The sequence below is a fragment of the Onychomys torridus genome, chromosome 2 (assembly GCF_903995425.1).
Source record: "Onychomys torridus chromosome 2, mOncTor1.1, whole genome shotgun sequence".
NCBI classification, from domain to species: Eukaryota; Metazoa; Chordata; class Mammalia; order Rodentia; family Cricetidae; genus Onychomys; species Onychomys torridus.
Window position 1 is genome coordinate 35,750,827 of NC_050444.1, and position 72,089 is coordinate 35,822,915.

At 42.5% G+C, this 72,089-nt stretch overlaps 2 protein-coding genes across 2 annotated transcripts in view; one reads left to right on the plus strand and one right to left on the minus strand.

The window, feature by feature from the left end:
• Positions 1 to 15,317, minus strand: part of Xkr9 (XK related 9) — a 21,937-nt gene extending 6,620 nt beyond the window's left edge. Inside the window, exons 1-2 of the mRNA XM_036177088.1 lie at positions 15,046 to 15,317; positions 59 to 279 (exon numbers count right to left, since the gene is read on the minus strand). Coding sequence (XP_036032981.1) covers positions 59 to 279; positions 15,046 to 15,317 — 493 coding nt within the window. The remainder of the gene's footprint in view (positions 1 to 58; positions 280 to 15,045) is intronic.
• Positions 15,318 to 25,455: 10,138 nt separating this feature from the next.
• Positions 25,456 to 59,399, plus strand: Lactb2 (lactamase beta 2). Its single transcript, XM_036178449.1, has 7 exons — positions 25,456 to 25,676; positions 35,397 to 35,560; positions 38,469 to 38,595; positions 46,713 to 46,891; positions 54,027 to 54,175; positions 58,171 to 58,252; positions 58,802 to 59,399. Exons 1-7 carry the CDS (start codon positions 25,555 to 25,557, stop codon positions 58,843 to 58,845), a joined length of 867 nt encoding a protein of 288 aa, XP_036034342.1. The 5' UTR covers positions 25,456 to 25,554; the 3' UTR covers positions 58,846 to 59,399.
• The last annotated feature ends 12,690 nt before the right edge of the window (positions 59,400 to 72,089 follow it).

Below are 72,089 nucleotides of genomic sequence, written 5' to 3' on the forward strand. Positions count from 1 at the left end.
CCTGAGATTTATACAGCTATGATAAAATCTCTAGCCGGGAGTATCAAGAAAAACTTACACTGACTTAAGTTTGCCTGGCCACGCTCCAGAAAGGCGTAGAGCTGAAGAATGAGCTGTGGGCAGCCTTCCAGGTAGGTCTCAAACAGCCTGAGCATGCTCAAATCGGTGGCTGCGTCTATAGCCTCTTTGTGAGGATCCGTTTGTCCCTCCATAAAACTCCTTGTTCTGCTGCTGTGTTTGAAAACCACATGGTAACCCTTTCTCAAGGCAAACCAATACCTATAAAGTAAACACAAGCATTTCTCCTCAGTCACATACTTTTAGACATTACATTCATTTTAAATAACATACAAAAGATAAAATTATGCATATGTATGAGATACAGATGTTTCAAAACAGATACATGTTCAGTGCTTAAATCAAGTTAAGCATATCTGTCACTTCAAATATTTATTACTTCTTTACAGTGAAAATATACAAAAATCCTTCTAGCTTTTTGAAATACATGTACAATATCATTATCTATAAGCATCCTACCATGCAACAGGTCTTCTTTTTTCCTCTTACTATTATTTAGCACCTATTGATCAACTCTCTGCACTTACACATTTTTATGATGTGTATATTTATGTACATATTGAAGCAATATATAAGTACAGAATTTTCCACAAATAATCCATTCACAGGCTTCTCTGAGATTCAGACCTCAAGAAATTTTAACACCTGAGTGACGTGTGTATTAAGCACAGATGATCAGACCCCATTTTTACAATAATCATGAGATAGTTAGGTGCTCTTCTAATTTTTCAAGCTAAGGTTACAAAGAGTAAAATGATTACTGATACTTATACAAAAATAATGGGATGACCAAAAGTCCAAATCTAGATTCTGTGATCCTTAACTACTGCACTCCAAAGGACAAGCTATAATTTAGTGTTGTGGTGCTCTGAATGTAATTGGCCCCCATAAGCTCATAGGAAGTGGCAATATTAGGAGGTGTGGCTTTGTTGGAGTGAATATGGCCTTGTTGGAGGAAGTGTGTTACTGTGGGGGCAGATTTGAGGCTTCCTATGTTCAGGATACCACCCAATGTCTCAATCGACTTCCTGTTGCCTGCAAGATGGAGGACTCTCAGCTACTACAGCACCATGTCTGCCTGCATGCCACCATGCTCCCACCATGATGATAATGGACTGAACTTCTGAAACTGTAAGTGAGCCACCCAATTAAATGTTTTCTTTATAAGAGTTGCCGTAGTCATGGTGTCTCTTCACAACAATAAAAACCCTAACTAAGACAAGTGTTTATCAATTTATCTTAACTACAACACAAAACATTTCCCTACAGAATGTGAAGGCCAAAGAGGAGATTGAATCTTTTCCATTTAGTTTAGTAAATCATTAATGCCAATGAGGGGTCTATGAGCATTTTTATAGTAGAAATACAAAAGAAAAACAAAACCCTTCAAAGATTCTTAAAGTACCCCTGCTCAGGCCCTTCTCCTGAAAGAACTTTTAAACAAATACTAACTACCAACCTACAGATAAAATTAAAAATAAAAAAATTATTTAGAAGCAATCTAAGGCTAGAAGAAAGGCAACCAAGACACTATTTCAAAACTTATCAGAATTCCTTATCTACTGTTTCTTCATACATATAATAAATAATAGATGGAAAGACAGATAGAGATAGAGATATATAGATATAGATAGATACATAGAGATAGAGAGATATGAATATATATTTAGATATAGATGATCTATATATAGATATATTCACCATGCTGTTTAAACTAAAACCATGGAAAAATTTGCAGACCCTGTAAAAGTTCTTCCCAAATTTCCTAGATTCTAATGTCAAAGATATCCAGACTCTAAACACTTGGTACCACTTATGATATGACCTCCATCCCCAAGTTAATCAGACAACCCCTGACCCAGATTATCTCATTAGCTCCATAATTGTTCTTCCTGATTCTATTCTTTAGGGGAGGGTTGTCACAGCATATAAGTGGGGTTCAGAGAATGACTTTTGTGAGTAGGTTCTCTCCTCCCACCATATGTGTTCTGAGGATCAATCTCAAGTTGTCCAGCTTGGCAGCAAGCACCTTTACCTTCTGAGCCATCTTGTCCACCTTGGTTCTATTCTTGTTCCTCATCTAGCCTATTCTCTTCACAACATCTAGATTGAACCCTTTAAATATAATTCATATGACACTCCCCTAGCAAAATGTTCCAATGCTTTTCATCAGACTTACAAGCTCAAATTCTTACCAAATCTCGAAGGTTCTCTATGATCTGCCTCCACACATACTACCATCACTGTCTTTCCATTTTTCTCCCCAACTCCAGTGTGCCTCCTTGCTACTTTTCACAACTTAAAGGCCTCTGTCTTTACTACTAAATCTACCTAGAACTTTACTAAACCCAATATGTTTTCATAGTTGGCTCCTTAACTTTACTTAAGTTTCTACTTGGTTGTCACGTATATGAATTATATTCAGTATGGGCTAGATGCCAGGGTAAAGAAAAATGTCAGCAGCAATGACAACTGCATGGTCTCTGTCCTCAATGATCTTACAATTCAATAGGCATTTCAAGTACATATACTACTAGCTGCAACATAAGGCAGAAGAAATAAACAATTATTAGAAGTATAAATACCACACCATGTTAACATTGCCTGGGCCTGATTTATAATAGAAAGCTTCACTTGAGTCTGCTCTGGGTATCTAGCACAACAGGAATTATCTGGTTCCTATTTCTGTAGTGGTTTACAAACCAGTAGGTTAAATACTATTTAAAAATATAAAAATTGTGTTATCAATTTTTTATCAAAGTATTATCAAAAGTATTATCAAAGTATTATCAATTACACATAGAAAGCCTAATTAGCACAGGCAGCAAAGACTGGTAGAAGAAGAAAATGTCAGTGTTAAGAGTAGAAACTCATCCAATTGTGGTAGTATGTACATGTAGACATGGTATATGCATACATATACAGGAGGATCACTTGAGCCCAGGGTGACAGTGAGACCACTTCTGCATTTATAGATAGATAGGTAAATAGACAGGTGATAGATAGATAGATAGATAGATAGATAGATAGACAGATAGATGGAGAGATAGAAAGATAGATGATAGATGGAGAGAAAGAGAGGGGGTAATAAAAAGAAAGACAGATGTTTTCATGGTTAGTGCTAATTGTCTATTTGACAGAATCTAGACTCATCCGGGAGAGGGGTATTATCTTAATTTGGTTAATTAGTGTAGAAAGATCCATCTCACCTGTGGCCAGGGCTGTTCCCTGAGCAAGGGATGCTGGCCTCTATAAAATGAAGAGCTTAACACTAGTGTGCATTCATCAATTCCTGGTCCTCGCTGTGGATGCAATGTGACCAGATTCCAGCTTCCTTGACTTCCCCACAATGGTGGATTGCACCTTGAGTTGTGGGCCAAACTAAACCCTTTCTCTCTTAAGTTGATTTTGTTGGAGTCGGGGGAACTGAGAGAGGCAAAGACTCTACCATTACAATGGCTTGATTCAAATCCAGATTCTGCCCGTCTCTAACCTCTCTTTGCTCAGTTTCCGAACTGAAAACTGGAGCTCTTCATCTTCCGTCTGCTCAGTGAGCTGGGCCCCACATGAACTACCATATGTAAGATGCCCACCTGGACCGTGTCAAGTGCTATGTAAGCCCCTGGGAAACAAGGTGGACAAGCTGTTCACACTTCCAGGGACAGGAAGGAGGAGTTGTGCTTAATAGTGTAATGAGTCGTGGAAACTTTATATAAATCTTTGTTTGAGATTAATTTCATAGAAAAGAAGATTTGAATATAATTTCCTGATTGGTAGAACATTGTTTCAGCTTATGGAACAAATAGTCAATAAGCCCAAGAGAAAGAGAGTGCTTTCTTAGCATAATTTATCCCCATATATTCTTTCATTTGAGGAAAAAATAACTATCAGGTCCTATTTTCCAGCAATGAATTGGTGTTATCAGGTAAACTTTCTTAGTGACAATAGATGGATTCTGGGAAATACACACATACCAGTGAGAAAGAGGAAAAAAAGACAAACAACCTAAATCAGGAAGGAATCAAAGGGTGTTGTGTGAACTGTGCTGCATGGTTACTTGGATTTTCCTCTGAATGCACCCACAGTCCAAATGACACGAAGGAGAAACAGCTCAGGACTCATCAAAATAGCTTGATGAGAAGCCTGGGTGAAGCCTACAGACACTTAGAAACTCAGGGTGTCCCAGAAGAGAGGAAGCCATGGGAAAAGAGCCCCAAATGTACGCTCAGTTTCCTCAAGCCTATGCCTGTGTCTGCACACATGGTAAGACTCACTCTCATCATACCTGTGTCTGCACACATAGTAAGACTCACTCTCCTCACGCCTGTGCCTGTGTCTGCACACATGGTAAGACTCACTCTCTTCATGCCTGTGCCTGTGTCTGCACACATGGTAAGACTCACTCTCCTCACACCTGTGCCTGTGTCTGCACACATGGTAAGACTCACTCTCCTCACACCTGTGCCTGTGTCTGTACACATGGTAAGACTCACTCTCCTCACACCTGTGCCTGTGTCTGCACACATGGTAAGACTCACTCTCCTCACACCTGTGCCTGTGCCTGCACACATGGTAAGACTCACTCTCCTCACACCTGTGTCTGCACACATGGTAAGACTCACTCTCCTCACACCTGTGCCTGTGTCTGCACACATGGTAAGACTCACTCTCCTCACACCTGTGTCTGCACACATGGTAAGACTCACTCTCCTCACACCTGTGCCTGTGTCTGCACACATGGTAAGACTCACTCTCCTCACGACTGTGCATGTGTCTGCACACATGGTAAGACTCACTCTCTTCACGCCTGTGCCTGTGTCTGCACACATGGTAAGACTCACTCTCCTCACACCTGTGCCTGTGTCTGCACACATGGTAAGACTCACTCTCCTCACACCTGTGTCTGCATACATGGTAAGACTCACTCTCCTCACACCTGTGCCTGCACACATGGTAAGACTCACTCTCCTCACGCCTATGCCTGTGCCTGCACACATGGTAAGACTCACTCTCCTCACGCCTGTGCCTGTGTCTGCACACATGGTAAGACTCACTCTCCTCACACCTGTGCCTGCACACATGGTAAGACTCACTCTCCTCACACCTGTGCCTGTGTCTGCACACATGGTAGGACTCACTCTCCTCACACCTGTGCCTGCACACATGGGGTAAGTCTTCGAGAAACAGGAGAAAACAAGTGTAGGAAGCCCCTAGAGATTTCACCAGCTAGCTACATCAGGAAAGAGCTTAGAATTTGACTCTCACCAAATTAAAAGTGACAGGCAAATATCTCAGAAACTCCCCAAGCCCAGAAAATGTCACAATGTAGAAGCATAAAGTATATCTCAAAACTAAGATATTACCATAGTGGAAAAGCAAAAGGGACTTGCCCAGTCTAATCCTCAGCCACGGTCCTGTAAAATATCAAAGGTATTTGCCTGTAATTTGGCTGTCGCTTTGAAAGAAACCAATGTCTTTACAAGGTAGTGGTCACTTTGTAACACAGCACAATGAAGACATTCCTTGACATACAGCCAATGAGGAAATGCAAATCAAAGAGGGAAAGCAACTCCAGAAACGTCAGTGAAGAGGAATACAGGCAGCCACACAGGACACTGATGTTCAGATCGGCAACCAAAAACCAAAGTAAGCCTGAGAACTGTCAGTATAATAGCCATGATCATATTATGGGTGAAAGGCTGTAAATGTAAAGAAAAGACATGTAAACTAGAATAAAGCATTTAATTGAACTCTTATACAAGTGAAACACACAAAATCAAAATTAACTAGATGGTATTAGCAACAAATTTAGCGCAAACCAAACAGATCATTGAACTAAGGATGAGTGCCATAACTTGAATATGTGTGTTTCCCAAAATTCATATACTGAAAACTAATTTTCAATGGGATTGGTGCCCTATAAATAAGACCCCAAAGAGTGTCTTAGCCTCTCAACAACTAACTAAACAACTGGAAGGCAGCTCCTAAGAATGAGAAAGCAGGACCTAGGTGTTAGTTTGAATAAGAATGGCCCCCATAGGTTCATATCTTTAAATGGTTAGAAAGTGGCACTATTTGAAAGGATTAGGAGGTGTGACCCTGTTGGAGGAAATGTGTCACTGGGGTTGGGCTCAGAAGTTTCAAAAACCCAGGCAGGCCCAGTGGCTCTCTTCCAGCTGCCTGTGGATCCAGATGTAGAACTCTCAGCTCCTTCTCTAATACCATGTGAGCCTATGTGCCACCATGTTTCCTGCCATGATGATAATGGACCAAACCTCTGAACTGTAAGCCAGTTCTAGATAATGCTTTCCTTTATAAGAATTTCAGTGGTCAGGATGTCTCTTCACAGCATTAGAACAATGACTACCTCACTAGACTTTAGCCTGCCAGGACCTTAGTCTGAGAATCCACAGCCTCCAGAACTATAAGATATGAATTACGTTCACTTAAAAGCCATCTAGTCTGTTACCACAGACCATTTTAAATGTTATAGAAGCCTCACCAAACTAAGGTAATAGCTCAATAGAAACCAAAGGAAAGCACGTAGAAAGGGGGGTGGGAGGGAGGACCTAGGCGATGAACTTGAGAACACCGTGTAGAATTTAAATCCTGGAAGGAAAGGAGACTAAAACAGGAAAGCTGATTTGACAAAATATTGGTGAAAATATGTTTCCTCATCATTAAAACAGCAATTTACAGATCCAAGAAATGTAACAAAGCCAGACAGAAATAACATAAACAAAGTCACACAGGGCCACATCATTCCTAATTGCTCAGAGTTCAGTAAATAGAAAAAAGACATCTTCTACACAGGAAAATAATGAAAATGTTAGCTGATTTCTCACCAGAAATAAGGTAAGCCAGAAGAACACCATATCAGTAATTATACTAAGTAGAAATAGGTTCAGCACCACACCTTAAAGAAGCTGTCAGATTTTATTTTTAAAAAGGGCAGGGCAGGGCAGGAAAAAGCTCAAAGATTAAAAGCACTGGCAGTTCATCCAGAGGACCCAGATTCAGTTCTCAGCACCTCCATGACAACTCACAGGCATCTGTAACTCCAGTTCCAGGGGATCCAACACCTTCTTCTGGCCTCTGCAGGCATAGCATGCATGTAGAACATAGACATAAGATAGGCCAAAACACCCATACACATAAAATAAAAATAAACAAATCTTTTTTTAAAAAAAGATGCAAATTTATGTGACTAGCAAAATACTTACACATAAACCCAAATAGTTTCAAAGGAAATCACACAAGAAAAGTTGGCTATACTGACACCCCACACAAAAGTAGACTGGGGGGGGGGGGTAACAAAGATAAGGAGGGAGTGTTCTAACACATAAGAATCAACTCTGATAGCATAACACAGGCAGTGGTGGTGCACGACTGTAATCCCAGCACGTGGGAGGCAGGGCAGGTGGATCTCTGTGAGTTCGAGACCAGCCTGGTCTACAGAGTGAGATCCAGGACAGCCTACACAGAGAAACCCTGTCTCGAAAAAAAAAAAGTTGGGATGATAGCATAACACTCTGTATACCATAAAAACATACCATATTTAGAAGGAATAGGCATATATACTTAATTCATGGAAACATTCCTTATCATCCATCTACCAAACACTATTTGTTCTTATTCTTTAAGGAAATGATCCTACAGTTGAGGAAATCCCAAGTTTTCGATGCTGGCAAACCTGTGGATTTAAGGAACTGCTCTAACTTTTGCTTACTTCTTAACTCTTTGTCTCAGGAGTCTTCCACTTCCTAGACTAAGGAATTATAAAAATAAAGATTAACAAATGAAGGGGCTTTTGTTACCTGTCTTTCACTAACAGCCAGCCTAATTCAGTGGTTTTTCTTCCTCCGCTTCATTTAGTTGTTTGCACAGGAAAAACTGACATAATTTTGAAAGCCATGTTGTGACTAATCTCCATCCCATTCCTATGACCCTACCTCTTGATCGCCATGACCACAATTCATTACTACTTGTTTCATGTGGACCTTCTCAACTTTCCTGTGTGCCTAAAGCAGACATGAACATAGCTACCTTTCATGACCGTTGTCATTTTACTCAGCTATGAAGAGTGGAATTGTCCATTTGCAAGAAAATAGAAGGAACTGGAGACCATAATGTAAGCAAAAGAACCAAACCCAAGAAATAAAAGTGTCATATCTTGTCTAATATCCTAGACATATATGACATGACGATAAGGGGAGAAGGGGGTCAAAGGTGAAAAGGATGGAAAGACAAAAGATGTAAAAGTCGGGGGGGGGGGGGAGACAAATATCACAAGTGTTCCCCAATACACGGGAAGTCGAAACATGGAAGTCACGAAAACAGAAATAAGACTGCTTTGGTGGGAGAAGCCCAGGAGGAAGAGGGACAAGAGGGTACCAAAAAGGCGAATGAACGTGAGCAAAGTACAACAATACACATGTGTGAAACACACTGCATTACATGCTAATGGAAAAGAGTAACATAAAAATACACCTCCCAAAGTCTTTTAACCTAGTATAACTATGTAACTCTTTCCCTCTCCCTCCCCCACCCCACAGGTTTTCTCCGCGTAGTTTTGGTGCCTGTCCTGGATATCACTATGTAGACCAGGCTGGCCTCAAACCCACAGAGATCTGCCTGGTTCTGCCTCCTGAGTGCTAGGATTAAAGGTGTGCACCACCACTGCCTGGCTAACTATGTAACTCTTATTGGTCATATGTGTGACACATTAAGTCTTATTTACTATAGATCTATTTGCATATCAACATTAACCTCTACTCCATTCCTGTTCATCTAACTGAAAATGTGCACTCCCAGAACTGGCTAGAATACTGTCTTTTCAGCTCCCCTAAAGCCATAAAATTTCTCTCTCATTGCACATTGTGTCTCTCTTAAACACCGTGAAATGCCTATTAAATGAAAATACTGTATTAATGAATCTGGAAAATTCCGACAGTACAGCAATGACTGCCACAAACTGCAATAGCAAAGAGCAAGTTACCTTTGTGCTATTTTCAAATAAAGGACCTTTGTACTTTTGCTCATCTGACTACTCAGCCACAGAAACGGTCGTGTCTGTTTGGATTAAAGGATAACAATGTTGGTTACAGTCTCCTGGGCTCACACTCAGTCCTGTAGCTGCCAGCCTGTGGGAACTCCACCTCTTGGTGCTGACTCAGGATGACCACACCCTTTCATCCCAGTCTCTCCAGACTAATCCTGCCTGCAAGAGCCCCTCCTCCCCCACACCTCCATTCCCCAGGAACTCCCTCTTGGTGTTGACCCAATCACCCCCCTCCCCAGCTCTTCCTACAGCCCCTCCCCTCTCATTTCCTTTCTGTCACCCACCAAAGCACTCTCTACCAGGAACCAGACAGTTACCACATTGGCCTAGGATCCAGAGAAGGCAACAGTAACCAAAGAACGGAACACCCAACAATAGCAAGACCAGATACCAACATCAAGAAACACCTCAAACATCATAACTCAAGATGCCTAGACCTGAATGCAAAAGCACAAATATGAATGGCCAAAACAAGATGCTCTGCCAGAAAACAGTAACCTATTACAGCAGGCCTAAAGTTCTGTGGAAACAGAGTTGAATGAAAAATGAAATCACTTCAAAACATGAGAGAATTTAACAAAGAAATGGAATCACTAAAGAAAACCAACCTGAAATAAAACTAATTAAAATGTTAGGGTTTCAAACAAAAACCCAGAGCTTACCAACTGTGGTGGTTTGAACAAGAATGGCCCCTTTAGGCTCATATACTTGGATGTTTGGTCATTAAGGAGTGGCTCTACTTGGTGGGGATTAGGAGGTGTGGCCTCCTAGTTGGATGAAGTATGTCACTGGGTTTCAAAAGCCTAAGCCAGTCCCAGTGTTCTTTCTCTCTTTCTCCTGCCTTCGGATCTAGATGTAGAAATCTCAGCCACCATGTCCTGGGTGCTGCCATGCTCCTCACTGTGAAGATACTGGACGAAACCACAGAAACTGTAAGCCAGCCCCAATTAAATGCTTTCCTTTATAAGAGTTGTCATGGTCGTGGTGTGTTCACAGCAATGAAAACTGACTAAGACACCAACAGAGTACCAAACATGACAGAGAAAATCTTGGCTGTTGAAGACAAGTTAAAGGATATCAAGAGCTCAATCAAAGAAAATGATAAATCTAAGAGAAATGCAGGTTCAATATTCAGGAAATCTAGGACACTATGAAATAACCAAATATATGAATAAAAGGGATAGAGCAAGGAGAAGAAACCCAAGTCAAAAGAAAATACTTTTAACAAAACCATAAAAGAAAATTTCTCTGACCTAAAGACCATACCTAATAAGGTATAAATAAGAAGTATATAAAAACACCAAATAAAACAGGACCAGAAAAGAAATTTCCCATGACACGCAATAATCAAAACACTAAATGGATAGAACAACAACAACAAATAGGGATATTAAAAGCTGCTCTTAGGCTCCAAGAATCCACAAAAAAAAAAAAAAAAAAAAAAAAAAAAAAAAAAAACAGGTTTGAGCAAGCCAAACATTTATTTAGAAAAAACAATAGGGAGGCAGCAGGGGTCAGGCTCCAAACTGTGTCCCCAAGGCAAGGGCAGCAGCTAGTTTTAAAGGGAAAAAACACAAAAAGGCAGTTCCTGAGTCCCATCCAATCATAATGTAATGTAGAGAGAAGCAGTTGGGGACTTTCCTTAGTGGTACACTTCCAGCCTATCAGGGAGTTATGTGGTTTGGCACCGCAGATTCAGCTCTGGGCCAACCACCCAGAGGAGGATTGAATGTTTGTGTTTGGCCTTATTCTAGGCACCCTCACAAGGAGGTTGGGAGTTGTAGCCCAGTCTCATGAAATTGTGGGTAACAGTTTAGAGTAGAAAAAACTGAAACAAAATGGAAAAAGAATAAATAACATTTAAAGGCAGACCTATTAAAATAATACCCGACTTCTTAATGAAAACTCTAAAAGCCAGAAGAGCCTGTAAAGATGTTCCACAAACTTTGAGACCTCAGATGCCATTGAGACTACTACGCCCAGCAAAACTGTCATAACTGACAATGAAAGAAAAACATTCCACAATGAAACCAAACTTCAGTATTATCTATCTACCAATCTAGCTCCACAGACAACACTAAAAAGAACCTCAGTCTGAAGAGGATAACAACACCCAAGAAGGCAGAATTGATAAATGCCAGGATAAAATAAAAACAGGGAGAAAAAACACCATAACAACAAAATAAATACTGTTCATTCATACTACCCAATATTAGTGGTCTCAATTCCCCCAAACAAAAGACACGGATTAGCAGATTGGATTATAAAACAGGATTTATCTTTCTGTTATATCCAAGAATACACCTTAACATCACCTTGGGGATTAAGGATGGACAAAGATATTCCAAGTAAGTAGACCCAAAAAGCAAGCAGGCATAGCCATTTTAACAGTCAAAATACACTTCAAACAAAAACTAATCACAGGAGCTAGAGGAAGACACTACATACTCATTAACAGAAAAATCTGCCAAAAGGATAATGTGATTATAAACATGTATACACCAACCAAGGAGTCATCGAGACAAAACAAAAAATGCTGGAGATAACTGACATCATAAATCAAATAAACCTAACAGATACTACAGTTCACCCAAATGCAAAAGAATATAACTTCTTTTCAGCACCTCATGGATCTTTCTTCAAAATTGACCACATAACTTGGACAACAAAGCAAGTCACAACAGATATAAGAAATTTGAAATAACACTCTGCATCCTATCTGACCACCACAAATTAAAGCTGGATATCAACAACAGAAAGTATAAAAGAAATGTGTCAAGAGAGAAATGGGGATGAAAACAAAATTTTAAAATGGAATTAAAATGAAAATACAGCGTACCCAAGCCTATGTGACACAGTGAAGGCAGTTCTAATAAGCAAGTTCATAGCTCTCAGTGTCTATACTAAAAAATTAGAGAGATCTCACATTAGTAACGTAGTAACACACCTGGTATATCTAGGACAACAAGAATAAATAACATCCAAAAAGTGTAGATGGCATGAACTAGTCAAACTCAGGGAAGAAATCAATTAATAAAAACAAAATAAATAATACAAAGAATCAATGAAATGAAGGGTTGTCTCTTTGATAAAATCAATAAGATTGACAAACCCTTAGCCAAATTAACTAAAAGACAGAGAAAGAAGATCCAAATTAATAAAATTAGAGATGAAAATGGGTACATTACAACAGATTCGGAACAAATCCAGAGATTCATTATAGACATATTTTTAAAACCTGTATTCCACCAAATTGGAAAACCAAAAAGAAATTGGTGAATTTCTTGATATATAGCCTAACAAGGTTAAATCAATATCAAATAAGCAATTTAAACAGACCTGTAACCTCTAGTAGAACAGAAGCAGTAATTAAAAATCTCACAACTCCAAAAGGCCCGAGGCCAGATTGATTCAGTTCAGAATTCTACCAGACCTTCAAAGAATCATTAACTCCAACACTCTTCCATTTATTCTACAAAGAAGAAACTGAAGGAATATTGCCTAATCCTTTATATGACGCCACTATTACTCTGACACAAAAATCACTCAAAGACCCAACCAAAAATTATAGACCAATATCCCTTGTGGCATAGATGCAAAAATTGTCAATTTAAAAAAATCCAAACTGAATCCAAGAACACATCAAAAAGATTATCCACCATAGGCTTCATCCCAGAAATGCAGGGATAGTTTAGCATACCTAAATCAATAAACAATCTACTACATAAACAGACTGCAAGGTAAAAATAGATGGTTATATCATTAGATGCAGAAAAAGCCTTTGACAAGAATCCAACATCCCTCCATGATAAAAGTCCTGGAGAGACTAGCGATGCAAAGGATATACAAGGAACATAAGAAATACGATTTACAGCAAGCCTACAGGCAATACCAATCTAAACAGAGAGAAACACATAACATTTCCACTCAAATCAGGAATAAGACAAGGTTGTCCACTCTCTCCTTACCCATTCAATATAGTAATTGAAGTCTTAGCTAAAGCAATAAGATACTGAAGGAGATCAAGGGGATACAAAATTGGAAAGGAAGAAGTCAAAGCATCTTTATCTGCAGATTATATGATTTTATATATTTAAAAAAAAAAAAAACTAAAAGCTCCACCAGGAAATGTCTACAGCTGATAAACACTTTCAGCAAAGTAGTAGGATATAGAGTTAGCGCAGAGAACTTTGGAGCCTTCCTTTATACAAATGACAAACTGAGAAAGAAATCAAAGAAGCAGTACATTTCACAGCCTCAGAAATACATACTTCTTGGGATAACATGAATGAAACAAGTCAAAAACTTGTATAATAAAAACTTTAGGACACTGAAGAAAGACACTGAAGAGGATATCACAATACAGAAAGATCTTCCACATTCATAGATTGGTAAGATTAGTATTGTGAAAATGACCGTTGTACCAAAATAATTGTACAGATCCAACACAATAGCCATCACAATTACAGTACAATTCTTCACAAAAATTAAACAATTTTCATCTTTATATAGAAACACACACACAAAAATAACCAAGACATTTTTGAATAATAAAATAATGTCTGGAGGTGTCACAATCCCAGATTATAAGTTGTACTACAGAGCTATATGTAATAAAATAACATGGTATTGGGATAAAAACAGATATGTTGATCAATGGAATCAAACTGAAGACCTAAATATAAGTCCACGCACCTATAGACACCATATTTTTTACAAAAAATCCAAAGGCACACTGAAAGAAAGTAGCATCTTCAGCAAATGGTGCTGGTCAAACTGGATGGCTGAATGTAGAAGAACGCAAATAGATCCATATCCATCACCCTGCAGAAAACTCAACTCCAAATGGACCAAGGACCTAAACATAAGCCATATCTGATAGAAAAGAAAGTAGAAAACAGGCTTTGCACAGGGCGATCTTTCTGAGCAGGGCACTGGCAGCACAGACATTAAGATCCACAACTAATAAGTGGGACCTTGTGAAGCTAAAAATCTCTGTATGGCAAATATTAGACACATCGTTCAGGCAAAGCGGAAGGCTACAGAAAGGGAAAGAGTATTTACAAATTATACCCTGACAAAGGGTTAGTATCTAAAATATATAAAGAACTAAAAACCTAACCAGCAAGAAAACAAATAACCAAATTTTTAGATGAGGTACAGAATTAAACAAAAGATTAAACACAAATGGCTGAGAAACACTTAAAGACATGTTCAGTGTTCTTTAGTATCAAGTAAACATAAATTAAAAATACATTTTTCACCAGTCAAAATGGCCAGTATCAATAAAACAAATGACAGCACATGATGGCGAGGGTGTGGGAAAAGGGGAACTCTCATCCATTGTTGGTGGGAGTGCAAACTTGTACACCCACAATGGAAAACAGTGTGTCAGTGCCTCAGGAAGTTGGACAGATCTACCTAAAGATCCAGGGGTTGGGGATTTAGCTCAGTGGTAGAGCGCTTGCCGTGAGTTCAGTCCTCAGCTAAAAAAAAAAAAAAGATCCAGCTAGACCACCTCATTCAAACCACTTGCAGAGGGTAATGGGGCAGGGGAGTGGGGAGAGTGATGACAGAGAATACTCTATTAATGAATCCAGAAAAGATCTAAGAGTTCAGCAATGAGTCAGGTCAAATGCCTATGATCCCAGCACTCCAGAGGCAGAAGCAGGTGGATCTCTGAGTTCGAGGCCAGCCTGGTCTACAGAGTGAGTTCCAGGACAGCCAGGGCTCTACAAAGAAACCTTGTCTGGAAGAAAAAAAAAGAAAAGAGATGTACATAAAATCTGATGATAGGAAGCATGTGATATGTGCCCTACCTGCAAATGGAGAAGCTTGCACATTTGACTATGTAAATTTAAAAATGGATAAAATAACAATGCTGGGGATTAAACATTTGCACTTACCTTGTAAAAACTCCTCCTTGCAAGCAATGAAGTAGAAGAAAATAATGCTCGCTTTCTTGTCCTACTTTCTTTAAATCATCCTTCAGCCATGAGTAGCTAAAACACTGGACTATGAGTGTTCCACAAAGCACAAAGCTTAATGTTAAAACACCAAATACATATTGTCCATCATGGAAATACCTAACAGACAGGAGGATGTCTGCAACCAAGTCAGTTAAATAGATCATAATGCCAAAGACCGACATCGCAAAGTTGCATTTGGTGTATTTCATTATGAATGACTATGGCTCTCGGCTAGCTACTCTTTTTCAGATACAAGAACAGGCAGGGGGAATTTCCAGAATGAATAATATTTTATCCTGTGACTTAGCACTGAACTTTAATTTCTACTCTTAGTATACTTAGAGAAAGGAATATGGGGATAGAGTTCAGGGACTGAGTGTATATATAATATTCATGAAGTCCTATATTCAGTCCCTAATACCAAAAATAAATAAATAAATATTATTCGATTGGAAAACTAAATAAAAGTAGACAATGTTAATGTTCTTTTTTTAAAAAGTCTCTAATCCAGATCCAGTGGTACAAGAAGGCCTTGCCAGATCTTCTCTTCTGCCGTGATCTCCATTACAGATAATGTCTAGAACAAAACAAAAACACATTTCTAACTCTTAACAATAAAGCCTGGCCCATGATTTTATGATCCCATGTCGCTAAATGTAGCATGAAATATGCTTCTTACATTTAGAAAAGTCAAGTTCAGAAATATAGTTACTAGTTGATAATGTCATCTCAAACTCAAGTATTTATCATTTAAAACTATGTCTTCTCACAAAAGTATTTATTATAGGACCATTTATAGTGGGGAAAAAAAAAAAAAACCTAGATGTTACCTGATTTCAAATCACACTACAGAGCCCTAGTAGCAAAGGCAGCACAGGCCTGGCACCAAAACAAACATGTATACCAATAGGTCAGACCACAGGAGCCAGAAGTAAGCCCACGGAGCCGCAGCAGGCAGATCCTTCACAAGTGCCAAAAGACAGCCTTGTCAAGAAACGGTGCTGGGGCAGCTAGACAACCACACCTAGAAGAATGAAAGTAGACTCCTGTCTCACCTTGGACAAAATCAATTCAAACAGATCAAAGACACTAACGTAGGACTTGACTTGGTAATTAATAGAACTTAGGAGGGAAAATCAAGCCACAGGCACAGGCAAGGACTTTCTGAAAAGGACTCCAAAGACTCAGGAAATAATAGCAAGAATTGACTACTAGGACAAAAAAGGAAACATCTACTGGAGTGGAGATACAGCCTGAAGAATGGCAGAAAAATCTTTGTCACTTATTAGGGATTAATACCTAGACTCTATTAAAAAAAAAACTAGAAAAATTAAACATTAAAACAACAAATTATCCAACCAATGGGCAAATGAATTTAACTGAGAGTTCTCCAAAAAATTGAATAAAATTAGTCAATAAACATATCTACAATGTTCAACATCCATTTTGGAAATGTTCACCAAAACTACACTGACTAGGCAAGAGAGATCTCAGCCAGAACGAGCATTACTGCTCCAGCCGAGGGCCTGAGTCTGATTCCCAACACCCACCGGAACAGCTACTGCTGGTTAACTTCAGTTCCATGGGATCTCACGTGTTCTCCTGGGCTCCAGGGCACTAACTCAGATGTATGCAAGCCACACACACACACACACACACACACACACACACACACACACACACACATACATTCACACCTCACACATAAATACAAATAAAGAATAAATCTTAAATAAATAACCACACTGAGATTCCACCCCACTCAATCAGAATGTTGATTCTGATCACCAAACAAAAATCAAGTATTCAAGCAACAAAGAATACTGGTGAGGATGTGGCATGAAAGAAACCTTCATATACATTTAGCGTGGATATAAATATCTGTAGTCACTATGGAAATCAGAATGGAAGTTCCTCTTGTAGATATCAGCATAGATGTCTATCAACAAATAAATGGATAAAGAAAATGTGGAATAACTACAATAGAGCATTTATCAGTCATTTGCAAAAAAATGAGTGGAGTTAAAGATTATCATTTTAAGTAAAAGAAGCCTTGAAAAGGCAAACATTGCATGTTTTCTCTCATATGCAGAATCTAGACTTTTAAAAAGTACTCAAAATTTGGAAAGAGAAAAGGACAGTTAGATGAGGTAAAGAGGGGAAAGGAAGTAGTTATGGGGAAGTGAATTAGATTGACATGCATGATATACATGCATAAGAGTAACAGAAGGGCTGGGCAGGGCTGGTGCACACCTTTAATCCCAGCACTCCCAAGGCAGAGGCAGGTGGATCTCTGAGTTCGAGGTCAGCCTGGGCTACAGAATGAAGGGCTATACAGAGAAGCCCTGTCTCAAAAAACAAAACAGCGACAACAAAAAACAATATTGTAAGGAAAGACACTTCTTTTTAGTATAATAAAAGTAAGACCATTAAAAAAGTATCAAACTACACTTAACGACAGTACAACAGCTATGAAAAGTCTCAATATGCATTTGGACCAGGAATTCCATGCGGCGTTCCAGGCTAGGTTACATTTATAAATAGGCACAGAGAGATGTACTCCTTCATAAGAGTAAAAACTGAAAACTACCTAAATGAGACGCCTACTTCAATAAACTGTGATACATATTAATAGCCAAGTGGTGTAATCTTTAAGAATATTAAGTAAGTTCATTTTAGATGATCTCAGAAGATCTCTAAAACACACCCAGTGAACAAAACGAAAGATAAATGGTAGTTATAGTTTTTAACTATATAAGGAACGAAAAGGGAAATGAGCATGGGAAGAAAACACAGCTTCAGTCATTGACTTTTATGCTTCTGGGTTGTTTGAACTTTTACAATATATACATGAACTTGCATGTTATTTTAAGAGGGAAGCAACAGTAAATAACATTTGAGTTACTAAAAAAAAAAAAAAAAAAAATGTTTATCCTACCTCTGAACTAACACTCCCTGAGCACAAGGTGACTGACATTGAGCTAAAAATAGTTCTTTTAACAAATGTAGGCGGTAGATACTATCATGATCCCTACTGTATTATGTTCTGAATGCAGTTTAATAGCCAGCATTTTTGTTTTGTTTTGTTTTTCCTAATTACCAGTAGTTCACCAAACAAAAACAAACAAACAAAAAATCAAACAAACAAATCCAGATATCTGTCTGCTATACTTTGGCTCAGATTTAAGAATATTGTAGTCTATGAACTGCAACATTCTTACAATATATATAAAGTCTGATGCTCTTACAGTAGCAATGACTTAATTATAGAAAACAAAGATTTTGAACATTTTTCTTCCTTCATTCCCCAGCATGTAACTATCATTATTTGTGTCTCTTTGGGTTTTGTTGTGTTCTAGTGTTTGATTTTAAAAATTACTCTTAGAGTTTCATTTAAAAAATAGATAAGTGACTTTTGGCTTGGGACTAGGGCAGAAGTACTAAAATGTCAATAAATGTATTTCTGCCACTTTGTACTAAGTATCTATGAAAAGTGAGAATCTCAGCACTGACAGTTATAAAATATCTACCAACTCCAAAAACTTGAAGATGCTCTTGATCCTGCACTGCAAATATTCAGCCAAGAGTGAATTCCACATGTAAAAAGAAACAAGCACATCCATCTTATCATTTTTGAAATTTTCTTTCATCTTTAATAAAGGATAAAATGATATGTCTACTAAAAATTATAGTAAAACAAATTTTCTCTATAATTTAGTATCAGTAAATGTTTGATCTGATATTGATTTTTGTTTGCCTAGATGTGTAAAGCTGCATAAAAATTTCATGGATCACAAATGAAAAAAGTTAAGCTTTGCTTTATTAAGTTGTCCTGCAGGCTAAAAAAGATAACCCACGGCCTGATGGTGGTGGTGGTGGTGGTGGTGGTGGTGGAGGGGGCAGCGGTGCACGCCTTTAATCCCAGCATTTGGGAGGCAGAGGCAGGTGGATCTCTGTGAGTTCAAGGCCAGCCTGGGCTACAGAGTGAGTTCCAGGACAGCCAGGACTACACAGAGAAACCCTGTCTCAAAAAACCAAAAAAAGATAACCCACACAGCCCACAGAACTCCCTAGAAAAGTACTTGGCGCACAGGACTCAAGACATGGTGGTTATTATTTGCTATGTGCCTGATTGTCTGTGGAAGCAGCGGAGTCTCCCAACTGACTTAATTTTCTTTAACTGAACGGTTCTTTTTCACGATGTGATCTCAAAGCTATGAAACACAAGGGAAATATGATGATGATGAAACCTTCATATGTCAACTGTGGTTTTATCTGTGGAATGAATGACATTTCAGAAGATTGTTTTTCTTCGTCACTCTTTACCATACGCTATAGATTAAACATTTTCTCCTCAAAATTCACATATCGAATCCCCAATCCCCAAGTACGACCTATTGGGAGATGGGAACTTTTAAGGAGAAAACAAGCTATCAGCTTTGGAGGCTGAAGAGAATGACTAGTCTTAGAAGGGCTGGTGATGCAGCTCAGAGCAGAGGAACCTTGCCTAGCAGAGGTCCTGGGTTTGATCCTCGATGCTTCAAAAAGGGGGGTAGGGAGAAAAGAAGAGAAGAGAGGGACTGGGGAAGGAGAAAACCGCAGGGAAAAGGCCATGTGAGGGTAGAGGACATAGCGAGGGGACAGCCATCTACAGCTGGAGGAGAGACAGCCTCTCCAGAAGCCACCCCTGCGGCTCCTTCATCTTGGACTTCAGTCTCTAAAAGTGAGGTAAAATGAATTGTAATCTGATGAGTCAGTGGTGTTCTACATGTGATCCTGAACTCTCTATAAAAAAAACTTTAGTACTCTAAAAGGAAAGAATCACAAAAATGCACACACACACAAACTAGTATACTGTTTCATATCATTTTCCACTTCTACACATTCTGTTTAAAAGTCTACAGGATAATCCTAGAAGGTACTATACTGTACTTATTGAAACCAGAGTAAAAATCTTAAATTCATTCTCCAGACTCTTCCAGAAAAACGATTTATAATCACATTACTTCAGAATATTAAAAGTTGACCAAAATGCAATAGTTAAACTGAAACTTCACATAGGAATTTTGTGTGTGTGTGTGTGTGTGTGTCTGGTGGAGCTGAGGACCGAACCCAGGGCCTTGCACTTGCTAGGCAAGCGCTCTACCACTGAGCCAAATCTCCAACCCCAGGATTTTTAATGTAAGTAACTTAGTTATAAACAATTATACCTAAGTAGTCTGTGTGTATATTTATCAGTCCATCCCTAAAGAGAGCTCCCTTTACCTCACATGATTAAGTAAAACCCCAATAGCTTTTTGTTAACATTTTTACAAGGTAGAGTCATCTCTAAGAAACAAAACTGTATTATTATCAGAATGTTACTTAATAGATTTGTTAACATAGCCATTTCCACATTACTGATTCGGACAGAACAGAATTCCAACAGGAAGCAAGTCTACACAGCAACCTGGTAAACAACGTAGCCATCATAAAGACATCACAGAGCTCTCTGAATAACTATAGTTTTATAACTTGCATTACAGATAGCCCATCTTTACCTCCACAGTTGATCAGTGTTCCAATACCACCGAGTAAAACCACCTCCTACAAAATGTGGCTTCTACTTACGGACTTAATGCCCAGCTGTATGGCTAGTTGGCTGCCAGCCAAAATATATAACCTTTGCCCTAGTACAGGATCACCCTGCCATAAAGCAGTTATTTAAAAAAAATAAAATAAAACTAGAAAAGTTTCATTTAATCAACCAAACTTAATTCATGTAAAACTAGACTTACTTGTGAAAAATCTAAAAGCCTTCTTTAATTCAATGTCCCGTCTTCAAAATCCTCACCTTAGAGATTTTATTTCTTGACTGAACACAAGGGTAGCAAGTGTATAATCCTTTTGAATCGAATACAAAAACGAAACCAAAATCACCTGTTAGTCACATGTAGCATTCTCCAATCTGTTGATAAGAGTCCCTCACTGAGGAGAAACAGCACATTTCCTTCTTTATGTTTAGACTCCAAGCTTTAACATATTTATCACTTAACAGTTAAGAAAATATCATTTGATACAGGAAATATCCTATTCACAACAGCTTCAAACAATAAATAAATAAAATGCCTAGGAACTAACCTAACCAAGGATCTAAAACTGAATGGACTCTACAATAAAAATCTTTTGTTTGTTTGTTTGTTTGTTTGTTTTGTTTTTGTTTTTGTTTTCCAAGACAGGATTTCTCTGTGTGGTTTTGGTGCCTGTCCTGGATTTTGCACTGTAGACCAGGCTGGCCTCAAACTCACAGAGATCCGCCTGGCTCTGCCTCCCAAGTGCTGGGATTAAAGGAGTGTGCCCCCACCACTCGGCTTTACAATAAAAATCTTAAGACACTAGAAGATGGAAAGACTGCTCATGCTCATGGACAGGCAGATCTAACTGTGAAAATGGCTATGTTACCAGAAATGATCTACAAATCCAATGCGCTCCCATCCAAGGCCCAATGACTTCTCCACAGCATTAGGTCGATTTCCTAAAATTCACACAGACGCACAAAAAGCAACACACAGTTCAAGTAAAGAGAGCAATGCTGGAGGTATGAACGTAGCCAATCTCCAATTATAGCACAGAGCCGTGATAGTAAACAGTGTGGTGTGGACACAAGAGCCAACAGGCAGACCAAAGAATAGACTAGAGAGCCCAGGAAGAAAGCTACAGTTACAGCATAACTTGGAGAAAAGACATTCTCTTAACAAATGGTGCTGAGCTTTGGGAGGCAGTGCCAGGCAGATCTCTCTGAGTCGGAGGCCAGCCTGGTCCATAGAGCAAGCTCCAGAACAGTCAGGATAACACAGAGAAACCCTGTCTCTAAAAAACAAAAAAAAAAACAAAAACAAAATAAACAAACAAGAAATAATGCTGAGAAAACTGGGTTTCCACAAGTAAACAAATGAAACTAGATCCATATTTCTCACTCTGTTGAAGAAGCAATTCAACATGGATCAAAACTCTCAATACAAGACTCGAAATCTTTAAATGCTAGAGTAAATCATAGATAAAATACTTCAAGATGTGGGCAGAGTTAAGGATTTTCTGAAGTGGACTACACAAGAAATAAACCCAAGAATTGTCAAAAAAGTAAGGGCTTCTAAACAGCAAAGGAAAGGATGGCCACTCAGCAAGTAGGCATGCCATCCCATACTCCACAGAGGAAGACAGTCTCCCTGGGCTTTCTCCCGCAGACTGCCCACCCTGATGTTTCTTCCGGGTAGAGAATTCAGCCTTGGTTGTGTGTCTGGGCACTTGCTACAGGGGCTGTGTGACCGCTGACATAGCAAGAAGACACGCTATCTCACACTGTCCCAAGGTCACCCACCACGTTAGGATTCCCCCTGCGGACACTCCAGATCCTGATGGCTCAGCCTCAGTTTCATATCACTACCATGGAACCACCTGTGATGCAGTCTAGGGGTGTTGATGGGGTTCATTTTCTCTGCCAGTTAAAGAACTAAAAGGGGCTGGGGATTCAGCTCAGTGGTAGAGCGCTTGCCTGGCAAGCACAAGACCCTGGGTTCAATCCTCAGCTCTGGCAAAAAAAAAAAAAAAAAAAAAAGAACTAAAAGGCAGGAAAATCGGAAGCTCAGGAAAGGGGTCTCAGAGCATCTCCAGCACTGCAGACAGAATCAGCGTGGAAGGAAGGTGTTTACCGGAGGTGAGGAGACACAGGTACAGCAGACACACAGAGAAAAAGACCCTCTGAAAAGTCAATGGGGGGCCTCAGCAAAAGATCCTGTCCCTTCTCGAGGGCTGGGGATTTAAAAGCCTCAAAGGAGCTTTTCTCCCCTAAGTCAGGGTTGGTCAGTTTAAATAAAGCTAGAATGGTTGATTCGCCCAGAACTGTTGTGTGACATGTCCTGAGCAGGCCTTGACCTCATGGAGCCAGTCCATCAGCAGGGCCTGCTGGTGGGAGACAGAAGTCTACAAAACCTTGTTTGAAGCTGCCAGGCTTTTGAATCAAGTCAGGAAAGTAAGGAAGAAGCTGGCCATGTTGAAATTTCACCTCCTTTATTACCTAGTCAAGGCCCCTCTCCCTATCTGTCTGCCTAACAGAGTCTCTCTCCAAGTCTCTCACTAGCACAGCCAAAAGGGACACATTAACACACAGGATGTGCAAAAAAGGACAGCTGTTTCGGAACTTCCTCCAGGGCTGCGTCCCGCTCTGGCTGCCCAGCCTCGGTTGCATGCCTTACTCCCCATAGCCAGCACCAGGTCATCATGACTCCCCGACTCATCTTCTGTTCTGCCAGGTTACTGTTCTGGTAAAAAGTGCTGTGACGGACTTTTCCCGGAGAGACACAACACAACAGTCCAAAGTAACAATGGCATCAATGTCCAGCTTAATGAACCAATGATTTTTTTTTACTGGGATTATCAACAGGAGTATGGGTGAGAGGTCACTTCCAAGCAGGGATGACTCAAAAGTAGCTGTGTCGCCAGAAAGTCCACCCCAGCATGGATGACGACTCTGACCTGCCAAACCACGGAAAAAGACGTTTGGACTACAGGGCTACGGGGAGCTATGCACAGAGCTCCAGGGTTGCAGTTTTCAACGATCATCATCCACATTTTCTATAAATTAATAAGTATCGGTAGAATGAAAACACCTGATATAAACAATTTTGATGGGTACCCCAAGTCCTCTTGAAAGGACATATTGTGCATCACAAATATGACATGATAATTTCAATAACGCTTTTCAAATTAAGCTCATTCTTGAGACACAAAACAGAAAGTTATTTCACATAGCAAACATATATTTGAACTACTCTGAAATACTGAACTGTTAATTTGTGAAGTCATTTCTTCTGTAAAGAATGAATGATTAAAACTATCCTAAACATCAGACCAAAGTATTAATCACTCAATTATTTCTAAAAGGAGTAGGCTAAGGCAGTGAATGTGCTCTACATCTCTTCTGTTGTATACATGTTATAACTTGATGGAGATCATAGAACCTGGGCACTTTCTTGTAGGTAACTTAGAACTCAGTTTTTTAAAATGGGAAGCAATAGTTAATACTTGTCAATTGAAAAAGACTTTATTAGCCAGGTGGAGATGCCACAGACTTTTAATCCCAGCACTCAGGAGGCAGAGGTAGGAGGATGTCTGTGAGTTCAAGGCCAGCCTGGTCTACAGAGTGAGTTCTAGGACAGCCAGAGAACAGACACACAGAGAAACCCTGTCTGGAAAAGAGAGAGAGGGAGGGAGGGAGGGAGGGAGGGAGGAAGGAAGGAAGGAAGGAAGGAAGGAAGGAAGGAAGGAAGGAAGGAAGGAAGGAAGGAAGGAAGGAAGAGAAATTACAGAGAAAATAAGCCACTTTCATCTTGGATACATTTCCAACCCATTTCCCGGGGCAAGTGGTAGGATAGAAAGGAAGACAGGTAGGCTTCTCCACTCTCCACAAATGGGATCAGGCATTGACGCAAACCAAGTAGAAACAGAGGCCCAAACACAGAGCTGGGGTCTTCCAAACTCCACTTTACATTTGTAAAGTGGGGATAAATTGTGCCTGATAAAGTGTTAGGGACCACAGGGGATTTTAAGAGTTGAGGATTAATGGGGGCTGGGGAGATAGCTCAGTTGGTAAAGAGCTTACCTTGTAAACATGATGACCTGCGTTTGATCCCACAGAACCTACATAAAAAAGTGGGGCATGGGGTCACATTTTTATAATACCTGCGCTGGGGAGACTGGAGAATCTCCCGAGGCTGTGAACAGCTGGCCGATCTAGCCTAAGTGGCGACTCCAGACTGTTGAGGGGTAGATGGAAGACCTGAGGATGACACCCCAGAAGTTGTCTTCTGGCCTCCACAGGTATGCACACATTTTTTTTTTTTTTTAATTGTTGAGGATTAAAAAAGGGATGGGGGGAGGGGTCTTGGCAAGAAGCACTCAGGAGTGCTAGGTAAGCATCAGTTGCACCATTTATTATGAAAGGTAAGTTATTCTTCAATCGCACACCTTGCCACTGCCCAAAAACCCAGCCTGCCATTCCTTCCTGGGGTGGGGACTCAAGAACTACCCCCATCCCTGCCTGCCCTTTTGTCGCCCACGGATTAACTTTCCAATGAACTGACATCACTCATCGTCATGACTATGCTGGACTACTTGGGTACAAAGTCCGGAGGGACACGACGGAGCCGGCTTTCCGCTCCGCCTCTGCGGGTTGTCGCGCCCCTCCTCCTCCGGCCACTGCAGGCCACCGCCGCCGCCAACACCCTCCGGCGGCTGCCAGGCAGGCGGGGCCCGTCACGTGGCGCAGGCCCCGCCCCCGCCGCCTGCCAATCTGCTCTGGACCGCCTCCTCCCGCGGCGTCACGTGACCGCCGCCCCGCCCACCGGGCCCCGGGCGCGCTGCGCGCAGAGTGACAAGCTATCTAGTCGCCGGCGGTCGGCGGGGTTAAAGATGGCTACCGCCCTGCAGCGCATCGAGCGGCTGTCCAGCCGGGTGGTGCGCGTGTTGGGCTGTAACCCGGGTCCCATGACCCTGCAAGGCACCAACACGTACCTGGTGGGGACCGGCAGCAGGTAAACGTCCCCTTCCTCCCCGCCAGCGCGTCCCCCGAGCTCCGCGGAGATCCGAGCGTAAAGCAAAGCACAGACTTTCCGCTTCCGAATCACGGTGTGCTTGCTGCCGGGCTGCCCGCAGGTAGTCGCCGTGTTGCATTGGGATCTCCTGGAGTTAGTTCACCCGAGCCCGTGAGCGTTGGTGCACGCCTGGAATCCAGTGCTTGGAATGCAGAGGCGAGAGGGTCGCCACAAGTTCGAGGCCCTCCTGGTCTCCGTAGTCAGTTTCAGGCTTCATAGGGTCATATAGCAAGGCCCTTACCACCGTGCCCCAAAAGTTGACAGTATTTGCTTCTCTGATGTTGTTTTGCCCGGAGCCTCTCGTCGTGAAAGTTATTGACAGTGCTGAAGCCATTTCCTTACAGTAGAGGGCAGAATTTCTGTGGGTAGGAGAAAATAACTCATTTTGCTTTTCTTCTAATTGTGTATAGCAAGCATAGCTTGTTTGCATTTAAAGTCTCTACTATATTTACCCTTCTTGAGTAAAAGACATTTACAAGCAGTCGACTGTAAGGAGATGGAAGTATTCCAGATCAAGTAGGCCAAAGGTTAAGTCCCGAGTGAACACGGCCGCGGTCAAGTACAGGACCCTTAGGCTTCCTGCACACTTTAGGGGGATAGAAAATTGAGCGTCAGAGTGTCTAACCTCTAGGGTATAGTCTGATCTGGGCTGCCCTCAGCCCAGTGAGTACGGACATTCTCTTCGGTGTGTCACTTAAAACCCATTCTGAAGTCAATACCTAAGATGAAGATGGCAGATAGTCGGAATAACCCCAGAGAGTCCCTGGGAGAGTGCCCTGTTGGAGATCTTTGAATGGTCCCAATGAGTTCGACACAACCTGCTTTTCTTCGTTGGCTAAGAGATGGCTGGTTTTATGTGAAAATCGGATGAAGAAGTTGGCTTGCATGTAGAGGCTAAACTGTGTGGAAAATACACACTGTATTCTAAACGTTTGAATCACTCAGCATAACAAAACGCTTATGCTGAAAGAGACTTAGAAAAACTGAAACTAATTGAGGAAGAGCAGATTCATAGTCTTCCATTAAGCAACTTAGGTTACTAAAAATGAATGCCCAATAGAATCACTCGAGCTAGTTAAATAATAATTTTGTTTTTGAGCTGAGGACCAAACCCAGGGCCTTGTGTTTGCTAGGCAAGCGCTCTACCACTGAGCTAATCCCCAACCTAAATAATAATTTTTTTTTAAATTTATTATGTATACAGTGTTCTGCCTGTATGCCAGAAGAGGGCACCAGATCTCATTGCAGATGATTGTGAGCCACCATGTGGTTGCTGGGAATTGAACTCAGGTCCTCTGCAAGAACAGCCAGTGCTCTTAACCTCTGAGCCATCTCTCCAGCCCTAAATAATCATTTTTATGGGATATTTAAGTAATAAGTAAAGGCCAGGCGGTGGTGGTGCACACCATTAATCCCAGCACATGAGAAGCCAAGGCAGGCAGATCTCTGTGAGTTCAAGGTCAGCCTGATCGACAGAACTAGTTCCAAGACAGCTAGAGCTGTTACACAGAGAAACCCTGTCTTGAAAAAAGAGGAAAAAAGTAATAAGTAAAGCTAAAATAATTAATGTGCAGATGATGCTACTCAACTAAAGGGTGGCTGGAAACAAATATTAACTGAGTCCAAATCAGATTTGTGTCCACTGTTCCTCTTCACAGAAAGGTGTAGGGTTGTATCATTCAACTCAGTGGCGGTTTTATGTTTCTGTTTCCGCTAACCTTGGGACCCATTGGCCATTCCCTCCTTGATTTGCTAACACTGCCTCCTCTCACTGCTTTTCCCACATTCTCCACCTTCATCAGATCTTGGCATTCCTCTAAATGCAATCCTAACTTCATTTTTTCAATTTCGTTTACTTACATATTTGTGTATATGTATGCGAGCTCACAACATACCATGGCAGGAATATTGACATTGGAAGGTAATTTATAAGAGGTGATTCTTTCCCCTCACCCTGTTATCCTGAGGATCAAACTCAGGTTGTCAGAGTTGGTGGCAAGCGCCCTTACCCACTGCGCTGTCTGGCCTGCCTAAACTCTTGTGATGATTAATCATGACTGTCAACTTTACCGAATGTAGAATCACTTAGAATACAAACTTTTGGGAAGGAATTTCAAGAGAGGTTTAACTGAGGTAGCACACCCTACCCTGAACAGCAAAAACATACCATGTACTCAAGTCCTGTGCTGAATTTGAAAAAGAGAAAACAAGCAGATCACCAAGTATTCCTATAACTCTCTCTCTGCCTCTTGACTATGCACATGATATGACCAGCTGTCACTTCTGCCACCAGAGCTAGACTGGCTCTTGCCATCACATTGTCCCTTCCATAATGGCCTGTGTCCTCAAACGGAACCAAAATAAAGCCTTCCTTGGGTCGCTTTGGTTGGGCCTTGTGTCACAGCAGTGAAAAAGGTGGCTTACACACCACAATGTTTGTACACTGTCCAGACGGTCTTACCTGCTTCCTTGTGTTACCTATCATCTGCTTATTAATAACACCCAACTTTAAACAAAAGTCCAACTGCATCAGTCTCAGAGCTGGATGCATTCTGAAATCTCCTGCATTATCCGTTTTTCAAACTCCACTCATCTCTCCTATTAAAGTTAAGCCCAGGCCCTCCTGAGTTGGTGGTCCATGTTGTGGTAAACAGAACCACCATGCATTTGGTCGAACAAAATGCCTAAACCCTCACTGGCTTTCCCCCTATTCCTGGTACATATCCAAGCCACCTTGGAAATCTGTTTGTGACTACGATCAACCAGTTCGGTTCTGTGTAGACATCTGTACAGCCTGACTGGCTTCATCTTTTGTCCCTCCTCAGTCCGTTCTGCCAAATGTAACCATCTTGTTCATCTTAAATGGCTCTGGTCCAGCCTTGCTGGCCTTTGTAGTGTCCCAGATGAGGCAGATTATTTTTCCTTCCCGGCTGTGGTTTATACTTCCTTCTTTTTCTACACAGTCATCCCATTAGCATAAATTCAGCCAGGATTCGTTTCTGTACCTCCAGCACCAAGTCTTGTGCCCCAGAGGGTATAGTGAATACTTGCTGAGTCGTTGCTTACATTTTTCTCTTAATTTTTGTGTTTTTCTTATCCTTGGAGTACTGACAGCTTTAGCTCTTCATCCTCCCATGCTTTGATCAATTTATAGACATCAAAGTTCAATAAATCCCTAGTAGACCTACTTTGATATTTAATATGCACATATTGATTAAGCGTTTTCCATGGTAGTGTCACATTCTTCCTCTGTTTAAGAACCTCTGATAGCTGGAATTCTAACCTTTCCTATCAAAATTGCATATACTTTAAGGACAGGCTTTTATGGTTTGTTGTTGTTGTTTTTTCCAGACAGGGTTTCTCTGTGTAGCTTTGCACGTTTCCTGTGACTCGATTGGTAGACCAGGCTGGCCTCGAACTCACAGAGATTCACTACCTCTGCCTCCTTAGTGCTGGGGTTAAAGGCATGCGCCACCACCGCCCGATTATGTTTTTATTTTAGTGTGACTAAATGTACAGAGGGCCAAGCATTCCACAGTCTATTCCAAATGTGGAAATAAATCCGTGACTTCCTGGAGCCAGCCAGCCAGTTTCCTGCCCTCATGGGGCTCACACTGACAAAGTAGTAAAGGGTATGCAAATAGCAATGAGTAAAGCAATGCGTCACTTCAGTTACGTGAATAACTGCAGGAAACAAGGCAAGGTGGCCAGGATGCCAGCTGGAATCACGCTAACCCAAGTCAGACTCACCTCTCATCACTTCTTCCAGACTCTACAGTCTTTACTGTAGACCAGTACTCCCCTAGACATCTCAGAATGATCGACCTTCTCATTTTTTTCTAGGCCCTGTTACTTATGCCTTCTAAATGTTCTTTAAGCCATTTCAGACCACATGTGTTCACCCAATAGGACCTTATAATACTTCTGTGAGCCAGCGTGACCGTATCCAGAAGAGTTTATGGTGTCTTTCTGAAGTCCATCCACCTGTTTCCTCACTGAACATTGGCCTTGCGGTCACTGCCAGCCCCAGTGTTTAGTTTTTCATTACACTCATGTAATGCATTGGGAGAGTGTATGTTTTGTTTGTGTGTTTATGTATATGTGTGAACTCACCACCACATACACGTGGAGGTCAGAGGACAACTTGAAGGGGTCAGTTTCCCCTGACACCACGTGGGTCCCGAAGATTGAACTAACATCACCAGGCTCAGTTGCAAAAACAACCATCTTGCTCACCTGAGAGGTCAATTTTTTTAAGTTTTATTTTTAATCATAACCTAAAAGTTTAGACAAATTAATCAACACATAATTTTGATAACATATATATCATATAATGTTTAAGTCAGATTAAACATGAATCTCTTTACTTATTTTTTGTGAAAACTTTCAAAATCCATTTAGCTTTTAAGATAGGTACAATGTATGTTTGTTCTTAGAGGTCAATCTGCTATACTATATCTGCACACTATAACTGTACCAGTACAAGGCAAGTTGTTTGTATTGGCAGTAGCTATTAGAAACAAACCCATCCAATGTAGTGTAGCCATCCAGTTATTTCTTTGACCATTTGGGGGGTATGTATGCATGTTGTATATGTATATGTTCCTGTGGGTGTGTGCACATGTACATGCAAGTGCATGTGCACATAGTGAGTGTGGGGAGGCTAAAGATCCATGGCAGGTATCGCTTTCTACCTTCTTTTTTAAAACATGGCTTCTCCCAACCTGGAATCACGTTTTTGGCCCTGCTAAGTAGCCAGGGAGGCTCCATCATCCATCTGTCTCCTGGCTGGTCAGTGAGCCTGGAGATCTGAGGGTCCTCCTGTGTCACTTCTGTGGACCTCCCATCAACCCCTTCCATCTATGCCTCTTCCTCCTCCACTCCCTGACGTTGCAGGCCCAAGCCACCATATGCCTGCCTTTTTCTTGAATGCTGTGGATCCTAACTCAGGACCTCATACTTAAAAAGCAGGAATATTACCCTCTGAACTTTCCCACTCCTGTGTACTTGATCTTAATACCCTGAAGAAATACACTGAGCTAAATGTTATTTTCTTTGTTTTTGGTCCTCCACGGGACCGTTCTACCCATCATTAGAAAGTAAGCAAGGTTGTTTTATCTTCCTGCAGGAATTAAAGGCATAGCACATAGTAGGTAATCTGTAAATCGTTATAGATGACTAGTGACTGAATTATGCTTGTCAAATTAGTTGCCTAAATTAGTGAGGTGTTACTATGAAATGCCATGAGGTAAGGAGGACATGAATGACTCTTGAGGAAAATGGTACCCTAATTCTTTCATTCCAGAAAACAGAGAGGAAAGTCAGTCCTTCATCTGTTGAGGAAAGCAAACAAAAATACAAAATACAAAACAAAGCACAGCTCTAGGTGTCTTAAGTACGGAAATAAACTGGCTCGTATTGTTCCCGCATGCTTCCTACAGCCCTTTTTCCTGCCTAAGGGAAAATGTCAGATTTTAGTGTTGGGTTAGGCATCTAGAATCCAGACATTTCTTTACATTGCTTCTGTTCCTTCCTGCACCTTAGGATTATTCATTCCCCCATTTTCATCCATCCCTCTTCCTGCCTTCTTAGGGATCTTTTTCCTCTTGCCATAAAGTTCCCTCCCACTTTCTTGTCATACATGTGCATCTGGATGTGCGTGCGTGCGTGCGTGCGTGTGTGTGTGTGTGTGTGTGTGTGTGTGTGTGTGTGTGTCTTTTCCCCATTAGTGCTCCCCACTTCTCCATTACCTCTTCCTCCCCCACCTCACCCCTGGATAGCTCCCCATCTACTTCCATGCTCTATTAAAATTTTATTTAAGCCTGGCAGTGGTGGTGCACACCTTTAATCCCAGCACTTGGGAGGCAGAGGCAGGCAGATCTTTGTGAGTTCGAGGCCAGCCTGGGCTACAGAGCGAGATCCAGGAAAGGTGTAAAGCTACACAGAGAAACCCTGTCTCAAAAAAAAAATTATTTAAATCTAGATCCCACATCAGAAACCATGTTTGTTTTATGATTTTGATGCCCGGGTAATAGTGGCTCCATGGAATGAGTTTGGCTCCTCCCTTTCAGTTTGAGAAGCACTGATGTTAACTGGACTTTATAGGTTTAGTAGAATTTAGTTGGTAAATGTGTCCATTGCTAGGCTGAAATTTCTTTGTTACAGATGTATGTGAGAATATGTCTATTTCTTCTAGATAATCCATGGATTTGTTTGGTTTGGTTTAGGTTTGTATTTTGGTTTGGGCTTTTTGTTTGTTTGTTTTTTGGTTGTTTGTTTGTTTGTTTGTTTGTTTTCGTTTTGTTTTTAGTTTCAAACAAAGTATTCCTTCTAATCCTCTGGATGTTTTGGATACTATTCTACTCATGAAATCTATTCTTTTCTGTACTTTCTCGTTGAAACGCCTCCTGCCTCCCCTTTATTTAGTATCCCTTTTTGTGTTTTCTGCAGAGCTGGCTTGGTGGTCATGAACTTCCTTAGTTTATGGAGGCAGTCCTTGCCTGACTGGTTAGAGATGGCACCTCTAGAGCTTGGGATATGCAGTAGTGCCAACTTTTCTGCTTCCCCTGGAAGAGCAGTGAAAGGTAGCTGTAGATGGATTTTTCTTGAGGCTGCCGGTTCACAAATAACAACATGGAGACTTATTAATTATGAAAGCTTGGCTGATAGCTTAGGCTTCTTTCAAACTAGCTCTTATAACTTACATTAACCCATTTCTATTCATGTATATGTCTTGGCATGTAGCTTGTGGCTTTTACCTCTCCTGCGTGTCTGTTCCCTGTGGTTGGCAACTCCACCTTTCTTCCCAGAGCTCTCTGTCCGCAAGTCCCTGTGCCTCCTGCCTAGCTACTGGCCATTTAGCTTTTTATTAAACCAATCACAGTGACACATCTTCACATAGTGTAAAGGAATATTCTATAGCATTCCCCCTTTTTATCTAAAGAAAAGAAAGGTTTTAACTCTAACACAGTAAAACTATATACAATAAGAACAATTATCAGGTAAGAATTACATTTGCAACGTCCAGTCCATTTGTATTTGACAAATTTAGAGAAAATACTCCATTATCTTTTTGTACTCTGTGAAGAGGTGTTAATCTGACTGGTTTAATAAAAAGCTGAATAGCTAATAGGTAGGCAGGATTTCCGGGCAGAGGGAACTCTGGAAAGAAGGCAGCATCGCCAGCCAGACGCGGGATAACCATGATGGGCATAATAGAGATGAGGTCACGAACATGTGGAAGAATGTGGATTAAAAAGTATGGGTTAATTTAAGTTATAAGAGCTAGGTAGATATAAGCCTAAGCTAAGGCCCAGATTTCGTAATTAACACTAAGTGTCCGCATCCTCATTTTGTGAGCTGGAGGCCCAAAGGGAAGCCCCACTACATACAGGTCCTCTCCTCCATCTCAAAGTGAGGACAAGTCCCTGGGTATCTGCTGGTCCCACACAGGCAGCTCTCCAGTCTCATCTCCTCCTTCGTCTGCAGCCCTAGGGGCAGTGATGGGGCTTCCGTATTCAGTGCTCTTAAGAAGCTGGAGTCCATTATTCCTTTTGTAAAGCTAACATCTAGTTATTTCAGGACGTCTTTGTTGTCTTTCTGTTCACTGTGGCCCTCTCTTGCCTTTCCACAGTTTGAATGTCACTCTTCAGCTGTGCGTTTTCTTTTGTGGGGACACAGGAGAGTGTAATTTGTCCCTGTTTTGCCGTCTTCTTTCTATCAAAAGACCATGTCTCTGTTTCTTCTGATGATGATGATGATTATTATTATTATTGTCATTATTATTACATTTCCCCCCTTCCCTTCTCTCCCCCAGACTTTTCCATGTACCCCTCCTCACTCTCCTTCAAGTTCATGACCTCTTTCTTCACTAATTCTTACACACACACACACACACACACACTCCTAAATATAGCCTGTTCGGTTTGTATAATATACTTGTGTGCATGGTTTCAGGCTGCTTGGCACTGGACAACCAATTGATGTTTTCTTCCCTGGGGAAGACCACCTCTCTGTAGATGTAACCGTCTTGTTAAATAAGAAACACAGAGTTAAAAGCCAAGAGGTCAGAGCAATAGCTGAGAGCTGAAAACCTTACCCTTCACTGCTGTTCTGTCTTTCCTCTCTGCAAGAAAGCTACTTCCTGTGTCCTGTCTTTTATATAGACTTTCTGTTCTGCTTTATCATTGGTTGTAAACCCAGTCACATGACCTCCTCATCACTGCCTGTCTGTACAGACCTCCAGGTCTTCTATGGTTGGTATTGAGATTAAAGGCGTATGTCTCCATGCTGGCTGTATATCCTTGAACACACAGAGATCCTGCCAAGCTCTGCCTCCCAAGTGCTGGGATTAAAGGTGTGCACCACCACCACCACCACCCAGCTTCTGCTATGGCTTGCTCTGACCAAGGCAACTTTATTAATATACAAATAAAATCACATTTTACAAATAAAGTATCACCACACCTCTCCCATTCCCAGATTTCTTCACTTGCCTATAGTTCTTACGTAGGGTTGAGGCCACGTGGGCTTCCCTCCACCCAGTTTGGCACGTCTGTTGGTGTCGCCCTTGTTCATCCCACGTGGGCAGTTATGCAGGTGAGACTGTGTGGGTGTATCTTCTGATGTACTAGGAGACATAATCTCACAGCAAATTCCCAGGTCCTCTGCCTTTTATAATCTTTCTGCCCCCTCTTCCACAGTATCCCCTGAGCTTTAGGTATGGGAATGTTTTGTAGATGTATCCGTGAGGACTGGGCTCCACAACTCTGTATTTGTTTGTTTGTTTGTTTGTTTGTTTTCGAGACAGGGTTTCTCTGTGTAGTCCTGGCTGTCCTGGATCTCACTCTGTAGACCAGGCTGGCCTCGAACTCACTTAGATCTGCCTGCCTCTGCCTCCTGAGTGCTGGGATTGAAGGAGTGCGCCACCACCGCCCGGCCCACAACTCTATTTTGATTGGTTGTGGTTTTTCGTAGTGGTCTCCGTCTGTTGCAAGGAAGTTCCTTGATGGGGACTGGAGGGTGTTTATCTGTGGATATAAACCTGCTTAGCAAGAGGGAAACTATGCCTGGTCCTGGAAACCTAGCCAGCCTACTCAGTGCTAGCAAATGGTTATTGGCCAAGAATCCACAGCCTCTATTTTAGTGAGCGAGCATGATCCTAACAACAGTCTATAAATGTGTCCATTCACCCACAGAGAAGACCACATTTCTCTAAGGGTGCTGTTAAGTCAAATTCTGTGAGATGCTTGAATTTATAAACCATTTGGAAGGCAGAGTAGATAAGAGCACATATTCTGGAGTCAGAAAACCTGAGTTTGAATGCTGATTCTACCATTTTATTGCAGAGTAACACCAGGCAAATTACTTAACTTCTGAATGTAATGATGAAATACCTGTCTTAGGAATACAGTTGGAATGGCGCTGTGTTTAATTGCTATGCGAGTGCTCGAGATCACTTCTGACGGCCCTGGTTCACATTTACATTTAGCTATAATTTCTTTCTAAGAACTCCCTTATAGTAAGATTACATTAAACTGAGGTGATATGTTAAAAGCAAAAATTTATATTTGCTCAAATTTAATGCAAGTTATCTGTGTAAAAAGTATGCTAATGTGAACTCCAGGTTCCAACTGTGATTATTTTCCTTGTCGTTTGTAGGAGAATCCTCATTGACACTGGAGAGCCATCGATTCCAGAATATATCAGCTGTTTAAAGCAAGCCTTGGTTGAATTTGACACAGCAATCCAAGAAATCCTAGTGACTCATTGGCATCGTGATCATAGCGGAGGCATAGTAGATATTTGTAAAAACATCAGTAATGGTAAGCAGAAAACATTAAGCTCACTGAGGTAGGCCATCCTTGAAAAATAATTTATAATTTAAGCTTTCAACCATGCTGATATTTAATTTTTTTTAAATTGATATGACTTGAATACTGTCAATTTTAGCAGACGTGACATGTAAAGCTCTGCTTTCTTTCCAATCCTTTCTCTCTTCCTTTGCCCAGTGGTAAAGCTAAGCTTTAGTTTAGTCTCTGTGACAACCACAGTTTCACACATAGTAACTAACAACTCTTAGGCGTTTACTGTGTCTTAGGCATTGCACTAAACACTTCCCGTGGGGACTGTAAGGCTGTTGCTCTTCTTGTCTCTTCCCAGCAGATTATCTGGGCCTTACAGAACTTTAAGACAGTTGCTAAGATAGATGGAGAGCTGGGCAGCACATCAGTGTATGGATCACGTTCTCTCCCGGAAACCTATTCAGTGCTGACATCTTAGTTCCTTTATCCTGCCATCATATTCCTAGATGGAGACATTCATTAAACAGACAGTCAGGTGCCACTGTGTGTCAGTACTGTGAACAAAGCCCAGGGTGCTGTCAGGGAGCTGTCATTCTACAGCTTGACCATCCCGACTCCAAAATCCACCAGCCTGATGCCGCAGTTGACAGATGACGTCAAAATACAAACACCCTGGAGGTATCGCATAACATTACCTTTGGGATTGCTCTGAGAGAACAACAGTTTCAGGTTCCGTACAAAATAGCAAATATTTGTATAATTACCACTCGGTTGATATAAAGAAAGTAGAAGAGAAATTTGACACAACTTTTTATAGCTGCTAACAAGCTAGTGCTTTCTTGAGAGAGGTCTTGCCTGCCCTTTGGGGCGTTACTGAAGCTGCATAAGCTCTGTGCAGACGTAGGCTGGTTGGCATTGAAATGGTACCAAGATGCTTTGCGTTATCATTCCCTTATTTCTTCTCTAAATCCCGTCACTGCATTCTTATCCCCTTCAGCTGTACTGTAGTTTGCCCTGCTCCGTGTTGGTTTACTGTTTTCTTACTCTAGGGCAGATATAGTCAAGTAGTTTTCAGTGCTGGCTACCTGGTTGTTTTGTTTTGGTTTGGTTTGGTTTTTTGATTGTTTTTTTAAGCTACATGTATTTTATAGGTAATACTAAAATATATTGAATGCCATTTATTATAATTTCTTTGGCAAGACAGAGTAAATTTGAAGCAACTGATGGCAGATTTTTTTTTTTTTTTTCAAAAACCACCAGTTTAGGGCAGGAGATGTGGCTCAGTGGTTAAGTGTGTGTCCTGCCCTTCTAAAGGACCCAAGTTCGGTTCCCAGCACACACGTCAGGCAGCTCATAACCACCTGTAAGTCCAGCTCCAGAGGCTCAGATGCTGTCTCTGGCTCACATGGGCATACGTGTGGCATACATTCACACAGGCACACATAATAAAAACAAAACAAACCTTTAAATTAAAAATAATTAATATTGGCCACGCCTTTAATCGAAGTACTCTGGAGACAGAGGCAGGCAGATCTTTGAGTTCCAGGCCAGCCTGATCTACAGAGCGAGTTCCAGGACAGCCAGGGCTACACAGAGAAACCCTGTCTGCAAATAACAAACAAACAGAAACCAGACAGTAACCTTTAAATGTCGTGTCTCCCGTTTCCAGCACCGCTGCCCTAACCTTGGTATCTTCCCGACGGACTGTCGCAGCCATCCCTCCAGGTTCTGGTAGATCTTCCCCCACTGTCACCACTCACAGCTGCCATTTGACCTGCTAATACTGCCACTCTGCCATTTAAAAACCGTGCAGTGGCCCAGTGAAATTCCTCTGTCAGCTGAGCTCACCTCCTGTACAGCTTCTCTCCGCTCTTCCCAGCAGTAGTTTGCATTAGACAAGAAGGAAGCTTTGTCACACCTCCACCACACCCACCGCACCCACCGCCACTTCCATAGCTCTCCTTAGGCTGTGCTCCTACCTACAAGCTTTCCCCGTCCCTTTACCCAGCCTGCCTGTCCTGTCAATCGTGGCTCAGCTTCGGTCCATTCCCGACTCCTTTCCTGGTAGCACGTCCTTTGCCTCACTCCTGTTGCTTCTCAGGCTGAGCTCTCTTCAGGATTGCAGGAGTCCTCACTGTGGGTCCTGCTTCCATTTCCCCGACTGTCAGATTTTAACTGCTCTAGTTAGTTCACTGCACTCCCTGTCCTGGTTAAATGATTGGCACTGCAGATTGGTAAAGGATTGATTATCTTCCTATCAGCGAGGAGTTGTGTGTGTGAAATTTATCTTAAAGGTGTACCTTCTTAGCATCCGGGACCTCTTTCAGCACTGACAGCACAGACTTATTAACTACTGACATGTTAAGAGGCCACCTAGATAGAGAAAAGTGCCCACATCCCATCAGACTGTCCCCTCGTCACCTCCCTCGTGTCAAATGCTACCTGAGATTATGGAGAACCACTCTGAAGTTTGTACACAGAATAGAAATGACTAGAAAATCACAGGCTTTTATGGGACCTGCGGGGCCTGGGAGAATACAGCGCCGTGGAAACAGGTGAACTCATTTCATCTGAGAGATGCATGGCTTTAATTCTTCCTGTCTCCCTGTTGTCTTTTTTTTTTTTTTTTAGGATTTATTTATTATGTATACAATGTTCTGTTTGCATGTATCCCATGCAGGCCAGAAGAGGGCGCCAGAATTCATTACAGATGGCTGTGAGCCACCATGTGGGTGCTGGGACTTGAACTCGGGACCTCTTGAAGAACAGCCAGTGTTCTTAACCTCTGAGCCATCTCTCCAGCCCCCCTCACTGTTGTCTTAACACCAGTGTTTCATGTAGCCTTTAGTGGCTGTTGTCTGTGTGAATGTTCTCTTCAAAAGCTAAATCTTGGAGTATGACTAAATATATTTACATGTTTTATGATTAGACACTACCTATTGCATTAAAAAACTCCCACGGAATCCTCGGAGAGAAGAAATCATAGGAAATGGAGAGCAGCAATATGTCTATATAGAGAATGGAGACTTGATCAAGACTGAGGGAGCCACTCTCAGGTGAGTGAGTGTCCTTAGGAAATGAGGGGCCTGTGTGTGTCTGTGTGTGTGTTTGTCTGTGTGTGTGTGTGTGTGTGTGTGTGTGTGTGTGTGTGTGTGTGTGTCTGTGTGTCTGTGTGTCTGTGTCTGTGTCTGTGCTATAAAGAAGGATGGAGGCAAAGTTAGGTCTGTTTGCCTATGTGTGGAGAATCGTGACTCTGACGCATTTCATGCTCTCAGGGAAGAGAAAGGGCTTGGTCGCAGACCAGAAAAGGAAGAAGTTTCTTTTCACTCTATCTATTCTCTTTAAGTGCTTTTCTTTCGTTGCTTTAATTCATACCACTCTTGTACATGAATACAAATCGAGAAAACTAGGCCCAGGCATGACAGCTCATTGACATGGGAGGCTGATGCATCCATTGTACGCTACCAAGTAAGTGCGAGGTCAGCTTGGGCTATAGTGTGAGACCCTGTCTCACAAAGCACATTGATTTTGAAGTTAACATTTCCCCTTGGGTGGTTGAGGGATCTTCCTGAACCTCAGTGTAGGCTTTCCCAGTGTTCTCACTTTGAAATGAGACTCAGACCTATTGTAAATACTTTTGGGGTAGACCCATGACCCCTCGTGACCTGGCTCTGGGATAAAGCATTTCCAACTCTGATGTTTTGAAACTGAACTAATGGTCATTCTTTGTGTCCTGGAATCTGTTCTTGCCTTCAGATCTCAGAACATCCACTGTGTTCTGCAGTTGGGATATTATTCCAGGTTACCTTTAACCTTTTCACTGTTCCTCACCCTTCCCCTCCCCCGCTCCTCATCACACTGGGTTAGATTTTGCCTCAGAAGTGCTTGTCAGGGCAGCAAGATGCCCAGTGAGCCAAAACATTTGCTGTCAAGGTTGATGACCTGCGCTCAGTCCCTCGGACCTCCATGATAAAAGGAAAATAACTGAGCCCCAAAAGCTGTCCTTCCACCTCCACACACACCCTGCCCCCACCCAACCCCACATACAAATAAATAAAAGTGTAACCTTAAAAAATTCAGATGAAACGTTTGTTAGTGCTGTCCCCTCTTCGTGTCCACTGCTGCTGTCATCTCCCCGACCATCATCTCCAGGCCTCCCGTCTAGTCTCCCTGGTACCCATTTCACTTGAACCTTTGCTGATTCTCACTGACTACAAGACTGTCTCTACACTCCACAATCAAGCCCACATTTCTGGTCTTAACTCCACTACCCCACTCACAAACACCATTTACACATGTAAATCCTCATGGGCATGTTCTGTGTTCACACCTCTGTTCATGTCTCCTCTTTTTCTGAGCCATGTGTAAATCCTCGTGGGCATGTTCTGTGTTCACACCTCTGTTCATGTCTCCCCTTTCCGGAGCATTGCTGCTCGCCTCGGACTCTCTGTGGTACACTGTTGTCTGCCCAGCTCACAAGTTCCTTCGAGTAACCTTTCTCAGCAGAATTCATTGCTCCCTCCTCCAACTCTAATCAAATTCTTGTTATTTCATTAAAGCACTTAATAATTGTGTTATAGTTTGTATATGTGAGTAGGTGGCTTCTGACAATTCACAGTAGTAGTTTATGCCAGTTGCCATAGCAAGCTAACTTAGAAATATAATAGTTCAAACATTAAAAAATTTCTCAGCCATATTAAGTCCAAAAAGGTTCCTGATTTGTGAGTGGCCTTCGGGGTGTTGAGCAGGACAGTGATTTGGGCTCCTTTGATCATGTGACTCTGCACTCCTCCGTACTTGGCTTTCAAGGTCCCTACACTTAGCTCAGTACAGCGAGTACAAAAGGACACGGAGAAGATCTCATGTGGGAGGCTTCATGGGCCAAGGCTTCTGGCACATCAGCAGAGATGCAGGGACATGAACATCATGCCCAAGAGGAAGAAGAAATAGGATTGGTAGTTGGCTAGTCTTCCTCTTTCCCAGGCATATACCGGGTTGATCTGTGTGTCCTCTGTCCCTGGCACATAGAAGGCATTGAGTATTCTATGAATAGTGTCTTTAAATAGGCAAGTGGGTGTGCTGTTGACTGTGACAGGGAAAATGAAGCCATGAGGAGGGGCCACTGTACTCTTCCAAACCAGTATGCCCTCTTAGCCAAGGCACCAGTCATTTTAAAATCACTGCTGTCATTTATCTGCCAGCTAGTTTGGGGCAGGTTTCTTAAAATACTCTTGTACACACACACACACACACACACACACACACACACACACACACATGCACACAAGATGAATTCAGTACCATTGAACTTGCCAAGGGTCTAAAAGGCTCTGGTCTCAATTCCTAGTGCTGCAGGAAAACAAAATACAGAACAAATAGACAGGTGCTTGATGGATTTTCTCATGACAACAAATTTTCTATTGCTGTGAGCAAACCCGATGATGACCAAGGCCAATTTATAGAGGAAAACATGAAATTGGGCTTACAGTTCAGAGGGCTGGAGTCCGCATGGCAAAGCAAAGGTAGGGTGGCAGAGCAGCTGAGAGCTCCATCCTGATCTGCAGATGGGAACAGAACAGGCTCTACCATGTCCCCAAGCAGGTGCTTTTGTTGTTGTTTGTTTCCCAAGACAGGGTTTCTCTGTGTAGCCCTGAGCTGTCCTGGAACTTGCTCCTTAGACCAGGCTAGCCTCAAACTTAGAGATCCGTCTTCCTCTGCCTCCCAAGTGCTGGGATTAAAGATGTGCACTACCATGCCTAGCTTAAATTTTTAAAAGCCTTCATAGTTTCAGTATTTAATATTAAGGTCGTTTAATTTTTTTTTTTTTTTTTTGCAAAGGGGGAACTCACAGTTATTTCATTTTCTTTTTATTAAGAAATGCTTTTATTCATTTTACATACCAATCGCAGATCCCCCTCTTTCTTCCTCCCACCCCTTCAGCGCCCCCCACAACTCACCCCCCACTTCCCTCCTACCTGTCTATCTGTTCTGTATTTTGTTTTGGAGGACTTGAGGCTACAAAGCAGGACCCTGTCAGAAAAAGAAAGATGGAAGGGAGGGGAAGGGAGTGTGTGAGGGAGTGTGAGGGAGTGTGTGAGTGAATGAGTGAGTTTGTTTATGGATACAGATTAGATTATGAGTTGAAATTGTTTCATTTTGTGGGTAAGATTTCATTTTCTTCTCCTTTCGATGTTGTATTTGATAAATACAGGCCCTTCTGAATCCTGAGATTTCTCATTATCTGCTCTTGCTCTGTGTGTTGTGGGGGATTCCTTCTTAGCCCTCTTTTCCTGAGATTTCACAGTTAAGTGCTTTTGTGAGTTTGTAGTTCTAGGTCCTGATAAAGAGAAAACTACCTTTGTTAATGTAGACAGACTTTAATTGAAAGGGGTCCATGGAAATAGATATAGGGACCGTTACCATGGGGTCTTGCTATGGAGTAGAAGGATTGGGCTCTGTAAGGACAAATGGGGGGAGAGTTAGGATGAGTGCATGGGGGCTGTCTAAGAAGTAACCGGTCATAAGGGTTCCGGTACAGACAGCAGAGCACTTCCCCTGATCTGACTTACTCAGATTAGCTTCCTCCAGGACAGAGAGGAAAACTCAGTGTCAGGTCAGCACAGGAGAGCAGCGTCTCGGTCTTCTTAGGGCCCTTGTCAAGGTTGGAAAATAGAATCGACAGAGGCAGAATGGCAGGGACATTTTTATGAGACGCTGGAGTGTCCAGAAATAAAGACCCAGATTAACGGGGAGCACTGCCTATTCTTATGCTGTTTGATGGAGTAAGTAGTCCTAGAGAAGTGTGACTGGACTCGAGGAAACCTAGGCTTCGGGAACTGCAAGGCCCGCCTGACGGTTCAGACTCTTCTTTGGAAGAGCTCTTCTGTGTCTGAGTGTGAAGCGGGTGCCTCAGAGGAAAGTCAGGAGGTCCTTACAGGTTTGAAAACTTAGTCAAAGTAGGGAAGGCATTAGGAGGTCAGAGAAGCCCTCCTGCTTTTCCTGTTTCTCTGAGGCCCTCTGCTTGGCCCACTCAGGATGCTGGAAGTGCCATATTACAACAGAGTAGGCTTGTAAGCCCTATCATTGGAAAAAGCTCCTGGGGGCTGCAGAGATGGCTCAGTGGTTAAGAGCACCTGCTGCTCTTCCAGAGGACCCAGGTTAGGTTCCCAGCCCCTGAATGATGGCTCGGCCACCTGGAACTCAAGTTCAGGGGATCCTACATTTTCTGAACACTGTAGGCACTAGGCACACATGGTGCACATATAGATATGAAAGCACAACGCTCATTTACATAAAATAAATACACCTTCTAAAAGAAAGAATTCCTGGGAGCCTGACCAAAGTTAACCATAGAACGAAATCTTTGTCCAGCTCCAAATAGGACTTTTGTTCTAGAAATGGTTCTTGCAGTTGCTTCTGATCCATTCTCTCAGCTGTTCTTAGTTGGTTTCCCAGCACTCCAGTTCTTTCGTCAGAACCCCACTGCGCATCTGCTCCAGCCCCCCCCCCCCCCCCCCCCCCCCCCCCCCCCCCCCCCCGGTTTCCATCGTCCCTTTCCTCCTGCACCAGGGAGCTGTGTGGGGCTCCACTGTCACTCTGCCCCCTTGCTGCTCCTGCACACTAATTCTCTTTTACCCTCAGTTTCGGGGTTGTTTGGTTGGTTGGCTTTTGTCTGTCTGTTTTTTACCATCAGTTTTAAAAGGTTCTTCTTTGTAGTTGCCTCTGGATTCCTTTGCTTTTCTTACCCTCTGCATGCCGTGGATGCCATTAGCTTAGTTACTCTCTCCTGGTTCCTGGTTTTCTTCTGCTGAAAACTGACCCTGAGAACTGGGAGAACAGAGAGTTGTAGACATGACCCTCATGGTGCCTTAATCTAGTAATTTAATTTAGTCTGTTCCCAAGGTAGTAAAATAACTTAGAAAAGGCTTTTTTGAGGTCTCCGGGAAGGGTAAAGACCTCACTGACAGCATTATGTAAACTGGTGTAAAAGGGGATCTACCTGTGTTCGAGTTATCTTCATTTTCTTAGCGTATTAACTCCACTTCCATCCATGCCTGGTTTACACTTTTTCAAGATCGAGTCCTTTCTGTTCACAGGCTTAGAGCACTTGTCAAACAGCTCAAAGTAAGAATGGAACTTGAGTATTTGGAAAGTTTCTATTTTGTTTGAGGTTTGCTTGGGATTTTTAGTGTGAAGGATTGAACCCAGGGCCCCACATGTTCTACTCTCAGCTACAGCCACAGCCTGAATATTTGTTAAACAGCTCTTCAATGTTTTTTATTTTAACCACCTTCCCCTACTGTCCCCTCTTCTTCCAGATTCCTGACACCCCAAATCCTTAGCTTTCAGGGAATTCTTTGGGTGGTTTGGGTTGTTCTCATCTTCCTCTGTCTGTTTAGGCCGCAGCTTTGCTTCAACTATTAATTCCCTGTCCTTTACCTCTGACTGTAGCATCTACAGTCCTGGAGCTGTGGTCTCTCACCCATTCTTCCCATCCCCGTGGGGTAAGGAAACCAGGTGCCGTTGTACAGTCTACTGTCTTCAACCAAAACCCCACGTTGAGTCCCTCAGTATTAAATAGAAATAGCCTGTTATATTTGCCCTTCCCCCTAAATAGTTCATCATTGAGAGTTTTATTTAAAATATTTCAAGACCATAAAAATCAATGTCTAAATCAGACAGAAGAACGGTATTCTTCAGACATTTATTGCTATCTTCTGTGATTCACTCATCTAAAATGCAAAGGTTGGTAGAGCCCACCTCAAAGTAGTGTAAGGATTAAATACACAGTTCTCACAAGCTCCTGAAGTCAGTGCCCGAGACATGGAAAGCTATGGATTAAAATGAGATGCCATTAAGAACTGCATGCTGGAAACAGACCGTGGAAAAAGAGGGAGTCCTGCCTGTCAGGAGACTGAATGGTGAACAAGTAAGACAGTGTGCAGCCTATGGGGCAAGTGGAAGTCAAGACACACAAGTGGAACAGGAAATCTACCTCCCGAGGTCTAAATGTGGCTGAGAAATCAAGAGGCGCTTGGCAAAACAAACTAGTTAGACTTTTGGTTTTCTGTTGGTATAGGTATAAGTCTTAATGTGACTATAAATAAAAGCTCTTGCAATATTTATCATGACGTAAAGGTATCATAATCAGTTTTGAAGTTTAAAGGGTTTTTGTTAGCAAATATCAATTATAGACAATAATGGGTTTCATTGTCACATTTTCATTCCTGTATATAATGCATTTCATATTATTACCCTTTATTACCCTGTCCTCTCTCGCTCCCTTCCCACCTGCTGATTCTCTTCTTCCTCCCAGCTAGTCCTCCTTCTACTCCCACATCATTCTGTGTGTGTGTGTGTGTGTGTGTATGTGTGTGTGTGTGTGTTTGTGTGTGTGTACATGTGTGTACATGTGTGCACGTGCATTTCTACCAATGAATTTGGTTAGGATTACTCACAGGAGCATAGATGAGGGATTAGTTAGAGTTTGGGCAACCAAACCAGTGGCTGCCCTGCCAAAGAAAAGCACACCCCAGGTTCTGCACACCCACGCTCAGGGTTGTTGATGGGTCTTCGCCTCACTCAGAGAAAAGCACACCCCAGGTTCTGCACACCCATGCTCAGGGTTGTTGATGGGTCTTCGCCTCACTCAGAGAAAAGCACACCCCAGGTTCTGCACACCCACGCTCAGGGTTGTTGATGGGTCTTCGCCTCACTCAAAGGCCTGTTTATCCTTGTTTCTACATCACACTGTTCTAAATGTTTTTATGGTTTACACACACTCTTGACATTAATAGGTACCTCATCTTTATTTAATTAGATTTTTAATCTATTTGAGTGTTTTGCCATCATGCATGTATGTGCACTGCATACATGTTTGGTGCTGCAGAGGTCCGGAGGGGGTGTTAGACCCCCTGGAACGAGAGTTACAGATGGTTGTGAGCCACCATGTGGGTGCTGGGAACCAAACTTGGGTCCTCTGCAAGAGCAACAGTGCTCAGAACTGCTAAGCCATCTCTCCAGCCTCGACACTTGCTTAAAATATAAGTGGAAACAAATACATTTAAGAATGTTTCTCTTAAATTTTTATGTAAATATTATTAGAAACATATAGCATTATGAAATTTTATTTTTGAAATATATAGCATTGTACCAAATATTATTTAGAGCACTTAGGTATTTACCTATGAAAAGTACTTAATAATGTATAAAAATACAATAAAGTAGAAGAAAACTTCAAACACCACTTTTGTTTTTTAATTGTTAGCATAAGAAATTGAAAAGCTATGTTCTTACTAAAAGTTTTATTTCTCAATAATCTCAAATTTTTATCTTTTTATATTTTTATGTATTTCAAATTTGTTATCATCTTTTTGTGGTAGGTATTGTGTTCCCTGAAATATTGTGTGTTCCCCGAAATAAACATATCTGGGGTTAGAGAACAGACAGCCACTAGAATAGAGCCAGAAATGGTGGCTAGAAAATGGGAAGAGTAAGCCATAACAGAAGTTGGGCGGTGGTGGTACACACCTTTAATCCCAGCACTTGGGAGGCAGAGCCAGACAGATCTCTGAGTTCAAGGCCACTTTAGAAACAGCTAAGCATGGTGACCCACGCCTTTAATCCCAGGGAGTGGGGGCAGAAAGAAAAAGGTATATAAGGTGTGAGGACCAGGAACTAAAGGAAAAAGCATGTAGTTAGTTTAAGCTTTGGAGCAGCACAGTTCAGCTGAGATTCATGTGGAGGAGGACTCAGAAGCTTCCAGCCTGAGGAAACAAGATCTCCTGAGGAACTAGCAAGGTGAGATAGCTGTGGCTTGTTCTGCTTCTCTGATCTTCCAGCATTCACCCAATAACTGGCCTCGGGTTTGAGTTTTATTAATAAGAACACTTAAGATTCATGCTACATCTTTTTATTTATAAAATAAGAAAATATGTTATTAAATTTGTACTTCTGAATAAGAAATGTGATCTAGTAGTAGGGGATATTTGTCTGCAGTCAGTTTTCCATGAGCACCAGGGAAAAATGAGATGATGAGATTTTTGACTCCTTGTCAGCATGTTGATGTCTTGTGTAAAGATAATAGAATTATTTACTCCTCAACATTTTCTCTAAGCCTCAGAATTCATACTTGTTATTTTATGATTCATACATAACTCCCGGTTTTGACTAGAGTTATATACACTCCTGGCCACACTGATGACCACATGTCTTTACTCCTGGAAGAAGAAAATGCCATATTTTCTGGGGATTGTATCCTAGGAGAAGGAACAACAGTATTTGAAGACCTCTATGACTATATGAACTCCCTACAAGACTTATTAAAAATCAAAGCTGACGTTATATACCCAGGTGAGTAGTGTTTTAGTCTAGCTTTTGGGTAGCAGAGCTGTGGGGTTTACTTTGGGGTCTTTCACCGGTCTGTGCATCAGTTTCGGTGCCAGGACCATCACTGGTTTTGCTACTGTAGCTCTACAATAATTTAAAATCAGATCTTATGATTCCATCAGCATTGCTCAGATTTGCTTTGGCTATTTGAGATCTTTTGTCAATAAATTTGTAACTGTTCTTTCTGATTGTATGAAGGATTTACCAGAATTTTGATAGGGATTTGCATTGAATCTGTTTATCATTTTGGGTAATAAGGCTGGTTTCACAATATTAATTCTGCCAATCCAGGAGCATGTATTTATAATCTTCTTCAGGTTATTTCTACAGTGCTTTATAGTTTCCATTGTAGAGAGCGGTCTTGTTTATTTTCAATTAACAAATTTTTTTATTCATTTTTACATACCAAAGATCCCCCTCTTCCCTCTTCCTGTCCCTCCAGCCTCTCCCTCCATCCCACCTCGCATTCCCTCCTACAAGAAGATGAGGCCTTCCTTAGGAAGGTACATTTAGTAGAGGCAGATCCAAGCCTCTCCCCCACCTCAAGGCTGTGTGAGGTGTCCCATCATAGGTAGTGGGCTCCAGAAAGCCTGCTCATGCACCAGGGACGGATTCTGATCCTACTGCCAGGGGACCCCTTAAGCAGATCAAGCTACACAACTGTCTCCATATGCAGAGGGCCTAGTCCAGTCCCATGCAGGCTCCATAGCTGTTTGTAGGGTTGTTGGTTGGTTCTGTTTTTAACCAAGAACAGGGATGAGGCTACTGTGAATAAGATTATTTCAGTGAATTCATTCTTTATACGTAAAAATCGTTTTTTGTTGGGTCCTTTGCTGAGAGTGTTTATAGACCAGCTCCCTCCTTCAGGTCTCTGGTGCATTTGGGTCATGTTATCTGCAGAGGGGTGAGCTGGGCTCTTTCTTTGTATTTGCATCTCCTTTTGTACAATTCCTTTATGCCGCTGAGACTGCAGTACAGATAGGACCACCAAGGGCTGAAAGACTTCCTTTAACTCGTGGGTGTAGACAGGTTAGGCCATCATGGCAGGGAAGGCCTGCTGGACCAACTCAGTTCATGGCACTTAGAATGCATAGCAGACACTGTTCCCACCTGGGAAGTAGAAAGAACCAGGAGCCTTGTATGGCTTGGAAAGGCCCTCTCCTAGTGACTGACTTCTGCTGCCTGGCCCACCTCCGAGAGATCCCACACGGGCCCAAAAGAAAGCAGTACATGCCTTTAATCCCAGCACTCGGGAGGCAGAGGCAGATGGATCTCTGTGAGTTCGAGGCCAGCCTGGTCTGCAGGGTGAGTTCCAGGAAAGGTGCAAAGCTACACTAGTTGAGCAGGTGCTCAGAAGACAAGCCTGTGGGAGTTCACACTCAGATCACACTGCATTTGCTCAGAAGACAAGCCTACGGGAGTTCACACTCAGACCACACTGCATTTCCTTCTCTTTGCTATTGATCCAGCTAAGAATGCAAGCGCTGTATTGAATTAGCATGGAGACAGTGGGCATCCTTGTCTCGTTCTTGGATTTAGAGGAAATGCTTTGTTTTTCTCCAGTTTGCATGTTAGCCACTAAGCATGTCGTACATAGCCTTTCTTATGCTCAAGTCTGGCGCTCCTAGCCTACGTTCTCCAGGGCTGTTTTCATGAAGGGACACTGAATTTTGTCAGCTTTTTCAGATGATATGGGCATTTGATTTTTGTCTTTGATTCCATTTGTGTACTATGTTGTGTTTGATTACTTGTATATTTTGAACCCGCTCTAGAATTAAATCAATTTGATCATGGTAATATGCTATTTTTAAGGTGTTATTGAATACAGTTTGCTAGGGTTTTGTTTTGTTTTAGGATCAGTGTTCATTAAGGCCATTGAATGCCTTTTTTTCCTTTGTTGTTGGATCTTTGTCCAGCAACATCACTAGCAAGGTAACTCTGGATTAGTGTCCTGGGTCTGGAAGGGTTACTTCCTCTTCTCTCTTATGGAACAGTTTGAGGATTGTCTTAGTTAGGGTTTCAATTGCTGGGAAGAGACACCACAACCACAGCAATTCTTATAAAGAAAAAACATTTAACTGGGGTGGCTGGCTTACAGTGGTTTAGTACGTTATCATCATGGCAGGGAGCTTGGCAATGTGCAGGCAGACATGGTACTGGAGAAGGAGCTGAGAGCCCTATATCTTGCAGGCAACAGGAAGTCGTCTGAGACACTGGGTGGTATCCTGAGCATAGAAAACCTCAAAGCCCGCCCCCACAGTGACACACATCTTCCAACAAGGCATGCCCACTCGACAAAGTCACACCTCCTGAGAGAGCCACTCCCTATGAGATTATAGGGCCAGTTACCTTCAAACTACCACAAGGGTCCCTGGCGCTAGTTTTCTTAAAAGGGCCAGTGCTCTGCAGTAGGTATTCTTCTGGTCCGGGCTTTTCTTCCTTGAGGGCCTCAGCCCTGCTTCGGCCTTATTTCCTACTACACATGTGCTGTGTCTGTCCTCCTGTTTCCATTTTGGTATGTCATGTGTGGCCAGAAATTGATCCATTTGTTTTGATGTTCCAATTTATTAGACTAAGTTTACAAAATAATGTGCAGTGATCTGAAGGTCACTAGTCTCCTATGGTATTTCCTTTTTATGTTCAATTTTCTTTAACTCTTTCCTCCTTTTGGTTAGTTTCACTAAGGGTTTGAGAATCTTATTCTTAAAAAGAAAAAAAGCTCTTTTGTTGGTCCTTTATGTTCTTTGTTGTTGTTGTTGTTGTTTGCTTTTGTTTTTTATTTTGTTATGTTTCGTTTTTTGTTTTTTGTTTTTCCAGACAGGGTTTCTCTGTGTAGCTTTGCGCCTTTCCTGGATCTCGCCTGGAACTCACAAAGATCCACCTGCCTCTGCCTCTGCCTCCGCCTCCGCCTCCGCCTCCGCCTCCGCCTCTGCCTCCCAAGTGCTGGGATTAAAGGCATGCACCACTGCCGCCCAGCTGTCTCTGGTTTTTTAATGTTTATTTACATTTGTGTGTGTGTGTACATATCTGTATGTATGGCATGCATGTGGAGGTCAGAGGACAACTTTCAGGAGTTGGTTCTCTCCTTCCATCAAGTGGATCAAATTCTGGTCAGCAGACTTAGCGGCAAGGGCTTTTCCCCACAGACCCACCTCACCGGCCCCTCTCTGATGTTTGCATGTAGAGCATTCATAGCTGTTGTGTGATTTCTCTGAAGAGATGCAGAGTAATTTAGTTTACCTTGCAATGGAAAGTCTTCAAAGGATAACTTCACTGAGTGTGTAATAAACTTAGTTGACAGTTACTTAGTCTTGGGGCTTGAAATACGTCAGTCTGTGCTTTTCAGGCCTTAGGTTTCTGCTGACATGTCTGCTCTTATTCTAGTAGATTTTCTTTGTAGCTTGACATGCCCTGTGCACCTTCAGTACTCGGGGCATTTCCACTATAGTATGACATGGAAAGGCTGCTTTCTGGTCGAGTTTTGTTGTTGTTGTTGTTTGTTTTTTCCAGACAGGGTTTCTCTGTGTAGCTTTGTTGCCTGTCCTGGAACTCACTCTGTAGACCAGGCTGGCCTCGAACTCACAGAGATCTACCTGGCTCAGCCTCCCGAGTGCTGGGATTAAAGTCATGCACCACCACCACCCAGCTTCTAGTCATGTTTTGGGGGGGATTCTAAATGCCTCCTGAACTTGAATGTCCATTTCTTCCCCTACATCTGGGGATGTTCTGCTGTAACATCACTGAATACATTCTCTGTCTTTTGTCAGTGACTTAGTTTCTTTTCAAATACACAGCCATAGGCTTGGTCTGTCTATCTGTCGCAGCGGTCTGGAGTATTGTGGCCATGGTTGCTTATTGATATTTGAATGCAACAATGTCTTAACGTCTTCACTCCTTGATGCTCTTTCCTCTGGCTAGCTCGGGCCTTCCTTCACATAAGAAGGGCCTCCCTTCTCATGTCCGGCAGCCACTGCCAGCCCCAGCTTTTATGGCCTGTGAAGCTAAGTAGGTTCTCACCTGCGCCAGAGGTCCACTAGATTTTGCACCCAGAGATGGCAGATTTCTAAGCCGGGGTATGCACACATGTCAGAGTTCCTCCACCAACAGGGAAATCTGAGGGAACTCAACTGTCTGCCTGCTAGTATCAGCGCCTCCAGACATTGCCAAGCACTGAAGCCCCTTGCAGAAGGAAGGCATCCAGGGATCCACTGCTGAAACAAAGCAAGTCTACAAGGGAACGGGAAAATGTCTCAGTCACTGTTGCTCCTATTAACTGACTTCTCACATAGACCACATTTTAGCGGTGGAACTTTGGGTAAGACTTGCCCTACGTACTTTAACTCACAATGTTGACACGTCAGGTTTCCATAGCAACTGTAAAATGGTACATTTCCAGTCTCCAGAAGAAGAAACTTGTTATATGTCAGATATCACTGCACTGCTTACAATATGAATGTTCCCTCCATCGTAGAAGCTGAAAAGAACCCAGCAAGAGTCCCAGAAGGAAAGGGGGATTGCTTTGTTTTCTGACTTGCTCCTAACAAACAGCCAGGGGAGGATCTGTCTGTGCATTTACGGTCTCTCCTGAGTTCTCGGTGCTTAGGAAATAGTGTACCCTGAGTCTGGGTGCTTAGGAAATAGTGTACCCTGAGTCTGGGTGCTTAGGAAATAGTGTGCCCTGAGTCTGGGTGCTTAGGAAATAGTGTGCCCTGAGTCTGGGTGCTTAGGAAATAGTGTGCCCTGAGTTCTCAGTGCTTAGGAAATAGTGTGCCCTGAGTTCTCAGTGCTTAGGAAATAGTGTGCCCTGAGTCTGGGTGCTTAGGAAATAGTGTGCCCTGAGTCTCGGTGCTTAGGAAATAGTGTGCCCTGAGTCTCAGTGCTTAGGAAATAGTGTGCCCTGAGTCTGGGTGCTTAGGAAATAGTGTGCCCTGAGTTCTCAGTGCTTAGGAAATAGTGTGCCCTGAGTCTCGGTGCTTAGGAAATAGTGTGCCCTGAGTCTCAGTGCTTAGGAAATAGTGTGCCCTGAGTCTGGGTGCTTAGGAAATAGTGTGCCCTGAGTTCCCAGTGCTTAGGAAATAGTGTACCCTGAGTCTGGGTGCTTAGGAAATAGTGTGCCCTGAGTTCTCGGTGCTTAGGAAATAGTGTACCCTGAGTCTGGGTGCTTAGGAAATAGTGTGCCCTAAGTCTCGGTGCTTAGGAAATAGTGTGCCCTGAGTCTCGGTGCTTAGGAAATAGTGTGCCCTGAGTCTCAGTGCTTAGGAAATAGTGTGCCCTGAGTCTGGGTGCTTAGGAAATAGTGTGCCCTGAGTCTCGGTGCTTAGGAAATAGTGTGCCCTGAGTCTCGGTGCTTAGGAAATAGTGTACCATATGCTGGGTGTGCATATTATCATAACATAGAGGAGTAGCTCTGACAGCTGCAGGAAAGCCAAGGAGTAGCTGCCCAAGGCACCCCCAAGCTAGGCCAAAGAGGTCTCCTGCAGAGGTTCTCAGTGGAGCCAGTGAACCTCCCATCTTGGTAGCAGGGAAGTGTTTTTATGTAAATTATGCTGTCGCCATAGTTACCTTACAGTAAAGACTGCTTCCCTGCAGGTATCATGCAGGGGCCTTTATAGCTGTGTTTACAAAGCCCTGTGAAGTAGGTGCTGGTATCACTGCACCCTTGAAGAAACAGGCTAAGAAGGAAACAGCCAGTTATAAACCAAAGTCCAGTGCTCCTTATGTGATACTAGGCTAGCCTGCGTCTGGATGCTTTGTTCTTGAAGATTTAAACTATGCCTTTTGTGGACTTCTGTACCGTACTGCAGTGTCTGAAGGGCAGGCGAACTTCAGTTAACTGGGTCTGGGTGGTCACAAGTTCTGAATGGCTACATTTGCTGTAAGATTGTAGTTCTCTTGTGGGCCTTAAACTGCCTTTGTATTCTCCCTTTTCAGTCTTGTTAGTAGGTTGCTACAGTGGTTAAGACAACACCCACAGTGGTTAAAAACTGTCCAGTAGGAATCTCAGCCCCACCTCTCCTTCCCTATATAGCTGTAGGCAGGATATGTGCCTTCCCTGTGGATAGTGATAATACCTACCACAAGGGTCCTTTGTAAGTGCCAGTACTCAAGTACGTGGAGTAATAGTGAGCACCCAGAGAACACTGCATATTACCTACCATATTGTGGTTACTGTTCTAGTACATATGTTATTGCTAAAATAGATCTTATATTTTAAGGTGCATAATAATATTATCCAGTTTGACTTGATACAATTCTCCAAAGGTTTTTGGTATTATGCACAATTTTTTTGTTGCCATCAAAGCTGTGTTTTTCCCCAAGCTATCTATACTGTAGTGAGTGCTTTTTATTAACATATTAATTATACATAGTAATCAGTTTCATTATGACTTTTCACAGGTCTATATAATGTATTTGCGGGGCTGAAGAGAGGGCTCAGTGGTTAAGAGCACTTGCTGCTCTTTGAGATGGTACAAGTTCAGTTCCCATGTCGGGTGGCTCACAAGTGTTTGAAACACCAGCTCCAGGGGAGCCAATGACTCCACCAGCACCCATATACTTATTCACATTCCCCCAGACGTACACATACCCACAAATAATAGAATACATCTTTAAGAATGTTCTTTGATTATATGCCCCTCCAATACACTTCTTGTCCCCCTCCCATTCCCACTGGTCCCTTCCTCTCCCCAAACCCCTCCCCCTCTGCTTTCATTTTCTTTGGGGATCACTGAGTTTAATTGGGGGTGCTTAAGGAGCTTGGGTGAAGGTTTCTGCAGGAGGGGTACCGGAGGTTTTCCAGCGGCTACACTACTGATAGGAAAATGTCTCTTCCTCTCCAGCAACTGTGATCTGACTCCAGCTCCTCCAGGAGAGGTGGGAGAGTCCCATGAGACCTCCTCCCACCACGGAATGTTGACAGGCCCGCTTCGGAAGGTCCTGTGTACAGTCTTTAAATCTTATGCTTGGCTTAGCTTCCCAAGCAATGACTACGTGTTCATATGCTTGCCAGTACAGCGTATGAATTATTCTTAAATAGAGTGAATTGTACTTAGGGTTTTTTTATCTGGTTGTAGTAATTTGTATAATTCTTTTAATGCAGGTCATGGCCCAGTAATCCATAATGCTGAAGCTAAAATTCTGGAATATATTTCTCACAGAAATACCCGAGAAGCACAAATTCTTACATTCATCCGTGATAACTTTGAAAAATCATTTACAGTGACTGAACTTAGGGAAATGATTTACAAGGTGACTTTCTTTCATCTTACCTGTACATGGCTACTGTTCACTAGGGTGTTATTCAGTAAGCTATATGGTAAGCTTAATATGTCCCAGGTGAACACAAGTCCTTTGATTATGTAAGTAATGCTAATTGTCTTAAGACCAGTAGTTTAGGAAAGAAAAATGTCCATCGAGAACAAAAATGACCATCCTGAGCCATCATTAAACCTTACTTACTTGGCTCAGCAGGAGAAACTGCTCTGGGTACTTTTGTAATGACAGATACTGTTCCAACCATCTTGGTTATCTGGTGTCCAAGCCATCAGTAAATGACACAGAGTGATCTTCTAAGCAAAAAACAAAAATAAAACAAAAAAACAACAACAAACAAACAAACAAAACAACAACTAAGATAGTGGGAAGTTGTAGCATAACAATGGAAAAATATGCATCAAAAAAACATGAATAGAGTACTTCTATAGGGAAGAACACCACACCTCTGTATATGGCCTCTGGGTACATCCCCGGTGCACTGTGTGGTAATCAGTTAACCAGTGTTTTAACAAGTTTAATATCTGCTATGCAGGTAGAGTAGCTTAGTGACTCAGTGTATAGGGTTTGGCAGATTGCCTAAGTTTTAAAAGTCCCATTATGGTTCACACAGTGGTACACACGTATAGTCTCAGTACTCAGGAAGCAGAGACAGGGGGATTGCAAGTTTGAGGCTAGCCTGGGGTATATAGTGTTGAGTTTATAAAGGTAACCTAGAGAGATGGTAGCAATTAGTAAAGAACCTTAAACATACCATAGACATATGTCAAACTGTTAAATCATATTGTGCCTCATTTCAAAAGAGAATGATGAATAAATGAATACCTTTGACTGGGAATGTAGTTCAAGAGTAGAGTGCTAGCCTAGCATATTTCAAAGCCCTGGGTTAGGATTCCCAGCACTATCAGGAAAAAGTCACTGGAAAAATTAATACAAGTATTTTCTTGTGGGGCTGAGAGATGGCACTGGGAGTCTACTGCGCAAGTATGAAGACTGAATTCAGTCCCCGACAGCTAGTGTTCCTTTAATCCCAGTGCTGGGGAGACAGAGACAGGAGGATCCCTGGAGCTTGTAGCTCAGCCCGTCTAGCTGAATCAGTCAGCTCCAGATTCAGTGAGAGACCCCTTTTTGAGAAAATAAGGTGGAGAGCAATCAAGGAAAGCACACACAGTGTCAAACATTAGCTTCAGTATGTACACATGTGCACATACACTCATGCACACACAGTGTCAACATTAGCTTCAGTGTGTACACATGTAAACGCGCACTCATGCACACACACACACAGTGTCAATATTAGCTTCAGTATATACACATGTCCATGTGCACTCATGCACACACACAGAGGGGAAAAGGCATTGAAACTGTGAAAGAGCTCATTACCTCTCTAGTCCAGTGTGTAGCCACTCTAAACTATATATTGATTGATACATTGAGGGTCCAACCCCACCCTAATCTAAGTACAGTCAGCAAAACTCTCAGACCGTGTCACAGATGAATCATCAAGTAATTGCTCATGCCTGAGTAAACATAGATTCTTCATTCAGAAATATATTCTGTGTATACACAGAAGCATAGTCACCATGCAAATGTGTGAAACACTTAATGCATTCAAAATGGCACGAGATAGCCTAACGTGATTTATTCATGCAGCATTTATTATATATTTTATTTGCCACATGCTAGAGTAGGTACAGAAATATGTACATAACTATGGACCCTTGCCTTCAAGGGATCTAAGGATCACTGAAGACAGACCTAGTTCAACAGATATGGCTCTGTCATAACAGTTGCCTCCACCGAGCACACTAAACAGATTAGACACTACACTATGTTTTAAATAAGTTGAACATTCTTAATCCAAAATACTCTAATGCTTCAAAGGCTTCATATGTTGGAGCATTTTGAATATTCAAGCCTTATATTTTTTTCACACAAAACTTCAGGTTCTATACACCATATATTAAGACACAAAAATTGAAATCACTTTTACCTAGTAAAGATGCAGAGTAATGAGTTTTGTCTAAAGAAGGAGTAAGCATTTTCCAGGCCAGAATAGACGAGAAAAGAAGTCATTTAGATAGTGAGAACAGGTTCAGACACTGGGGATAAACAGATATGTTAGGAAATCCACCAAGAAGACATGTCACAGAAGCACAGACTGCAGCTGTGGGTGGACAGGAAGAGAGCCCCAGAAAATGAGGTGGGAGAGGAGATGTGATCAGATCACAAGAAGACTTCACTGCCAGCTGAAAGTGTCAGATGTTACCCAGTGACATCTGAGAATGATCGCTTTCAGATCGTAGGTGGGTAACTTACACGATCTAGAAAATCACACTGGTGGAGAGTCAGTATATGGTTCTGGTGCTTAAAGAGAAGAGGAGTTGAAGATTCAAATTTGGTAGTCACCATTGCCTAGTATTTCTGTGTGTGTTAGCTGAGCGAAAATGAAAAGGAAAACTAGTATGGTGTCCCACACCTACAATCCCAGAACTCGGGAGGCTTCGTGAGTTTGAGGCCAGCCTGCAGACAGTGAGTGGCCAGGTTGAACTCTCTTAACAGCCCTTTGTAAACATCGATGTCTAAGGTAAGTCTTGGGGAGAATATGCAAGAAGACTCTGAGTGCTAAGTGAAGTGGGGTGGATGCACAACAAGCAGTCTTCAAAAAGGAGAAACAAGCCAGTTAACTTCATGTCCAGTGAGGGAGATGACAAATCCAGTGAATTCTGACTGAGAGAATTTGATAATCTAGGCAAAATATTTCCAGGGAGCTGAGAAACAGAGTTTTCTGGTTTCGTTCCATTGCTGTGATAAGTCACTCTGACCAAAAGCCACTTTGGAGAGGATTTGTTGATGTATACCTGCAGGGCACAGTTCATCATCCAGGCAAGTCAGGGCAAGAACTCAAGGTGGGGACCATGGAGGAACTGCTTTAGCTAATTTCTTATTTCGTATAACCAGGCCCCACCTGCCTAGGGATGGTACTGCCCACAGTAGGCTGGACCCTTCTAGGTCAATTGATAATCGAGCCCTCCACAGACGAGCCTATGGATGGTCTGATCTAGGCAGTAGTTCCTCAACGAGGCTCCACTCTGAGGTGTCTGTGGGCTGTGTCAGGATAACAGTTAAAGCTAACTAGGGCAGACATAGGGAATTTAGTCAAAATTGACTTCAGAATTATAATCCTTATTTAAAGAATAAAATAAAATTTTATCTTTATTTATCTTAAAATGTATCTCTTTATTCCGAGACATGTCAATATTACATCATTATTTTAGCAAGAGTAAAGGAAAACTGTGAGTCATAAGGTACAAAGATATTATCGTAATACCTAAGAAAGCATAAAGCAGATTCAAAACTATTTGAAAACTAAGAATAATTTTTATATTTATTCATCCTTTCATTTATAAATATTAATGACTTTCTACTCTGTGTCAGTATTCTAAACACTAGGAATTCAGGAGTGAACAAAGTAAGACACGGCTATTGTTTTTATGGCATTTGTTCTAGTTTATCTATAGAAATAGAAAATAATAGTATCCTAAAGCAAGACCATTTGCAAGGTAAAAATGGTTTGGGTTAGTGTTTTTTTTTTTGTTTTTTTTTTTATTTGATTTTGGTTTTTTGGTTTTTTGTTTTGTTTTTGAGGCAGGATCTCATATATGGAGGGCTGGCTTCAAACTCACAATGTAGCCACGTATGACCTTGAACATCTGTCTGTCCTGCCTCCCCTCTGAGTGCTAAGAATACATGTGCACCACTCCCCCAGTTTATGCGGTCCTGGGAATGGGGCCTGGGTTTGTGTATGGCAGGAAGGCTGTTAGCTGAGCCACATCCCTGACCTAGGCTCCCACTAAAGTGTGCTCAAGTTAAACTTCCTTTTTCTGTTGTGTGTGTGTTGTTTTAAAGATTCCAGACAACTCAGTGTTCTTCAGAAATGAGACTCCCTTTCATGCCTGTTTTCCTTTCAGAATGTTCCAGAGAATTTACATAAGATGGCAGAGCATAATCTCCTGCTTCATTTGAAAAAACTAGAGAAAGAAGGGAAAATATGTATGTATTTCTGAATTTTAATGCATTTACTGCTAACATTTAAACAGTTTTGCAGGTGCATGGGTTTCTTTTGAGTTAAAACAGCTGTCTGAGTTCTCCCTTAAAAATCACATTCATTAGAGAGAGATGAACACAAGGAACAGGGCTCGAATCCTGCCATAGACACTCGAAGTTGTGCTTCAGGAGGATGGCCTCTTCTAGACGCCAAGATCAGGAAGTGTAGTACACTTGAAAACAGGCACAGTTCTTACGTGCTAGTGAAAATAGTGATGTCAGAGATAGTGAAGTGTTCTATAATTTTTTCCTTATGGTAGATTAATTTGTCAAATCGAGCATGTTTATAAATGTTTAGTCCTTAAAATCAAGAAGTTCTCCAAAGCTTGAATTTTGTGTAGAAGCCTCAGTCATATGTTTACATACAAGAAGAAACTCACATTATAGTCAACAAAATTCATTTAAGGAATGTGCACTTTTTCTAATTACAAAGTAATTTAAAATCCAGTGGATACACTTAGCTTTTGTTTTTACTTTCTGGTTTTCTTTCTACAGTTTACACCACACATCCTGACAAGAAATGGAGAGCTGTACTTTAGTTTCCGGTGAATGAAGCTCTATCTTGTTTTGCTTTTAGAGCATGGTATGTTCTTTTAGCTATAGATTATGTAGAGAGAATATCAAATGTGGGACTTGGATACCTTTCTAAAATATGTAAATTACATTGTAATATGTAGGCCAGGTTATTGATCTAACCTGGGCCTTGGAACATTTTACCAAAAGGTCAGAATCTAACACTTTGTCAATTTCCTGTGGATTAAGTAAAATGGTTACTTAAGAATAATGAAACTTGCACAATTCAAACCATTTGCTCCTTTAGAGTTTGGTTATGGACTAGCATTTGCGGTAATACTGGGTTTTAGCTACTTCAGTCAACAGCACAGACGTCTGCATCCTCCTTTCTTTTCTTCAGCCTTTTACACAGCAACGTTATTTCATCTTTCTATCAATTGTATCACTTAAGTGTTGAGTCTATAGCTCTGTGTTATATTTGTTTTCTTATAATGGTATCCCATAAATGATTCATGTTTATCATTGATGTTCCCCAACATGATGATAATGGAGTAAACCTCTAAAACTGTAAGCAAACCACTCCAATTAAATGTTTTCTTTATAAGAAAAATATTAAATATACCAACTTCAAATACTATGTGATTCATAATAATTATTTTTAAAGATTTTATTTTATGTGTATGGGTATTTTGCCTGCATGGGTGTCTGTGTGTTACATGCGAGCAATGTGCATGGAGGCCAGAAGAGTGCATTGGAACCCCTGGAACTGGAGTTCCAGATGTTGTTAGTCACCATGTGGGTGCTGGGAATCAAACCTTGTTTTTCTGGAAGAATAGCCAATACTCTGACCTGCTGAGCCATCTCTCCAGCTCCTAAATAATTATTTTTGTAATCCATTATTACAGCCAATATGCTTTGCAAGTTTAGATTTTAGTACAGAAATAGTCATCAGTTTATATGTGAATTATATACAAAAAGTATTTTCGTTTAATTAGAAGAATGTAAGGTAGGCCTTTTAAAAATATAAATAACATTCTTAAGTAGTGGCTATATTAGTGGTGCTGTGTAGTAATTTCCTTCAAATTGAAACATTTAATTCTGGAAGGAGGTTCCTAGGGCTCAGGAAGTAAATTAAATTTACAGGGCTCAGGAAGTAAATAATTCGTAAGTCTCAGAAAGTTCCTGAAACTTTAATTCCCCCGCCCCTGCCCAGGTTACCTAAGGAATAATGATTGCTAGGGAGAAGAAACAGTTCTCACCTCTCGAGCTCCCTACAAGTGATTCAGGGAGCACCAGGAAGGAAGCCTTCCTGAGTCAGCACACCTGCTGGAGTGGGCTTTTCAATAAAGCAGCTGCCTTTGAATCACCCACGAGCCTGCACCCGCTTACTGCAAATGACCCCATTAAACTCAGTGCTCACTAAGCAAGGATTCCACAAGAGCATTGCTTTTGTCTGGCATTCGTTTCTACTCTGGATGTGTAAACTTCACATCTCCACAGAAAATCTTGTACAGTACAGTATAGTCCAGCAGTGCTGAATTGACCCAGATAGGGTCCAAGTTGTAATGCTGAAATAAGCTCAGAATTCTAAGTGTATGTTCTCCTCACTCTCCCTTTAAGGTCAGATTTCAATGTATAAAAAGTGTTCTTGAGCGTTTTTTACCTTCCGCCCCTTTTCTCAGACCCTAGCATCTTTATGCTACCTTAACACATTTGTTCTTGTTCATGGAATTCAGTGTTTACACTACAAAATAACTATAAACTGAACAATTAAAAGCCAAAGCCAATGACCCAATTCACAAATGGACAATTTCTCCAAAGAAGACACCTAAATGAAAAGATGATTAGTATCACTAATCAATACAAATCAAAACCACAGGACACTGCTTCCTGCCCATTTGGATAGCTGTTGTTTTCCAAATATAAGAGAACAGCTCCTGAGGTGTGGGGAAAGAGGAGCCTCTATGTACAAGTGACAGGGGGTAGAGTAGTGTGGCCTCTGAAAAAGAAAATGGAATTATAGTATCATTGAGCATTCTGCTTCTGAGAATCATTCCAAAAAGCTGACTTAAACAGGTATCTGTGGGGCTGACAGAAAAACATCTTAAAAACAAAAGAAAATCTGACATGCTGCATCATGCATGAATTCCAAAGGCATAATGCTAAGTGAAACAAGACCCCAGAAGACAGATACTGTGATTCTCCTTGCATGGAAAACAGACAGCAGCTAAGTTCACAGAGACAGAAGGTAGAATGGTGAATGCAGTGGTCTGGAAGAAAAGGAATGGAGAATTACTCATTTCAGTAAGGGACAGCATAAAAAGTTCTGGGCATGAATGGTGAGACCAAGTGGTATCATCCCTAAAATGATTAGTAATAATCATAAGTGCCCCCCCCCATAATACCACCACCAAAAAATTAAAAATGTGAATGCATTGATATATCAACACAAGTTAGACTAAGAGAATATAATCTTATTGGTATGTGAATGATTAGCTTACCTGTTACCTTGCTTTTTTCCCAGAGGATTGAATACAAACACCATACAGTTGGTCAGATCAGAAAGAAAAAGAATCACTCCTGGTTGCTCCATCCCTCATGCCCCACTCTTCCCAGTCTACCTCCAGAATCCATCACTTACCAACTGCTTAGTCCTAGCCACCATCCTTTCTTCTGCATCAGTAAAATGCCTGCTCACTTTTAGCTCCTCCTGCCATTCTTGAAAGAGGTTGGGAAGAAGATGAAAAGGGCATTCAGAGTTGAGGAAATCTCATTTAAAAATCCATACAATTGTAACATTGCCGTGGCACACTTCACATACTGCCCATTGCAAGTAGATCTTTTCCAAGTCGGGGAAGGATAGGAAGCTACTAAACTATCAGTCATTCAGAGAGCCTAGCAACAGAGCTCTAACAAAGGCAGTGACATTAAATGCTCTGTGCTGGGGACTGTGCCAGATACCGAGGAGACAAAGGTGAAAAGAACAGCATCTGGGCTCTCAGAGGGAGCTCATGGTCTTGTCAAGACAATGTAAGTGGCGTTGGGTTTGTTTGGAGCAAAGGAAGGACATCTAACCTGGTGGGTTATAGAAAGCTGCAAATGGAAGCCCGAGCTCAGGCTTCACAAGGGTAGTGGTGGCCATGTGAAAATGCAGTACTTGTTTAGATGAGGAAAATCCGTCCCAGTTGGAATAAACTGTGTGTGCGCATATAAACAGAAAAACAGGCGCATCCTATGTTTGAACGAATTTATATAACTAGAATATATGGTATTTGTGATTGAGGTCACAGCTAATCAGAATCTCATGAGAGCATTGAGATCACAGGAACCAGTGTACTAGAGTCACAGAAAATGGGGGTGGCTGTAATCCCAGGGGTACTCAGGAGGATGAAGCTGGAGGGGTTTAGTTTAAGGTCAGCCTGGGGCATGCAGTGAATTCCCTGTCTCAAATATAAGTGAATACACGCACACGCACACACACACACACACACACACACACGCACACACGTACCTACAGTAAAGTTTGATCTATAAAAGGCGGTTAGAGACTCACAACAATGATTAGTAATGCAGTGGTGCTGTACCAGTATGGTATAATAAAAGATAGGTGCACAGTCAAGTGTGGTGACACATGCCTTTGGACCCAGCACTTGGGGGGCAAAGGCACATGGAGTTCTATGTGTTTGAGGCCACCCCCAGAGTTCCAAGTCAGCCAGAGCTCCATAATGGCACCCTATTCAAAAAGAAAAGAAGAAGATAAGTACCCTCTGTCCCCCTCCTCCAGGTATCCCACTGTGTTTCCTCTTAAAAGAAGCTCTTTCCGTCTTCTCTGGGGCTTACCCGAGGCTCCAGCATCACCACTTTTACACTTGGAATATGAGTAAGTGAAATAAAGGTTACCTATACACAGGCACCGACTGCAATCCTGTAGAGATGTGACCTTCTACGGAGCCACTGAGTGACTAACAGTCACAGCACAGACAGGGCGATTGATGGAATAAAGGATGATTCATGTCCGGAGTCGCTCAGAACAGGACAATATGATGAGGCTTCACCTCATCACTCAGAACAGCGTGCAGCTCAGGTTCCAGGGCCTAGCATGATTAGTACAATCATCTAGTGTTATTTCGCCTCAGTAGCCAAGTGTTTGTCTCCTGCCATTAGAGTAAGGCCTTCCCTGGTTCTAGTACTTTCCTCCCCCAGTCAGCACCCCAGGAGCCACGGATTACTCAGAGCTACTTACTCATGTGCTGTTTACTCAAGGTCTTACAGCCCTTTCAGCAGTCAGCCTGCTCTCCATTCTAACCTCAGGTTGCTTGCCACTGAGTAGCTCTTCATGTCTCACAGAACCGAGAGGACTCCCTAGACAGATCATTACTTTTTAGTTCCTCTCCTGTTCTCTCATATGTTACTGGCCAGCCTTCTGATACCTGTTCCTAACAGCCATCTGGCCCAGAACCTTATAAACAGGCACCGGGCAGGGTGAAGTTTGGAGATTGCATTTCGCAATGCAGTATGGGAAGGACAAAAGCAGAGAGGGGTTTCAGAGCAACAGAGGCCAGCGGGTATGAATGAGTGCTACTTAAAAGGAGAAGTAACACCCAGAGGAGTTGGAGCGTGGCTCAGTAGCAAAGCATGAATACCTTGGGTTTGGATCCCCAGCACCCACTTAAAAAGCCAGGCATGGTGGTAATTACAAGGTGCACTCTTAAGCCCAGCATCGGAGAGGCAAAGGCTGAGGATCCTTAGAGTCTGCTGGCTAGCCTGTCTATCCAGCCAGTGAGCTTTCGGTTCCAAGAGAGACCTTGTCTGAGAAATTAAGATGGAGAAGAGATCGATGAGGACACCCACCATCAACCTCTAGCCACCACACACAATCAGATGACCCCACGGACACATTTTAAAAAGAGAAAAGAAAAGAAAAAGAAATAGTACCCAAATGGATGCTTAATCTCTGAAAATGGGAGTTAGGTAGAAAGAAGTCTTAAAACGTCTGAGGATGTCTGGTACGGCACTTCCTAGGTGTAGATAAGCAGTAGAAAGGATGTAAGGCATGAGTCTGTTGTACACCAGATGGAAGAGAAAAGATGAATTCCATCCTAGATAGACCCAGCGTGCCGCACAGAAGATAGAAAAGGAGCTGAACAGATGAGGCATACTTTGTTGTCCACTGAAAGCTCTTGTGCTCAGGCAGGTTGGTCAGTGCAGGTAATGAGAGGGAGCCAGGCTTAAGAACAGGAATCTCTCACCTTCCCATCTACTTTGCAGACCAAAGACTCCAGGTGGACTGGCTTATGCACAAAATGGGGGACCTGGCCATGGGCAGCTTAAGAGCTGTTGCCCTGCCCAGCAGGACTAACTGGTTCTTCCAGCTCTGCTAAGGAAAGGTCTTAGGAAAAAGATTCAGTGATTTACACAGGCTCACTACCCTTACTAAAGGTGGTGCTGCCTTTGGCCCCAGGTTAGTGGCATGGCCTACCCTTATGGCTGGAGTGAGGAAGACACATTGCCAGAAGCAATGTCACAGGAAGACTGTGGACAGACACCATTTCCTTACTACATAGGTTTCATTTCTGAGTGTGTGGACAATGCTTCATAAGTCAGTTGTATGCTGCAGCTCAGTGGCTGAGCAACCTGAGTCTTTTTTAAGACAGGGTCACTTATGTAACCCAAGCTGACCTTGAACTCCCCATGTAGCCCAGGCTGGCCTGAAACTGATCCACAGGCCTCAACCTCTGAGTACGGGAACTACAAGCTTGTGCTACCATGCCTGGCCTCTGCAACCCAAATCGTGTGTGTGTGTGTGTGTGTGTGTGTGTGTGTGTGTGTGTGTGTATTTGTGTGAGAGTGTGTATGTGCGTGTGTGTATTTGTGTATGTGTGTGTGCGCCGTGTGTGTGTGCGTGTATGTGTGTGAGTTTGTGTATGTGTGTGTGTATGTGTGTGTGTGTGCATTTGTGTATGTGTGTGTGCGCGTGTGTCTGTGTGTATGTGTGTGTGTCTGTGTGTGTCTGTGTGTGTATTTGTGTGTGTGTGCACACGCATGTGTCTGTGTGCGCGTGTGTCTGTGTGTGAGTGTGTGTATTTGTGTGTGTGTGTGTGTGCGTGAGTGTGTATTTGTGTGTGTGCACGCATGCGTGTGTGAGTGTGTGTGTGTATTTGTGTATGTGTGAGTGTGTGCTTCTGGGAACTTTGAGCCTTTTTATCTCTAGGTTGTCACTTCAGGGAAAAGTCTGGAATGGCTAAGAGTGGAAAACTAGAATCCTGAAAAGGTGAGGAAAGGTTCACGTGCTAAGATTCTGAATTCTGTCGGTTACCAGCACCCCCTCGCTCCCAGTCCACGTGTTCATCAGGGGGCAAATGAGAATGAAGCCACCAAACTTTGAAGAGTAATATCCTCGTTGCTGTCAGCCTTTCTGCCCTATTCTGTCTTTTAAAGTGTTGGAATGTTTTCACTTGGGAAAAAAGTTCAGAATGTGAAGTAACCAAGAAAATCAGTTCTACCTGGGCACTGGAGAGATGGCTCAATGGCGAAGAGCTCCAGCTGCTCTCCCAGAGGACTGGGTTTGATTCCTAGCACCCACGTGGTGCCTCACAACCATTTGTAACTCCAGTTCCGGGAGATGAGGTGCCCCCTTGTGGCCTGTGCAGGCACTGCACGCATGGGGTACACAGACGTGCCAGCATTCATACATAGACATAAATAAAAATAAATAAACCTTTAAAAACAAAAGAATATCAGTTCTGCCTGTATGAGTAGACAAATTCAGAATGAGAATGAGAACCTGTGAGGGATACAAACATATGTGTATTTGTTTTGTTTTATCTCTGAGATGGGGTCATGTGTAGCCCAGGTAGCTTAGAACTTACTATGTAGCTGAGGGTGACCTTGAACTTCCGACCCTCCAGCCTTTACCTCCCAAGGCTGGAATTAGATGTTTGGGGTGCTACACCAGTTTTATGCTGTGCTGGGGGTGGGACGCAGGGCCTCGTGCATGCATGGCCAATGCATTTACTTCTATATGAATAGTGTCTTGGAGAAAATACCAAAAATATAAAGAAAACAATAGCTTGGTTACGTCTCAGAAGAACTTACAGGTGGCTACAGAAAAGAGATCGCTCTGGCAACTTCACAGTGTGCACTTGTTTATCATTCTGAAACTTTAATTGTTTGAATGTGTTTTATTTTTAAAATATAAATGATAGAACATTTGAATCAAAATAAAAGGCCCATCCAGGTATGACTACTTCCCATAATCCCAGTACTCCAGTGGCTGAGAAAAGAGGCGCATAAGTGTGGCTAGCATGAGCTATTACAAGCTGGTGCACACCAGCTCTGTGACTCTGGTGTGAAAATCCACATCCCACAACAGCGGAGAAGCACAGGGCCTGTGGGGAAATGGAACAGGAGCTGCCACCCTCGGTTACTGAGAAGCTCGTGGACCAGAGATGGAGCGGGAAGTCCAGGCCGAGACGGCAGGTAAAGGAATGGGCAAGTGCGTGCAGACAGCCTTGGAGTGGCTGCACGTCAAACGCTGATGGGAGACTTAGAGAGACCTAACAAGGGGCAGTCACTGGGCAGCAGTGCCACAGCGAGGGGTGCCAGGTGTCTAAAAGGGAGATAAATGTAGATGAAGCATTGCTCCTTGGGTTGTTTGTTTGTTTGTTTGTTTGTTTGTTTTTTTGCTACTGGTTATTTATAATAAACTGACCACATGTTTATCATTACTCCCTTCCAAGATGCATTTTTAAAAGAAAATAAGTAGGGCTTTAGCTGTAGTTCAGTGGCAAAGCATTCAAGCGTGCCTGGGGCTCTGGGATCAGTCCCAAACACCGAAGAACAGAATAGCAACAAAAACAGCAAGTACATAGAGGTATGTATAAAAGCAGAAGGAAGCCGGGCGGTGGCGGTGCACGCCTGTAATCCCAGCACTCAGGAGGCAGAGGCAGGCGGATCTCTGTGAGTTCGAGGCCAGCCTGGGCTGCAAAGCGAGTTCCAGGACAGCCTCCAAAGCTACAGAGAAACCCTGTCTCAAAAAAAAAAAAAAAAAAAAAAAAAAAAAACCAAAAGCAGAAGTAAAAATGATACAACACAGTAACTAACACCTGAGGTAAGTCACATTGAAAGAAGAAACGGCCTGAGTTTTTTGAGTTTTCCATCCGTGGTCATTTGGCTCTGTTCCTTTGTGGCTGTGGCGAGGTGGTACTGTATTGAGGGAGCACACGGTAGAAGAAACTGCTTACCTCCCTACCCCAAGACTCCAACTCATAAAGGTTCCGCCACCTCTCCATAGGCTGATGAGCCTCTGGCACCTGGATCTTCGGGGGAATTTCATACTCAGACCATCATAGCATGCCCAAAGTCATCCAGATTAAAGCAAGAGGAAGGGGTTGCAAAGAGAGATCTCCAAGGGGTCAGGGAGTGGAGTAATAGGTTACCTATTTGAACATGCAAGGGGAAGCAGTGATGCTCATACAGAAGCTATGCTACGCATCTGGAACTGGTGGTGAATTCATAGAAAGCCAGACTGGTAGATAAAATGAAGCAATTATTGATCGCAAGAAACAAGTTAGGCAAGAAAGGAAATAAATATAAAATAATTCCTCTGCATTTTATGGGCAAGTATAAATAGACTACAATTTTTACCATAAAAATCACAAGATTAATGAAGTGGGGTTTCAAAGTTCTTTATTATCTCCTGTGATGGCAGAGAGACTGAAATTGGCAAATACAGCCAAGAAATGGCTGTCTAGGGTTGGAAAGACAGCTCGTTAGGGTAGAACCGCCATGATTAAATCATGAAGGATTTATAGCAAGTGAGAGAGACCAGGAGAAAGAGAAACACACTTACAGCACCTTCCCATGTAATGTCCAGTCCTGGCTTTAAACTCCACTAGCCAAGAAGGCCAACACATGTGCAGTGACTAGATCTGTACCTCTAGAACGATGAGTCAAATAAACCTCTTTTCTGTGTATCTCTCTACACTGTTAATTTTGTGCCAACTTGGCACAAGCTAAGGTGAGTCATCAGCAGAGAGGCAACCTCAATTGAGAAAATGCCGCTGTGAGATCAGCCTGCATGGGCTGGAGAGATGGCTCAGTGGTTAAGAACAGTGGCTGCTCTTCCAGAGGTCCTGAGTTCAATTCCCAGCAACCATCCATAATGAGATCTGATGTCCTCTTCTGACCTGCAAGCATATATGTAGGCAGAGCACTGTATCCATAATAAATAAATAAATAAATAAATATTTAAAAAATCAGCCTGCAGGCAGCCCTGTAGGGCATTTTCTTAGTGATTGATGAAGGAGGGCCCAGCCCATGGTGAGTAGGGTCACCCCAGGAAGGTGGTCCTGGGTTCTATAAGAAAGCAGACTGAGCAAGCCAGTAAGCAGCACCCCTCCATGGCCTCTGCACCAGCTCCTACCTCCAGGTTCCTGCCCTGCTTGAGTTCCTGGCCTGACTTCCTTCAATGATGGTCTACAATGTGGAAGTTTATGCCAAATGAACCCTTTCCTTCCCAACTTGCTTTTTGGTCATGATGTCTTTGTCAAAACAATAGAAACCCTAACAAAGATACTCTTTCAGTCTATGAAATTGTGCCAGTAGCAAAAAAAATGTATATAACTTTAAAAATTATATTTCCTCTCTCTCCTTCCCTAGGCTAATGCTCAGTCCCCAACTAAAATAAACCACTAATCAGTATTTCTGCATGTGGCCTTTTTGTGTTTCTGCTGGTCATGGTAATGGCAGTCCATCTGTCCAGGCAATTCCTCTCTGGTACAGAACAGCAGCAGTACCTCCTTCAACAACTGGCTGTCAGTCCGAGTGATTTGCTGGGTTTAGTGCAGGAGGTTGGTACCTAACAATTCTTAGTCTCTTGCATTCTGTTGTCATTCTTAGTACTTCATTATTTCCATTTCAGTTGGAGCTCAGTGCCACAATGTGAGATTTAGTCTTCACATTTAGTCCTCCACATTTTATGAAATAAAATTTACATTCTTCATATTGAAAACTTAATACAATAGTTTTCAGACCTTAAATGAGTGGTTTTCCTTAGCCTGTCTCCTCACTTGGAATGGACATAACACATTCCATACTGATAATAAAGTTGAAACTATATGAAATGTGCTTCAAGGAAATGAGTGTGCTTTAATTTATTCCCTTGTGCTGTGAGCTTTGTCCGAGAGCCCATGGGCTGATGCAAACAAGGGAAGAGTTCCAGTAATCCTTGGCCATGCTGCCAAGACCTTGGTTCTACTAGGCACTGAGCCATGTACGATTTTTTTGATGATTACAAGATATCTGCTTCATTCTATCACTCATAAATTCCAGAGGCATAACTCTTTCTCACTGTGGAGGCAGTTTGGGCTGCACTCTGCAGAGAATGATGCACTTCATGCTAATTGGGACGACAGGGACCTACTAGGTAACCTCCCTGGCAGAAGCTGAAGCATCCTCAGAAGCTGCTGCTGCCTCCAGCATGTGCCAGCCTTCCCAGGAAGCAGTCACCTACCACCACTTTGCTGTTCTATTCAGGAGAGCTAGGGCTTTCTTAAAAGCAAATCAAATCCAACTACGTCTCTCTGTGATGGCCCACTGTCTTGCAGCTCCACCCTGCCACATACAACCTCCCTTGGCCATTTTCCTCATATTTGAGTCGTTCCATACTTCCTTCGCTTACTCATGTTCATGTTATAGCCATGTTTTATAGTAGGTCCCACGTCACGCGTCTCACTGTCCCTTTCCTCTAGAACCCTTCATCATGTTCTGAAACACCTGGAGTGTCTTGTTCTGTTTGCCCGACACACCTTCCTCTGTGTTTTACTGATTGGGCAAAGCACATGACCAGGATGGACCCCAATACATGACCCAGTTATCCCTGTTTCAGACGTGCTGGGGTTTGTTCAGGCTGGGATGGCCATAGACTATTATCACTGTTTCAAACAAGAACACAGGCTCAGTGAAATCCCTTTTTTAAGGTCTAACAACTACTACATTAACTTTTAACTTCCATCATGAAGACTGTGGATTTTGTGAAAGTCGGTAGGATCTTACTAAAGGGTGGGTATTGTATTTTGTGGCAGTTAACTGCCTAAGTGAAAGTATCGTAAAGGAATATGTGAATGTCCTGTTGACAATGTAACTACAACATCTGGCGCCTGTGCTAAGCACCTGAAACTACCTATTCAATGCAAGTCACTGAGGAAGGCCAGTCAGCTTCTCATCACTGCACCACAATGCCTGAGATAAACAACTTTAAGAGGTGAAGCCTCCACACTGGTGTCAGAGGTTTCAGCCAAAGGGGAGCTTAGCTGCTCAATGGCTCAGTCCTGTGGCAAAGCAGAAAGAGCATGATGTTTCCTACATGGTGTAGGAATGCTGCTCACCTCTTGAGAGCCGGAGCAGAGCAATGAGGACAGCCCAAACACAGGCTATACTCTTCGAAGGCCTTCTCCAGAGAGCTACTTCCTAAGGCCATGCCCCATGCCCTAACCGCCATTCAACTTCCAATGCATCAATTGACGAATCCCTGGTGTGTTTAGTGTTCTCATGAGCAGACACCTCTCTAAAGGGCTACCCGCAGTGAGCCAACTCTTCAACCCAGGCTCCCGTCAGGGGGTCACTTCTTGACTAAACTGTACCGGTTAATGTCATGTTGCTATGAAGTGACACAAGGGATGAGAAGTTTACTTTGATACATTTCCACATCTGAGAAGAAATTATAGCTGAGGCAGCTCAACATGGAAGTGGGAGCTGGTGGCGTAATTGTATTCTTGATGGACATGATTAGGGAACTTAAGCCAGGATCAGATATAGTATCACCTTCAAGGCCTGCCCCTTTGTAGGGGTGGTGGGGCTACCAATGTCATAGAGGCACCATGTCCCAAAGGTTCTACAACCTGACAAAACAGCACCCCCAGCTAATAACCATCACCTTATGCCGTCAGCATAATGAAGAATGCATTTGATCCATCTGCAGGTATTCTCTGATAGGCGGGGTCAACTTGACAGCATCTGGCATCACATAGACACACCAGTGAAGGGGGTTAGATTAGATTAGGTTAGTCTCTGGCCAGGCCTGTGAGGGGTTATCCTGTATTCAACTGAAGTTGAAAGACACGAACAGTGGATGAAGCCATTCCCTGCTGAGGTCTGGACCACGCAGAAAAGAGGAAACTAGCTGGGCATGAGCGGCATCATTCTCCAATTCCTGGCTGGGAATGCAATGTAAGCAGCTGGCTCAGGCTCCTGCTGCCAGGGTATCTCTACCATACAGACGGCATCCTCGAACTGTGATCTAAAACAAGCCTTTCTCCCTTAAGCTGTTTTTGCTGTGGTGTTTGATCAAAACACCAGGAAAAGGAACTCCAAAGCCCCACATTCTCAGCAGCGCCACGTCCAAAGCATCTCTGAGACCCAAGGCAAACTGTTATAGTCCCTATAAAATTCAAACAGCAACTCAGTCTTCCTATGTGAAATGGGACAGATACAACAGCTTCATCCAAATGGGGCACAGGGATGGGGAGAGGACCAGGCAAAACTGAAACCCTTAGGGGCAAACACTAAATCCTATAGTTCCATGTTGAACAGGACACGTCAGCATGATCACATTGCAGACACTAGGCCACCCCACCCCGTAGCCTTGCCGGTTGTAGGTCACGTCTCTCGGATGTCCCTGGTCACTGCCTGTGACTTTCCCTCGGTGGATTATCTCTTTCTGCCTCTGCTGATGGACACTTCAGCCTCATTTCCACAGCTCCAGTATCACCGTTCAGGGGTTGCGTCCAGGGACTCCTAACCCAGCTGTTCATTGCAGATTCCAAGCCTCCCTTGGAAATCTGGGAGGAAGCATCCTTCACTCTTGCCTATGCATGTGTGTAAAACCAACCCCAACTTCCGCCACCAGCTTCGGTGGTAGCCAGACCTACTTAAACCATGGGTGCAACAGCCTCTGGCTGTTGAGATGCCTAAGCGCCCCAAGGAAACACTTTCCCAAGCAGTCCTGCTCAAAAAAACACAATATCGCTCTCTTCTTGATTTTGTTGTTCATTTTTCTCTTTTTAGCCTAGGTTTTATACAGCCCTGGCTGGCCTTAAACTTTCAGAAATAGGCCTGCCTCTGCCCCTCTGCCCCTGCTTCCCCAGTGCTGGGATTAAAGGTGTGTGACATCGCACCTGGCCCAGACTACCCTCATCATCATCCTCATCTGCATCCTCCTCCTCCTGCTTTGTTTATATTAAAGGGGATTTGTTAGATTGGCTGACAGGAT

Bases quoted from the DNA above. Each gene is read 5' to 3' on its own strand.
- Lactb2 (XM_036178449.1), top strand. From the start codon at position 25,555: ATGGCTACCGCCCTGCAGCGCATCGAGCGGCTGTCCAGCCGGGTGGTG. The intron at 25,677-35,396 runs GTAAACGTCCCC...TGTCGTTTGTAG, and splicing joins CTGGTGGGGACCGGCAGCAG to GAGAATCCTCATTGACACTG. The intron at 46,892-54,026 runs GTGAGTAGTGTT...CTTTTAATGCAG, and splicing joins AGCTGACGTTATATACCCAG to GTCATGGCCCAGTAATCCAT.